Raw genomic sequence first — 60,948 nt, forward strand, 5'->3', positions numbered from 1 at the left:
CACCTGATTTAGAAAGTCCATTAATTAATTTAGGGTGTTGGCTACAGAGCTAGCCAGCAGGAAGTTGAAAGGCCTTCACCTGTTCAGAATGAGGGAGTTAAGGCTCTATAATTTGTTCAGAGAAATTCCTATTGTTTGCTGCCTCCAGAAGCTGTGTCCTGAAGCCATGTGGGCTGGGAGCAGGAGGACAGTCAGCGTGTGCCTCCCGACAGGATGTGTGGGCCTGGGAGAAGACCCCCCGGAGTGATGTGTGCCCGGGACGGTAACCAAGGGTGAATACGTCTCAAAGGTGAGAAGACGAACTGTTGATGTGAAAGAAACAAAGGACTGTGTTGCCCTGTGAAGCTATTATAAAAGGACTATTGAGTGTCCGCTGTAGGATCAGCAGTGTCGGCCCAACGGTAGGTTGGAGACAGACACTTAGGCAGGTTCCAGTTGTGAGAAGGTAGCCGCCCACAGAGGCAAGGATTTATTTTCTGTTTTATTTTATTTTGGATGTTTTGCTGCATACAGCCTGGTGAAGAAAACACCATTTAATAAACCACACTGTTTGTTTGCAAGCACTTGTCGGCTACCTCTCTGGGAAAACGCACCCCCCAAGGGGTCATCCACACCCGCCACCGAGCTAATCCCTTACAATATATATATATATATATATACACACACACACGCTTTTTTATTTTTATGGTGGGGGGATCCTGGGGGAGTTCCCACACTTTTTTTTCCCACGACTTGACCCCTGCTCAGGCCCTGTTCACACCTGAGCGATTTTCTGCTTGAAGCTTGAAGCTCCAAAATGCTCAACAACCAAATCCCATTAATTTCAATGACCCCTTTTCACATCTGAGCATTCTGTCACCTGAACCAAAATGCCTGAAGCTCAAAAAACTACATGAGCTTCTTCTTGGCGGATTACAAGCATTTTTGGCCTCATGGCCTTTAATAAAAACGCCTGACTTGAGCGTTTTACAATAGTTTTTATGCTCAAATAGCAGCTCTCCACCCCTAATTTCCTCTCCTTCTCCTCCCCCTAGTGCCTTTTATTGGCTAAACAAAAACGCCTGAAGCTGTAAAACGCTTGTAATACACTTCTAAAACGCTTTAACCACTTGCCCTTAGGAAGGTTTACCCCCCTTCATGACCAGGCCATTTTTTGCAATACGTCACTGCATAATTTAACTGACAATTGTGCGGTTGTGCGACACCGTGCTCAAATAAACAAATGTCCTTTTCTTCCCCCACAAATAAAGCTTTCTTTTGGTGGTATTTGATCACCTATGTGGATTTTATTTTTCGTGCTTTAAACAAAAAAAGACAGAAATTTTTGAACAACATTCCACAGAAACTGCCCTACTAAAACTCACCAACGACCTACTAACTGCTAAAACCAATGGCCAGTACTCCATACTCATACTTCTGTTGCCTTCGACACAGTTGACCAATAAACTCCACTCCCTTGGCTTCTGCAACTGTGGTCTTGCCTGGTTCTCCTCCTACCTATTTCAGCACACTTTCAGTGTCACATACAACATCTCCTCTGTTCCTCGTCCTGTTGGGGTACCCCAAGGCTCTGTTCTAGGGCCCCTTCTATTCTCTCTCTATACCTCTTCCCTGGGCCAGTTAATAACCTCCTACAGCTTCTGTTACCACCTCTATGCTGGACAACACCCAGATCTATTTCTTGACTCCTCAACTTACTGCCTCAATCGCCTCACGCATCACAAAGTTACTGAGCGACATATCAGTATGGATGTCACACCACTTCCTCAAACTCAATCTTTCTAAGACTGAGCTTGTAATATTTCCTCCTCCTCGATCCCCTCCCCATGACTTTACCATTAAGATCAATGGCACAACCAGTGGTCCCTCCACACATGCCAGGGTGCTGGGTGTAATCCTAGACTCTGACCTCTCCATCCAATCACTGGCTAAATCTTGCCGCATTAGGCTCCTTTTTACACGGGCGGTACGCCCGACGGAGTCTGTTCTGCTCAGTGGGGGATCGATCTACTGATCCCTGCTGAGCAGGCGGAGGACAGCTCCGTCTCCGCTCTGTGTGCAGAGATGGAGCTGTCAGATCCCACTCTTCTCTATGGGGAGATCGGATGAGAATGGACTGCCTGTCCGTTCTAATCCAATCCGATACGATCCTCCAGATTGATGGAAAATAGGGTTTCCATCTGTCCGGAATTCATGGATCGGATATCAGCGGGTGTCAGCTGAGATGTCTCCACTGACATCCGCCGCTCCATAGAGCAAGCATGTAGCATCTGATCCGGTCCGCCTGAAAGATTGACAGGCGGATCGGATTGGAAAGCCTGTGTGAAAGGGGCCTAAACCTCCATAACTTATGCAGAATTCGCCCCTTCCTAACTAAAAACACCACAAAGCAACTTATTCACTCCTTGATTTTTCCCACCTGGACTACTGCAACTCCCTCCTCACTGACCTCCCTTTACACAGGCTATCCCCTCTTCAGTCTATCATAATTGCTGCTGCCAGATTAATACACCTTAATAACCAATCCGTGACTGCTTCCCCTCTCTGCCAATCTCTTCACTGGCTTCCCCTACACCAGGCATGTCCAAAGTCCGGCCCACGGACCAATTACGGCTTGCGGGCTGCTTTAATACGGCCCCACCGGTAATTCGAAAAATCTATTGTTGTGGCTTCTGTAAATCCCAGAGCGCTGCTCAGAACCCCTGGGATCTCTGGATCTTTCAACGCCCCTGTTACCTGTGAATACACTATTGTTAACACCCACCAATAGCTTTATATCCCTTGCTCAGAATGGCCTTGGACTTAGCCTGATTAGGGAGCCCTAAAAAACACAAATAAATCTAGCGCTAGTATGACAGGACCAGCACCCTCTCCATGATAATTGGCATAACACCTGGGGGTCAAGTAGCAGCTGTGTGGGAACAAAACACACCAGGAGGGATGTTCAAAAGTATCAGTCACACAAGGGTTAACCACATATAAGCGCTATATGAACCCACCGATGATGATTACTGATGGCAGCAATAATTGTCATGAACGATGCCAATATAATAAATAGAACTTTGAAAAGTTGTCAGGACAACCATACGAGAAGCAGGCACTCCTCACGCTCCCCTGCATTGGGTCACCGCACACGCCACTCACCACCAGCGGCTCTATAGCAGTTCAAGCCTCATTTTGGTCCACCTTCCCCCAGAGTCTGACGTCACGTCCGGGTCCCCATCCCCGTCGGCACTCATCGTGGGTGATCGGAGCGGCCACAGATGGCGATCCTCCTTGCCTCCTATACCGGGCATTGTTTTGACCCCTTTTCCACCCTTCCCTGTCCAGGACTGAGGCATTCCGTTATCATCTCCTCACAGCCCGAGCAAGGCAGAACTGCCCACACTGCTGCATTGTTCCTGGCTGGTTTTATGCCTTCACACACTCTGGATTGTCACCAAGCTGTGAGTTTTTAACCCCTTATTTGGCTTCACCATTGCAGATCCAGCAGGGGTCATTGTACAGGGTGTACTGCTGTTTTTACATACATGGAACTGATTTTGAATAAAACTTTTCAATGTTCTATTTACTACATTGGCATCATTCATGATTATTATTGCTGCCATCATTAATCATCATCAGTGGATTCATATAGTGCTTATATGTGGTTAACCCTTGTGTGACTGATTAGGGAGCATGCATTGAGCCGAATTGAGATGAATACATTGTAAAATCTCAGTTAATGTCAGTTGGTCTAAACCAGTTATAAATATTATTTGGACACAATATGAATACTTGGTGTTATGTTCCTGTTCATATTTTTTTAACCTGAAAGTTGACAGACAACCTTTATTATATTATATAATATAAATAACGGTGCAGCGCTAATAATCAATAAGGGTAAATAAATCCAAAATATTAAAAGTCCATAATGGTCAAGGCATGTACATGATGCAATAAGAATCTTCTGTCTCAATCCTTAACCACTTAAGCCCCGGAGGATTTGGCTGCTAAACGACCAGGGGGTATTTTGCGATTCGGCACTGCGTGAATTTAACGGACAATTGCGCGGTCGTGCGACGCTGTACCTAAACGAATTTGGCGTCCTTTTTTTCCCACAAACAGAGCTTTCTTTTGGTGGTATTTGATCACCTGTGTGATTTTTTGATCACGCGCTATAAACAAAAAAAGAGCGTCAATTTTGCAAAAATAACAATATTTTTCACATTTTTTTATATGAAATTCCCCCCAAAAAAAATGTAAAAATCAAAATTTTTTAACATTTTCGGCCAATTTGTTTTATGCTACCTATGTTTGGTAAAAAAAAAATCGCAAAAAGCGTATTTTTATTGGTTTGCGCAAAAGTTATCGCGTTTACTAACAAAGGGAAAGATTTCTGTCATTTTTGTTGTTTTTTTTTTAAACGCGTAATGGCGGCGATCTGCGATTTTTTTTGCGGTACTGCGACATTGGGGCGGACAGATCGGACCCTTGACTGACATTTTTGACACTTTTGGGGTTACCAGTGACATTTCTACAGTAATCAGTGCTATACATATGCACTGTTACTGTAAAAATACACTGGTAGTGAAGGGGTTAACTTTATTTGGGAGGGAGGGGCTGTGTGTGTCCCTAGGGGCGTGCTTTCTACTGTGATTGGCTGTGGCTTGAGCTGTAAGGACACTGATCAACGGATCTACATACTAGATCCGTGTGATCAGTGTCTTTACACTGAGGAGAATGACAGGCAGCTTGTTTACACAAGCTGCCTGACTTTCTCCCTCTCCCCCGCCGATCGCAGAGTGGCCGGCGGACATCGGGTCTGCCGGCCACACGCGCGGGGGGGGTCCGTGACTGCGCGGGAGCGCGCCGCCGGCGGCGCGCGCTTGCTCCCCAGACCCTCCCAGGCTAGTGACGTACCGCTACGTCACTCTGCCTGTGAGGGGCTGACCGCCGCAGTATATAGTCGTGCGGCGGTCGGCAAGCGGTTTATGAGTAAAGGGGAAAGTCCATTCAAGCAGTGGAGACCCAGAGAAAGACCTTTATTACCAATAATATGTAATGTACTTTACAATGTTCCTAACATATATTTCAGCTTCCTGGATTTTTTTTTCATCTGGCCTTCAGATATGAAAGGCAGAGTGATTTAACGCCTGTTTAGATTTGTCATCCATGTGACGAAATGAAAAGTATGCAATAAACTTTGCATAAAATAGTTAATTTGCATTTAATTTTAATGGTCCAAAGAATGTCAGGCAAAATGGTCGGCCCTCACGCAAGTTCACTTCATCAAATCTGGCCCTCTTTGAAAAAAAATTTCAAAGTATTTTTTTAAAATACTAACCACAACATAAAAGGCCCTCCACAACATCACCCCCAGCTACATCACCAACCTCATCTGCAGATATCGCCCTTTCCGCTCCTCCCAGGACCTCCTGCTTTCTAGCTCCCTCCCATGCTCGCCTCCAGGACTTCTCCAGAGCCTCTCCCATCCTCTGGAACACCCTGCCCCAGTATGCCTGGTCAGATCCTACCCTGTCTGCCTTAAGTCGATCCTTGAAAGCACACTTATTCAGAGAAGCATACCCCACCTCCTCCTAAGCACTGTATTTGAGTCCCCTCCATTAGATTATCCCCCGCAGCCACTTCCTTTTGTACCATCTCCCCCTCCCTTTAGATTGTAAGTTCCATGAGCAGGGCTATCTCATTCCTTTTGTATTGAACAGTATTATAGTTGTGCTGTTCCCTTTTTGTTTTTGTAAAGCGCTGCATAAACTGTTGGTGCTATAATAAATCTGTTTAATAATAAAAAAAACAATATTTCTTAATTTCTGCTAGCAAACATATCCAATACAAACATAGAAATGTATCAAATTCCTTTATTAATCTAAGCTGATTTGTATTCTGCTACAAGTTTTTGATAATATTGATTATTTTGCACAAATAAAAAAAAGCTAGGGGCACACAGCAGACCGTTGTTCTATCTGAAATGATCAGAGCGCCTGTGATACTCCTATAGGATCTGAGGTCTCTGTGTTCATTTCACAAGTCCCTCCCCCATACAAATAGGAAACACTCCCCTAGGCTCACACGTAACCCTTTGATCACCCCTAGGTTAACCCCTTCCCTGCCAGTGTCATTATTACAGTGACAGTGCATATTTTTAATACTGCTTACTGTAGTAATGTCACTGGTCCCCCCAAAAGTGTCAAAAATGTCAGTTAGGGGTCCGATCTGTCCGCTGCAATGTCGCAGTCCCACTAAAAATCGCAGATCGCCACCATTACTAGTAAAAAAAAAAAAAATTACATAAATATTTCCCCTAGTTTGTAGATGCGATAACTTTTGTGCAAACCAATCAAAATATGCTTGGGATTTTTTTACCAAAAATATGTAGCCAGATACAAATTGGCCTAAAAGGATGAAAAAATTTGATTTTTAATTTTTTTTTTTTTTTGGAATGGTATATAGCAGAATGTGAAAAATATATATAGTTTTTTTTTCAGAATTTATGCTTTTTTTGTTTATAGCGCAAAAAATAAAAACATCGCACAGGTGATCAAATACCAACCAAAGAAAGCTCTATTTGTGGGAAAAAAGGGACATCAATTTTATTTTAGTACAGCATCGCATGACCATGCAATTGTCCATTAAAGTAACGCAGTGCCAAATCGCAAAAAATGGCCTGCTCATTAGGGGGGGAAATCCTTCCGGTCCAGAACTGGTTAAAAATATGTAGCAGAATACAAATTGGTCTAAAATTATGAAACAAAAATGTAATTTTTTAATTTTTATTTGGGGCTGTTTTAAAGCATGACGTGAATTTTTCTTTTTTTCAGAATTGATGCACTTTTTTTTGTTTATAGCCCAAAAATAAAAATCTCACAGGTGATCAATTACCAGCAAAAGAAAGCTCTATTTGTGGTAAAAAAAGGGACATCAATTTTTTTTGGTACAGCGTCGCATGACTGCGCAATTGTCCGTTAAAATAACACGGTGCCAAATCGAAAAAAATGGCCTGGTCATTAGGGGGCAAATCCTTTCCGGTTCAGAAGTGGTTAATCGTAATGTGCCTAAGCACATAGGCACATAAACAAGCGCCGTGCATTCTTCAGCAACAATAAAAGTCTGCTTTTGTGGTCATTTACGGCTCATCTGCGCAAATACGCACAAACTCCATACGCATATACGCAAAAATGTGCATAAATACAGAAAAAATCTGAAAAAGTAGATGCCCAAACAGGAGTATCATGTGCAAGAGGCTCTAGGGTTAAAATTTTTTTTTTTTGTGCAGAGTGGGGCTTTAACATAATTTTACCAGTACTGATGCATGGGGTGTGACTCCAGAGCTTAACCACCTCCCACTGTACATACACGGCCCGGTGGGAGTCTCGTCCTTCTGATCGGACATTCCAGAACGTCCTTCAGAAGGCGCGAGATCGCACTGCCGCGGGCACGCGCAGCGGCGCGTTCTCGATGTGCCTGTGTCCCTCGGACAGAGAGCAACAAGTTGCGGCAGGAGGGCCCGGTGATTGGCCCTCCAGATCACATGACAGCTGTGTCCAATTACAGCCGTCATGTAATGTAAATACAGCTGTTGTAACGGCTTTGATCTCTTCTCCTCCTGACAGATCCTGTCAGTGAGGAGAAGAAGATGATCTGAGCTGCAGCCAGGGGGATCAGTGAGTTTTTCTAATTACTCACTGATCACAGGGGAGGTCTGTGCTGGTAATCAGCGGGGGGGGGGGGGTGCCACTAGAGCCACCAGGGATGCCCACCCATGACCACCAGGGATGCCCACCATGGCCACCAGGGATGGCAATCAGGGCTCAGAAAGCCTGCCAGTGGTGCCCTCACTATTAGTGCTGCCCACCAATGCCATCTATCAGTGCCCATTATTGCCATCTATCAGTGCCGCCCACCAGTGCCCATTATTGCCTACCAGTGCTGCCCATCAGTGCCTACTATCAGTGCCCATCATTGCCGCCGATCAGTGCCCATCAGTGCTGCCTATGAGTGCCCACCAATGCTGCATATCAGTGCTACCTATCAGTGCTGCATATCAGTGCCACCCCATCAGTGTCTCCTCATCAATGCCTGTCAGTGCGTCGTCATCAGTGCAGGAAAAACGTATCTATTTACAAAATTTTGTAACCTAAACAAAAAAACTTTTTTTTTTTCCAAGCTTTTCGGTCTTTTTTTTATTTGTGCACCAAAAAAGAAAAAACCTTGTGGTGATCAAATACCACCAAAAGAAAGCTCTATTTGTGGGGAAAAAATTACACAAATTTGGTTTAGGTACAGTTTTGCATGACCGCGCAATTGTCATTCAAAATGCAACAGCGCTAAAAGCTGAAAATTGGTCTGGGAAGGAAGGGGGTAAGGCCCCGTTCACACTGGGGCGATCCGACTTCCCAGGGCGACCTCCGAGGTCGCGGTGTGAGCAGCGCGCCGCGACCTCGGAGCGGCCGGCACGGACTTCATAACATTGAAGTCTATGACGGTCGCTCCGGGTCGCCCCAAAGAAGCTCCGGACCCTTTTTCTAAGTCGGAGCGACTTGTGTCGCTCCTATTAGAACGGGTCCACAGCTTCCCTATGGAAGGCGACCTACGGCGACCAGGTCGCCTCACAGGTCGCCCCAGTGTGAACGGGGACTGAAAGTGCCCAGTATTGAGGTAGTTAAACAAACAACAACAAAAAAGAATCTAGTAACAGGACACAACACACACACTGCTGGAAAGACGCAGCATGACACCAAGCGTGTATAAAAAAGCAAAGGTGCAGCCGGTCTAGACCAATAATCCCATGAAATCCAAGCAGCCAAAATGAATGAACTAAGACTAACGATGGGAAAAACCTGAGCGAGGAATCCGCAATGTGCGGTGCCAGCATGACTAAGGACCGCCCACCTCTTCCCCCTTCTCCTCCGCTAGCCGTTACATTCCGCCCTTCCTACAATCTGCAACCTAACACCAGCAGCGCCAATGATAGCGTCTGCAGGCGGAGCTTCCACATGCGACATCTTCCACGATTGGCGGAAAAGGCACTGCCTCGTGACATCAAAGGGAAGAAGGACGGACCCACTATAAAAAGCCCCCAGAGCCGCGCACTCGTTGCTTTACACAGTATGGCCGGCGATATTAGCTAGCGCTTGCTTTGCTGCGTTCTCTGTAACAGGGGAATCAACGGGAAATAAGAGACTGTAGCGGAGAAACTCACACTCTTATCCATCACATACAGGAACATCCAACTACAAAGCAACACTCAACGTCACCTTCCCTCACACCAAGAAATAAAAAAAAAGAAAAGCTCTACGCCAACACTACTATTGAAATTGTATAGAACAAGAATAAAACACAAGAAGAAGAGGAGAGGATTAGACGTCAATCTCTATTTTTCCGTTTCTCGTTATTTTTTCTGCGTTGTCGGTGGGTTTCCGGCTGCCGTAAGGCGGTGAGGGAGAGGAGAGATGGAGGAGAACGGCGCGCACTTCTTCGAAGGCACCGAGAAGCTGCTGGAGGTGTGGTTCAGCCAGCAGGACGAGAGCAAGGGAACCGGAGACCTTCGAGACATCCCAAGGTGAGGAGAGGGGAGTGATCCCCCGCCTTCTACAACCGGACTCCACACGAGGTCACGTGTCCTCCCGGTGGAACGGTCGGGAAAGGCGCAGGCTGGGGCAGGGCAGACATCCATCATGATCCGGGGCTGCCCATGTGCTCGCTCTCTCTCTCGGGGTGGGGGGAGGGGAACGTGAGCAAAAGGCGCACAGACCTTCCATTTTGATTTTGCTCAGCCTCTCCTGTCAATGTTGGGAGATGGCCACCTAAGGGTGCAGGGAGGCCCTGTCTGCTTCCATGGTGACACTAGATTGGAGGAGGTCACCAGGAGGGCAGTGTAGTCCTCTTTATTCCTCACATATATGAGGCCCTTTTCTGTCATAGAAGAAATAGGTGTTGGGCGGGAAGGAGTTTGACAGTCGCAGTCCCCTTTCTTTTTCAGGGGGGTTGTACACAGACCCTTTTGGACTTAGGTTTTATGGGTACTGGAACCCAGATATTACCAACCTCATTCCAGGTTTTATGGGTACTGGACCCCAGATATTACCAACCTCATTCCAGGTTTTATGGGTACTGGACCCCAGATATTACCAACCTCATTCCAGGTTTTATGGGTACTGGACCCCAGATATTACCAACCTCATTCCAGGTTTTATGGGTACTGGACCCCAGATATTACCAACCTCATTCCAGGTTTTATGGGTACTGGACCCCAGATATTACCAACCTCATTCCAGGTTTTATGGGTACTGGACCCCAGATATTACCAACGTCATTCCAGGTTTTGTGGGTAATGGAACCCAGATATTACCAACGTCGTTGCAGGTTTTGTGGGTAATGGAACCCAGATATTACCAACGTCGTTACAGCTTTTGTGGGTAATGGAACCCAGATATTACCAACGTCGTTACAGCTTTTGTGGGTAATGGAACCCAGATATTACCAACGTCACAGGTTTTGTGGGTAATAGAACCCAGATATTACCGTCATTCCAGGTTTTATAGATACTGGAACCCAGATATGACCATCGTCATTCCAGCTGGCCGTAGTATTTTTCCATAGGCCGTAATTTCGTTGGAGGGGGGGGGGTACCACCAGCCTGACTCAGGCTTAGTTCACGTGCCTGCTTGTTAGGAATCCCTGACGTGTTAGTTCATTCAGTTTTGATGGCGTTCATTCATTTGGCTTAAGTGGTGCTCCGTAATAGAGAGAGCTACCAGACCACCCTGCTGCCCTTCCGAACACCTGTCTTGTCACGTGCTCTTTGGCCAGTTCAGCATTAGAGAAGCAAGTGGTTTATTTTTGGGGTTATGGCTTTTGGCAACCATTCCTTAGCTATTCTCAACCTGAGGTCCATGCAGCACAAGGGTTCCTCCAGAGGTTGATAAGGGTTCAGTGAGCTCTGGTTGACTGACCTTGCATGCGTAATTGTGGGTCCGATACTACTCAATGGATCCACCAGCAGGGCACCAATGATCTTTATCGCCGTTTGTAGGGTGGTGGTGGGGGGATATTCTTTTAACTGACCACCAAAGGGGCTCCCTGAGATTAAAGGCTTTGTATTTGATGGTGCCTGCAAAATTCTGGGTCCAATACTATTCAGTGGATCCACGTGCAGGACACCAATGACCATTATAGCGGTTTATAAGAGGGGGGTGGTATTCTTTTAACGGACTACCCATATCGGGCATTCTCACTGCCGAAGGGGCATCCTGAGATCAAGGGTTTTTCCTGTGATGGTGCCTGCGTAATTCTGGTACCCCTCGGTGGAATCACCAGCAGAACCCCAATGACCATTTATAGCCGTTTTTAAGGGGGGGTTATTCTTTTAACTGACCTACGTCAGGGGCATTCTCGCTCCCTGAGATCAAGGGCTTTGCATGCAATGGTGCCTGCGTAGTTCTGGGTCTGGTACCACTCAGTGGAGCACACCAGCAGGACATCAATGATCTTTAGAGTGGTTTGCAAGATAGGAGATCTTATTTCACTGACCACCAATTGAGGGGCATTCTTTTCACTGCCAAAGGGGCTCTGAGATCAGATCTGAAAATTTTTATTTTGAGGGTTTTCTTGGGAAGAAAGACTGAGGCCTGTCAAATGCCAGACGTGTGAAGTGGTAAAATTGCTGTTAGGCTAGCAATACATTATACAATCTTCTTTAATTGCCTTCAGATTTAGCTTCAGCTATGTAGTGCAAGGACCTGCCTGATTGTGTTCAAATTGAAAGGATTTAAGTCTAACCTTATATGGTTTTCATAAGTCTAAAGGAAAATTGTATAATGTATGGCCAGCCTGAAAAGCTCTGTGGCGTACATGGTTTTATCAGTTGATCAGGTATAAGGCATGATGTGTCCTAATGTATGAAGAGGGTGGGGCTGTGCAGCTCCTGAGCTCACCACTGTGAGATTTCCCGGGTCCGAGCCGTGCTTGCTTTGCACACGTTGCCAAATGGCTTCTCTTGCTGCTTGCCCTTATAAGGGGAGGCAATCAATGAGATTATGATTGTATCTGCGTGAAAGGTATATACGTATGCCTAGACAGATCAAAATTCTGTTTACTGTAATCTCCTGTAGATTGCAAAGTTACTATATACATATTAATCTATAGAGAGTTTCTTATCCCCCTTGTTTGGAGACAATGTAGCATAATTTATTGTGGTTACCAGCATGATTGAAGGAAACTTTGTTGTGTCGCAGTGCTCCTGGTGGCAGTCGTGAAGATATATTACCTCTGCAGAAAAAGGGACATGGCTTCATTGATTTTTCTACCATCCACCCCTGTAACATAGTAGGGGGGGGGGGACTGATGATAGGACTATTTGGACACAACAGAGTGCAATTTGAGCTTTCTTTTTTTTTTTACATTTAGAACCGAAGTAAGCAAACCGTTGCCCTGAACACGAAACACATGATGGTGATGTCAGGCAGGTGATACTGTAAAGTCGTACGTAGGCATTTTTCCCAATAATGAATAATTCTAGGCTGTTCTATGATCACCTTCCTGATTTGGCAGACAGGTGTTGGTGACCTATGTGTAGCTTGTTCCTTTCTCCTCCATGGGAAAAGAAATGAATGAGATTATGTTGGAAATTCTGTTAATTGGATAACAGTTCTGACATTGAAAAGCACTTGCACGCTGGGTTTAATGGGCCAACCTTGAAATGCCTACAAAAGTCTTGCCATTGAGAAACACCGTTCAGATTTATGCACGTTGCAGTGGATATTTAGGACAATGCAAATTGGAATTTAATATAATTTTGGGCTAAATTTACACTGCTGTGATCTGATTTTCGGTGTGATTATGTAGAACAACTTGGATTTGGTTTACATATTCTATAAGGCCGAATTTGTGCTGGGATTGCACCAAGTCGTACGGGAACCTGTTCAGAAATTACTCCGTGCTGAGTCATTTTGCTGTGAACAGGCACCATTGTTTCCATTGTCGTGTGATTCTGTGTGACTCACGTCGCATCTGAAATCACGCTAGTGTGAACAGAGCCGTAATAGTTATCCATATCGGTTTTGTAATTGGTAAATGAAACCGAAGTACTATAAGGTGGCAATCAACTGTCCCATAAAACCGTTTTAAGAATTTTTGTAGTTCTGTGTATATACAACATCGGTAACTAAACTCTGCTTGTATTGTTTCCAAAACCATTTTATATCTGCTGGGTTAGAGCACTGTAAAAAAAAATCATTCTGGGTAGCATGTGCCTGCTGCAGTTACACGTGAGAATTAGATTAGGCCAGCCCCTTACCACACTGAAGTCTTTAGCATCCAATAGGAGAAAAGTGGTAGGATGAGGAATTTTGTCAGCTGCCACAGCAGATCCTTTTAACTCCTTCCACTCCTAAGGGGGAAAAGGATTGATTGATTGATTTGTTTTGCTGTTGATTTCAGTGTTGCATTATTTGATGCATTACTGCACAGTGGATTTTGGGTGTTTTCTGAAAGCAACCTACTTGTATATGAGGAGGACTTGAGCTTATACTATAGCAAACATATGCAATTGGAGAAGAATGCGCAGCTAATTTTCCACAAATATTACGCTATTGTGATTTTGTGTGCAAGATATTGGATTTCTGTTCAAAATGCAGAAGTGCCCTAAAATTGTTAGTCCTATAGAATGATTGCCATATAATACTACTTTTTACACGGTGATCTCAAAACATACATCCCTGATTTTTGTGAAAAATTGGACAGTTTCCTCTAAGAAATAAAGCAGACAACTACTTCGTAGGTCAGGGGTGGGCGGCCCCCCAGCTATTGTGGAACTACATGTCACATGAAGTATTATTGCAAGACTGTTGGTTACAATCATGATTCCCAGAAGCATGATGAGATTTGTAGTTTTGCAAAAGCTGGAGGGCTGCAGGTTGCCTGCCCCTGACTTGGGTAGATTAATCCTAAGCTAAGCGACCACAGAGATGACATTTTTTAGATATTACCCTTCCCCACTGTGCATTTGAGATTTAAAATGTAATAAAACCCCTGGAGGAAACTAGCACTTGTTAATGTAGGTCTGTCTCCTGGTGCCAGCTCTGGTACATACTGCCAAAGTTCTCATAAGCTGAGTGATGACCTCTGTTGCTGTACATAATAGTGCTGCCTACTGATAGATCACTAGATTTACATACCTACAGCACAGAGTCTGCAACAGTGGTAAAAGCTGGACTTTTTAATCAAACAGTAGCAACTTCGCTAGCCTGTCTTTTTACTAAATAAAAATAGGCCAGGTTTTAGAATTCAACTAAGGCCCCTTTCAGTTATAATTTAAGATAATCAGGGCTTTTTTTCAGCGGGAACGCGGTGGAACGCAGTTCCGGCACCTCTAGTACTGAATGTAATGACAAGGGGTGCTGGGGTGTGCAGGAGGAGCTATCAATGCTGACTGCTGGGGGATCTATTGTTGCTGGAGGGGATCTTTTTTGCATGTTGATCTATTGTTGCTGAGGACGTCTGTTGCTTCTGTTTGCTGGGGGGGTGCTTATGTTGCTGGGGGAGGGGGTCAATTGTTGCTTGTCTGTTGCTGTTGAGGGAGGGGTCTATCGATGCCTGCTGCTGGGAGATCTGTTGCATGGTGCTCAAGATCTATTGCTGGGCTGGGGTGGTATTTTTTGCAGGGGTCCATTGTTGCTGGGGGACATCTATTGTGACTGGGGGGGGGGGGTCTATTGTTGCCATACAAATTACTTAGCACCAGAAAATGGTACTTGGCTCTGTATCCTCTAAAAGGGGCGGTACTGAGAGGTGCGTGGGGGGTGGAATCAAGAAAGTGCTTGGGAGTGGGTAGGGGGCAGAGACAAGAATTGACTCAGAAAGGGGGAGTTCCGGCACCTATTTTCTGAGAGAAAAAAAGCCCTGAAGATAATCCTCTGTGTAGCCTGATCACAAGTGCTTCTGTCTGTGTTTTTATAAAATAAAATGCCACCTTTACTGTATTTTAGAGCAACTCCCACCAATCACATGGCTGGCTCTCTCCTCTCCCCATCTGACAAATGCACGGGGCAGGGCTGAGATTCCCTTGCTGACATCAGGCGCAGCGAGAGATGAGAGCTGGCCGATCACGTGATCTCCAGGAGCCGCTCTGAAATATGGTAAAGGTGGCTTTTTTTTTAAATAAAACAGACAGGAACACTTGTAATCAGGGTTCAGAGGATTATCTAGGACAAAAAGTTTTAAAAGCAGCAGGAGGGGAGGGGGTGGGCTCTGACACAGGGAGGACGACCGAGATCTGCGGATGACGAAGGCACAGAAACTGACCACGGTGTCAGGGCTCAGCAGCCATGATATACCGTGGTCAGTTTACAGAGGGGAGGGTAGAAACTGTCAGGATCAGCCAGGTATATTAGACGATACGGTAGGCCAAATTTACACAGCACAAGCACTGTGCTGCATAACATGCTTTAAAGGAACAGGATCTTTTATTTTTTTGGGGCGTAATAAACGCTTTAAATGGCATGAGGAAAATCAGGGAAGCTTTTGCATTAGTGTGGTCTGAAGGAGTTTTATTGTAGTAGGTAAGATAATTTTAGGTCACTAAATGTTGATTTAATCAGCATTTTCTATTTTTGTAGATTTTAATAATCCAATCCAGGTTTCATTAATACTGAACCCCAAACAGATATAAAAACCACCAGTTAACAGTTTTGTTTGCAGTAAAGATTATATTTTTAAATTAAGCTAGCGTAAATAATCTGATGGAAGCCGCTTGACTCCTTGCTACAGCAGGTCTATTAAAGGGAAAAAACTAGCCACTGCTACAGTGAAAATGTATTGGCGGAACATGCAAAAGGGTTCAGCCTTATACACCGATGAGAAAATCGGACAAATTATCGTCTGTTTTTTTGGGGTCTTTTAATGCTAGTCCCTTCTCAAAAGTGAAGGTTACTACAGTAAGAGAATTCTCATACGACAAAGTACACTTTCGTAAGTGATGTAATCTGTTGTATTATATTGTAATATTTTCTTTATTTTCCGAGCATGCGTTGTCTTGCTCTCCTGTTTTTTTTTTTTTTTTTCAGGTTGAATACTGTACTGATTAAACGAATATTGTACGACAAAAATTTTTGTGTTTGTCCCTTCAGACAATTTAGAACATAGATATGAGATTTTCTAGCTGCCCCCATACAAAACTAGTTGAATAGCTTGTATAAGATCTGGAACATTTATTGAACAAACTCGCACTGAATATATACCCCACCAGGTCAGGTGCCTGATTACATTATCATATGCAGATGAAATTGTGTACAGAAATATAATTAAGATATCTAAGGAACAGCCAACACAAATAGTATTCTACTCTCCCACTAGCAACTAAAGGATGACAGTGATTTAATTAACTTGAGCTAATTAACTAGCAGACTTGCCGTCATCGAGCTCATGAAGTACAATACACGTTAGTGTAAACACATCCCTACATTAGACAATAGGTGAGTTAACCAGCACAATCAACAATGTGCAGAAGACAGGTGGTTGAGCTGATGACGTTAGCATCTGCCATGAGTCTGACTGTGCGGAGTAGTCCCCTATTGGCATTAGATAAAAGAAAGAAGCGGCACTTCCAGCACTCAGGAAAACGAAGATTTATTGCAGATACATAGTTCCAACACCCGACATACAGGGCGACACTGGTTCAGCAGATGCGTTTCACACCATGTGCTTACTCATTGCTGATTGTGGTTTGATCTATTGGCATTAGGCAGCTAGGCCTTTAACATGGATCATAGGAATAGTCCCTGAGTCTGTGTGTCTTGGGGAGATGTGGACTTGAATCCAAAGTAACATTACTCCAAGGGTCCCCCCAGCATGCACCCCACAAAGAGCAGTGTTCCTCACAAGCCAGGGCCCATAGTCAGTAGGCAAGAGGCTTGCCTGCAGTCCTCTCCAAAAGCCCCTGTGAGTTTTTCACATTTCTCCCCCTTCAGAATGAGACTAACACAGGAGGAGAACCTAGACAGGTTGACTTGGAAGTTAGTCTGTAATTCCAGTCCCCCAATGCCCGTACCCACACAGTACCCCAAACAAATTTTCTTGAAAAGGGCATTACTCACCCAGCCAACCTCTGCCTCTCTCATAGAACATACACACCGCTGTGGAGAAACGTGGACTGGCCCTTCTCCCTGGAGTTTTCAGCCGCTGGAGAGAAAACAGGGTGGCTGGGCTCATGATGTCATGCTGTTGGGGATCTGGGCTGACTGCCCAGCATCTCGGTGGTATACAGGTGGAGACTGTAGTCCCATCCACTTTGTTAGTTGAGGGTAGAGGCCAGCAGAACTCTGCTCTGTAGCCAACTCTACTGCAAGGTTGGTGTCGTCATTCTGCGGACTGTCTGCAGCTGAGAAGAGGAGTCGGCTGTTCCATCTTCCTTACCCTAATCTGGCTGTTGGGACAACCTTTCTCTGGTACCGTCTCCCAGGCGCACACAGATCCTGACTGGGAAGGGAAGACCGTTTCCTCTGCTCTGACTGACTGTTGGGGAGGGAGAATGACAACCCCCTCTCCCTTCTCCCCCTGGATCCTGATCTGCTGCTGGAGAGTAACCTCCACCTTCTCGCCCTGGGCCTCCGGAACTGCTGCAGGTGTGGGTACAGGGGAGCAAAGCACACTTACTGTGCCACATTGCCGACTCTTTAGCAAGGATTTCCAGACTGTCAGCTGGTACTTCTGAATATTCCCAGGCAAAGGGAGCCCAGCCCTGGTGCTGAGCAGAGTTTAGCAGCCATCTGTAGGCAATCTCCAGCTCCCATTCTCAACGGCCAGAAACTCCATATCTTCCAGGGCCCAGAACACTTCCGAGATGTTCAGGATCTCTTCTCTGTGATCCAAAATTTCCTCTAACCGCAACTCCAGATCGCTCCCAAAGTTAGGGTCCCCTGACAGCTTCACTCAGTTGTCTGCTCCTTGTGCAGTTTATCTCCCAAAAACAGCACCCACAATCTTTACTGCAACCAGTACCTTTCCTGGATGGAGGGGAGGATATTTCCCTTCCAAAAGCCCCTGTTCTGAGTGAGTTTGTCACAACTACTTTATAGCCTCCATGAAAGGAAAGGAATAATTGTGGAAAGCATCTTCAGACTTTCAAAGGTTTTTTGACTGGTTCCTCCCATTTTGTAGCCTTTTTAGGCTGTGACAAAAGGATCCACCCAGCTGAAATCGAATCCTGTGGGGCAAGGCTCCTCAGCTTCCTTCGAGTGGTCACTGAAATCCACCCCTGAGGCCACCTGTCAGTTGAGGAGAGGTACCAAGAACAGGGTGTATCACAGCTCTCTAAGCTCTGTGATGAAGTCCTGAACGGATTGGGATTGCGTAATAGACACCCGTCATTTGATATGTATTGTGAGTTCTAACATTTTTAAACTGCCTGCTAGATGGTGCTTTTCCTTTCCATATACACACAAGCAGTGGGGAAAATCGCATGCGATTTGGACAGAAATCGCACTGCAGAATAGCGGTACTCTGTATCGGCAAGTACTTGACCGAAAGTATCGGTACTCGTATTCGCTGATCAACTTTATCTGTACAATCCTAGTATGCTTGCCTTTTTGTACAGCACATCCTATTGTACTTTCAACATGGTACATTGACAATATAGTTGCCCTAGCGATTGTCCTTGTGTTGGACTGCACAGATTTGCAAAGACTTAACGGACAAGGTGTGCACAAGCTCTAAACAGAATGATTGCTTATTGTAGCACTGCTTCCTATTGTCCATTTACCAAGTTGAGGGCGTTTTCTTAACCACATGCGGCTAATGCTTTAGTGCAGGCCTAGATAAAAAGAGCGGTTGAAAGTATTTTTTGTAGTTTGTAAAAGTATACTAAAATATAACGTCCCTAGGAACATATACAAAAGTACAAGTAGCGCAGGTATAATTGAGGAGAAATGACGTAGCATATAAACCAGCCAAATCTTGATACAGTCCTTATACGTCCATGAATGCAAAATTTAGTGCAAAAAAGCTTCAATGCAAGAAATTAAATGCAAAAATTCAAAACCAAAGGGTTAATTCCTCAGTAATAGTCCAATCCACCAAGTGAAAAACACCATCAAGTGTTGGGATCACCACTGCTCTACACCTCCACCGATGTGATAATGGGGGGACTGGCAACTCACCAGATGCTGTGGCCCTCCTATTTGCATAGGACAGGCAAACAGGTTGTGGTAACACAAATCCCACTCAGGAACGATTACTGCTGCTATTACTGGATTCCAATCACGGGGGATCCCTTATCTCCCTTCTTCTCCCGGCATTAGCTCAGACGGTAAACATAAGAAGAAAGAAGGAACCGCACTAGTGTAATATTGTTTCACCCATCGGATATTTATTCAAAGAAAACCCAATACACATGTACTCACAAACGCAATAAAACAATAAGCCTTCAGTATCAGTGCTACGGGTACCGTGGTATGCTGTGTCGATCCTGCTCACCCTCTCCACGCTGGTGTCTCGGATCTCCAAAGCTGCCGCTCGTGTCCCCCGTGCACTTCCGGTCGCCGTAAGGTTCATGCCCTGACGCGTTTCGTCATTTCCGACTTTATCAAATTTTTTGTAGTTTGTGACCATAAACAATATCCTTATACAGTCAGGTCCATAAATATTGGGACATCGACACAATTCGAATCTTTCTGGCTCTATACACCACCACAATGGATTTGAAATGAAACAAAGATGTGCTTTAACTGCAGATTTCAGCTTTAATTTGAGGGTATTTACATCCAAATCAGGTGAAAGGTGTAGGAATTACAACAGTTTGTATATGTGCCTCCCACTTTTTAAAGTACCATAAGTAATGGGACAATTGGCTGCTCAGCTGTTCCATGGCCAGGTGTGTGTTATTCCCTCATTATACCATTTACAAGGAGCAGATAAAAGGTCCAGAGTTAATTTCAAGTGTGCTATTTGCATTTGGAATCTGTTGCTGTCAAATCCCAATATGAGATCCAAAGAGCTGTCACGATCAGTGAAGCAAGCCATCATTCGGCTAAAAAAAAAACAAACCCATCAGAGAGATGGCAAAAACATTAGGTGTGGCCAAATCATCTGATATGAACATCCTTAAAAAGAAAACGCACTGGTGAGCTCAGCAACACCAAAAGACCCAGAAGACCATGGGAAAACTGTGGTGAATGACCGAAGGATTCTTTCCCTGGTAAAGAAAACACCCTTCATAACAGTTGGCTAGATCAAGAACACTCTCCAGGAGGTAGGTGTATGTGTCAAAGTCAACAATCAAGAGAAGACTTCACCAGAGTGAATAGAGGGTTCACCACAAGATGTAAACCATTGGTGAGCCTCAAACAGGAAGGCCAGATTAGAGTTTGCCAAACAACATCTAGAAAAGCCTCTCACAGTTCTGGAACGACATCCTATGGACAGATGAGTCCAAGATCAACTTGTAGCAGAGTGATGGGAAGAGAAGAGTATGGAGAAGGAAAGGAACTGCTCATGATCCAAAGCATACCACCTCATCAGTGAAGCATGGTGGTGGTAGTGTCATGGCGTGGGCATGTATGGCTGCCAATGGAACTGGTTCTCTTGTATTTATTGATGATGTGACTGCTGACAAAAGCAGCAGGATGAATTCTGAAGTGTTTTGGGAAATATTATCTGGTCATATTCAGCCAAATGCTTCAGAACTCATTGGACTGCGCTTCACAGTGCAGATGGACAATGACCCGAAGAATTCTGCAAAAGCAACCAAAGAGTTTAATGGAAAGAGGTGCAGTGTTATGCAATGGCCAAGTCAATCACCTGACCTGAATCCGATTGAGCATGCATTTCACTTGCTGAAGACAAAACTGAAGGGAAAATGCCCCAAGAACAAGCAGGAACTGAAGACAGTTGCAGTAGAGGCATGGCAGAGCATCACCAGGGATGAAACCCAGCGTCTGGTGATGTCTATGCGTTCCAGACTTCAGGCTGTAGTTGACTGCAAAGGATTTGCAACCAAGTATTAAAAAGTGAAAGTTTGATTTTAGGATTGTTAATCTGTCCCATTACTTTTGGTCCCTTAAAAAGTGGGAGGCACATATACAAACTGTTGTAATTCTTACACCGTTCACTTGATTTGGATGTAAATACTCTCAAATTAAAGCTGAAAGTCTGCAGTTTTTAAAGCACATCTTGTTTGTGTCATTTCAAATCCATTGTGGTGGTGTATAGAGCCAAAAAGGTTAGAAATGTGTCCCTGTAATCTGTTTTAATGAATCTCTTACAGTTTTTTTGCCTCTGTAATGTCCTCTGTGAGCTCACGAATCTCCTCTTCCCCTCACTTTAGTTTCTTTGGAACAAGCATTGCATGTTCAGTGTGGTCATGAGCACTGCTCTATACTACAAATCCCCTAGTCCATTTCAGGAGTGAGTAATAGAGGGTGGCTATGTTCTACATACAGTGGGACAATGTAGAATATTAGCCAACCCTCTAACAGGAAGTTGGACCACAGCAGCAAAAAAGATTTGTAGTTTGAGAGAAATATAACTCCAATTCTAAAAAAAAGATGGAACAGAATGATTTGCAAATCCCATGAACCCATATTGTATTCACAATAGAAAACCTATCAAATATTTAAACTGAGGAAATGTACCATTTTAAGATGAGAAAGAGGCAGTAAGGATGACCGCAACAAGTGTCAAATTTGGGACAGGGCCATGTTTACCAAGGTGTAGCACCCTTTATTTTAACACTCTGTAAACGTCTGGGAACTGAGGAGCCCAGTTGCTGGAGTTCTGGGAGAGGAATGTTCCATTCTTGCCTGATGGAGGATTCTAACTACTCAACAGCCCTTGGTCGTCTGTCCTATTTTAATTTCAAGGTGCTCCAAATAGTTTCAGTTGGTGAAAGGCCTGGACTGCAGGCAGGCCAGTTAAGCACCTGGACTCTTCTACTATGAAGTCATGCTGCTGTTATAGATGCAGTATGCAGTTTAGCATTCATTGTCCTGAAAGATGTCGTCTGGATGGGACAATATGCTGCTCTAAAACCTGGATATTTCTTTCAGAATTGATGGTGCCTTTCCAGATGTGCAAGCTGCCCATTCAATATGCACTAATGCACCAAAATACCATCAGAGATACAGGCTTTTGAATTGAGCACTGATAACAAGCCAGAAGGTCTTGCTCTCCTCTTAAGACCAGAGGATGTGGTGCCCATGTTTGCTAAAAAATGTAAAATTTAAATTGGTCTGACTCTAGAAATGTTTTCCTATTATGCAACCGACCATTTTATATGAGCTTTGGCCCAGAGAAGAAGATGGCATTTCCGGATCATGTTTCAATATGGCTTCTTTGCATGATCTTTTTACCTTGCATTTTTGGATAGCATAGTGAACTATGTTCAGACAGTGATTTTTGGAGTATCCCTGAGTGTTTCGGTCAGATTTTTGTGTCGGCAGTAGACATTGGCCCTGCAGGAAGGATTCTCGCATCACGGTCTGTTGAGGGAATCAAGCAAACTTCTTTGAACCTGTGGTTGCAGGAAAGAAAGTCGCTCTGTGTATGGCTGGCCTAAGACACCCGTTTTTTATATCCAATCATGTAACTGATCTGTTGCAAACTGACCACTACCCACACAACAACGTACCCGTATGTCCTTGGGTTTCAGTGGTTATACCGGGATGATGCCTGTACCTACAGGTATCATCCCAGTACCATTCTTTTCAGCCAGCGATTCTGCAGAAGTGATCCGAGTGGCTAATAATCCACTCGATCACTTCTGCGGGTGGCAGAAGGGGGTCCCACCACCTCTCCTAGGCCCCCATCGCGGAGGCCAGGAGCGATGCGGCCGGCAGTGATGGCTGCATGGGACTGAGAGGAACTGACGTTGTTCCCCTCTCTCTCTCTGTAACTCTGGAAGCCGGGAGCGACAAGTATTCGTCACTTCCGGTTCCGCCCCTTTGTTTACCTGACCACCAGCGGCCAGGTCGGACCAATCTTGGCTGCATGGGAGGCCCGATGAGAGATTTGGGTCTAATAGACCCTAAACGGCTCATGCTATCACAAGAGGTGTTGTTCATCCCTTATAAAGGCAATAAAGTTGTACAAAAAAATGTAAAAAAAAAGTTTGTATGAAATGAAAAAAAAAATTAAAACCACAGTCTAACCGTGCTTACGCGCAAATGCGAACGCATACGTTACTCCCGCACACATGTAAACGGTGGCTAACCTAATTAGATGTAAAATGTTGTTGCCATCAATTTCAAATCTACCTTTATTCTTTTATTCTTTACTTAAAATGGTCACATGCACTCAAACACGCTAATGCACTACACTGAAGAGGTGTTAATTGCCCCTACTCTTTTCCTTAGCGGGGGACAGCTTTGCCTGTTTTTTTCTTTTGGGGGGGGGGGGGGGTTTCACCTGACACTAAAATAGTTTTTACTGACTGCCAAGAACACAGTTGCTTTTAAAAAAAAATGCCTGTTACTGTTATTCTTTAGTTAGGGTAGGCAGAATAGCATTCTGAAACGCCGGATAAACCTGGCCATAGACTGATTGAAATTCGACTGCTTTAGCAGAAACAGGACACATCTCGATCGGTGTGGCTGTCCCTGTTCAACAGAAGTCGATCTTGTGACTTCTAGTACAGAGAGAGGGTGCTGGCTCTGTATGCAAAACATGTAGAAACAAAAGATGTCTGGACGACCGCACTCCAGTGCAATTCATATTTATTGAAGTGGATAAAATTCATACAGCATGCAGAGGTACAGGAACAAAAACAGCTGATGCATTTCGCACTTGTCAGTACTTAGTCATAGCTATAGTGTGCATGACCAAACTCAAGCTATATAGATGTAAAAGACCAAATGGTATACATATTATCTTGAGCTAGATCAGGTGCACTCCAAACAAACAGAAAATTGGGCTGCCAAATCAATCAGTAGTGATCAAAGTTAACCCTTGAAGTAGGTTCATTGACCTATCTCAAATCATTTTGCTTCTTTGCAAGCCCTATCTCGTATTCATACACAAACGTATTACTTTTATAAAATCATTACAATGTATATGTCCGAAATATTTCATAATGTATAAAAAAATAAACCAACAGATTCAACAAACAATATGTATACATAGATGTGACGTTAACAGGTGAGGGCAACAAAGTAACTTTCAGTTTGTTCAGGGTAACACCCTTTTGAGAGCAGACTCCAGTCCACCTAGCAAATACTATACAAGGTATACTTGTGGGTCAATTCTTGAGGCTTAGGCGTATGTGTAGCAAGGACATTGAGTTGAATAAGGAAGTGACGGATATGACCCTTAGATTTAGGGAAAGAGGCTATCCTGAGTCCACTTTAAATAGAGCTATTAAGATTGCAGTCAACACCCCCATGGGAGAATTTATTAAGGGATAAAAACGGTAAAGCTGAGGGCTGTAATCACAACAGGTCAAAGGATGAACGAGTTCATGTTCCTGTCTTTTCCACTTCTTAGTGACCAGTTTGATAAAATTAAAGGCACTGTTCTTAGATATCTCCCTGTGTTGTATAATTAGGGATGCACTGATCTGACTTTTTTGGACCCGATGCCGATATCTGGCATTGTGAAATCGCTGATGCCGATACCGGAACCGATCCGGAGCTACACACAAAGCAAGCGGCTGCAGTACAGATTTAGGCTACTTTGTAAGAGAGGTGTTTTGGTTATTTAGGTTAAATACCAGAAGGCCATTTTAAGTGGGATGTCTCCCATAGTTATGAATAGGTATACATATCTATCTGTTCACCTCTCTCCAAGGCAGTTTAAATATCAGAAGGTCAGCGGGCCTGAATTTTTAATGGGATATTTCCCATTAATGTGAATGGATAATTTGGTTAATCAGTAAACCTCTTTTAGTTTGTTCCATCTCACTATGGCCTGTGCATTCATTTTCCGCCGGTTCACATGCATATCTTTCTCCCCTCTTTTTATTTTATTAATTTATTAATTTTTCTTCTATGCTATTTTGGTGAAACTGGGGGGCTTTTTGCATCTAGAGTGCTGCTTTATGAACTTCAGTGAGTTAAGGTTTTTTTTTTTTTTTAGCTTAAGTAGGATTCTGTCCATAGGGAGTTACCTATACAGTACGGGTTTTTCCTTTGCTATGACAGTTTTGTGTGTTCTAGGAGTACTTCAGCACTATAGTATATTTGTCTCCAATTTTGGATTTGGAATGGTCCCTCCAACGTATATTTGTAGGTTTATTCTCTTACCTTTATGGTTTAATGACAATACTAGGATAGTAATGTCAGGTGTGAGGGGGGTTTCTTCTTTTTCTTTTTTTTCCCTTTTCTGTAGCATTGGTATATATTAATTTAATGCAGCATTATCAATATGTATTCCATCAATATAGTATTGTGCTGAAGAATGTCTCAAGTAGACACACATTTTATATTTTGAAAACATTTTTTCGTGAACACAAGTGTATAAATATTGTTTCTGTCTGTAAGAATCTTTTTTTTTTTTTTTTTTTTTTTTTTTTGACTATGAAATGTTTTGGACGTATACATTGTAATGATTTTATAATATGTTTGTGTATTAATACGAGATAGGGCTTGCAAATAGCAAAATTATTTGAGATGTGTCAATGAACCTACTTTAATGGTTAACTTTGATCACCATTGATGGCTTTGGCATCCCGAATTTCTGTTCGTTTGGAGTGCACCTGATCTAGCTCAAGATAATTATGTATACCATTTGGTCTTTTACATCTATATATTTTTTTAGTTTGGTCATGCACACTAGAGCTAGGACTAAGCACTGACAAGTGCGAAACACGTCAGCTGTTTTTGTTCCTGTACCTCCTGCATGCTGTATGAATTTTATCTACTTCAATAAACTTGAATTGCATTGGAGTGCGGCCAGCCAGACATCTTTTGTTTCTAAAGGTGGAGGAGCTGTTGACGCCAGCAGCGGTCTGTGTCTATAAACGCAGGCAGCGGGGCTCGAGAGCCAGTCACTGAGTATATGTAAGGGTTTATAAGCACTTTAATAGATACTGTACAATTATTGAGGAAAGACCTGTAAAGCAATAAATGCAGCCACCACATCCGAGTACATTCAAGCTGCTATCCCAATGGATCCCTTGTATAAAATTATATACTTGTAGTCTTCCATTCATGTTAAAACAGAGAAGATCCAAGTGCACCTGATGAGCTCTACCTTTTGTTAAAAAAAACTATTCGATATTGTGCATTTCATTCATGTATCGATTCCAGATCTGCCCAATGGTTCTTTTTTTATTTTGAATAACATACCCTGCAAAATGGTTCATTGCCATTCTTGCCTTTATAGTCAACCATGGTAGTTTCTCGGATTAAATAGGTGAAAGAAATGAGGCTGCTTGTGCTCTTATCCCGAAAACCTTGACATTAGTTTGATTAGAGAGACTGACTAGTATCTCACCATCTATAAAAGCAGTGGGTCTTGTACTGAGTGTGCTGGATGTGATAAAACCGAATTCTCCATTGTATGCAGCCACTGGGTCTTCCATTTACCTTGTCAAAAGGGCTGTCTCAGGCACTGATCTTTTTGGTTTTCAATAAATAGTATTATCTGATATTCACTGGCCCCAAATTACTTAAAACCAATGTTTATGGATTTCTATGCCAGGTAGATGAGCTGATCACAGGAAGATGCTTCAAGACATCCAGATGTAGAAAAAAGCAGTATATTCACATAATCATGCTGTAAATATGAGAATATTTTGTAGTTTGCTGAGATGTAAAGTACTCATTTTTATACAAATAAACTACCCTGGCAGGCTCTACAGCCAAATATTATTATTGGCATGAGACTTGGCTTCTCTCTTGAAAGAAGGGAATTATGTGAATTCCAGAATCCAAGGATCCCTAGGGTGTTGTTCCTATTGGGGCTTGTAGGGTTTGCCCACCGAGGAGCTATCCAATGTGGCGATATGTCTTGTATTCACTGCCTGTTTTAACCCATAAGAGCCTGCACCACCACTCTGCAACCCATGCGCTTCAATGGGCCATGTTCGGCAGGCGCAAGTATAAATGCTTGAAATCCCATATTTGAAAAGCTCGATCTAGTGACCAAAGCAGAGATTTGCAGAGCAAAGGGGGCAGAGAGGGATGCAAAGTTGTATCATTGTCCACAGTGATGTGTGCTGGGAGTTGGGGGATACAGACTTGTGGAATGTTTAATATTTCTTTATATCAGGGAATATTGTAGCCAGCCTCCATGGATATGGCCACGAGAGACCAATTGACCCCAGTCTAAACAAAGATGGTGGGAATGGACAATGGACAACCAGGAGAACTTTAGATACAAGCTGAATGTCAAGGTGCATTAGTGTCTCATTGACACATTGCTTAAGTGACAGTGGGCTTAAAGGAAGAATACCAAGACTCCATTGTTGAAAGAAACCTAAAAAATCAGACTGAAGTTTTCAAAAATACATACTTTTTGGAGAATGTCCTTTTGGATAGTCGACACAAAGCTTGTGTTTAGTCTTGTTCTGTCTTCTTTATGTTCAGACAAAAAAAGTAATCTGTCAAAGAAATGAACACATACCCACTCTGAAACTTGAGGAGGCTGGCTTGTTTTGCCTTGCTTTGCTGTGCATGGCTTGGGTGCCTTGAGTCTGTGTAGGGCACAATTAAATTTTAAAGACTATGAAGTAATTCTGGAGTGAAACTTGCTGCCCAGTGCAGTTGGAGTAGTCCTCCAACAGAATGACACAACACAGATCAAAGTAACCAAGAATGGCTAAGAACAAAGACTCAAACTAATCTGAAGTAGCTTTCAATGCACCCTTATCTGAATTCTATCAAAGCTGAAACAGTCAGTCTGAAAAATGCACCCTTCAGACAGCTGGAATGTTTTAAGAACAATGGGCCAAATGCTAACCAATTGTTTGCACTGACTGTATCTAAAGCCAGCTATAGATGGATCGAAATTTGGCCCTTTCCTATCGACTTCAATACAACCAGCCTGTCAGGTTTTTATCGCCCAAATGCTTTTGACAGCTATAGCCGCCAGCAGTGATCATTGTATTCTGCCCTTGGAGAAGGCTCCCTGTTGGCAGAACGCGATAGCGCTGTGGGATTCCCCTATCAATACAAACTGTTGATGAAGAAAAAGTGTTCTATTCCCCAACTTGTGGTTGAAGGAAAGAAAATTGCATAATGTATGGCCTGCTTAATGCAGCCCATACATTAGTCTTTTTTTTTTTTTTTGGCGGGTTGAATGAATCAATTTCCCCATCCTCATCGAGGATTATTGCATTACTCCTGCTGAGCGATTGTATTCTAACTAGGGAGAATTCCATGCTGTCAAAATACACTGCTCAGCACTGCCGGCTATAGCCGGGAGCGTTGATCGTGCGGAAAGTTTCCAACAAGCTGGTTGTACGGAAGTCAATCAGTAAACTTTTGTACAACCAGCTTACTATACATGGATTGAAGTTAATCTGGTCTCTGCTGAACTGGCCAAATTTCGATCCATGCATGGACCAGCTTAAAGGTTGTGCTACAAAATATTAGGCTAAAGGGTCCTGTAGTTTGCCATGCCTTTTTTTTTTTTTTTTTTTTAGTCATAAATATTTATATAAAGCATTAGCAGTGGGCTTTTGACTTTCTATGAGGATTAAAGGCATGAATTTAAGGTTCAAATGGATATTGCTTATAGCGGCTGCTGAGTGCAAACAACTTTTCTCTTACGTCCTCCGACAGTCGCCGCCATCTTCATATTCGTCACAATGGGGTATTAGACTTTGCTCCGTAGGAGTAGCTAGGCAACAGAATATGTCAATATTAAAGCTTTTAACATATCCCCACCCCAGGAGGTGGTCCACTCAGTCTATACCCTCCTGCTTCAGTTTCAATGTCTAGCTTGTCAGGAGTAGCTGGATCTCTCTATGCTGGGGCATTTTGTCTCAGCCTTTATCTTCTTTTTTGATTTTTGTTTGAGTTTTTTCTCTCTTTACTTAGCTGTTCTTTTTGTCAGCATTAGTTAGTTCTTCTGATGAAGAGGATTCGTGCGGGCTGGGTCTCGGGCTGATCCCCCTGGTCGCAGGTTGTGGGTCAGTGGCTTCCCAGCCTGCCATCGAGCGTTCAGCCAGATAACGCTCCTGGCACAGTGAACGACCCATCCCTGTTCGGTGCAGGGATGATTGGTGAGGTGGCTACCTCACTGGATGCTGTGCGGTTTCTTAACCCCGATTTTTTGCGTCCTGGATGCGACTCTCCCTGCCTCATGCGCAGCGGCTTGTTCGCCTGTGCGGCCTCCCCACGCCATTAGGAGGTAAGTGTATCTATGTGGGGACCTGTCTGTTGGGGGGGTGTCAGTCTGGGACTGTGTTACCCTGCCTGTGTTTCACACTATTGAAATCCCTGTCTCTCTGGCTGCATGCTGTGGGCTGCAAGGAGGGGGGGCTGTGCTGCACTGTCTGTGTCAGTTTGTGTATGTGTGAACGGCTGTGTGCTGTGGGGCCTGATTATTATCATGTTTGGGGCACTTTCAGCGACCGCTGCGGCGGTCCGCCATGTTTTTACATGCTATGCTGTGTTTAGTCCACCTCGCTGAGGTGGAGGAGCGGCGGTTTCGGCGCCAAACGGCGCCATTTTGGCAGTGCTCGCTCCGGCCGCATGGTATCACTGCGGGCGGCCATTTTCTTGTAGCCTTCCATAGGCTTTCATGGAGCGCCCTGTGTTGCATCGCTTCCTCTCCCTGGGTGCACCGATCGAGGCGGCAGCAGCAGCGATGGTCTCTACAGGTTTTTACCTCCATATCCCTTTATCCTTGCCTGTGTTGAGCCTTTTTCTCCCGGTGGGGGTAAAAATTGTGCCAGTGTGTGTGTGCGGTGGGCAGCGCTCGCCGCGCTTAAGGGGCAGTTAACCCTTTACTTTCCGGCTTATTGGGGCAATGGATTCTCAGGGAAGCGGATTTCCTACCACTTGGTGGGTGGACAAGGGCTGTTTTCCCCCCCCAAGGGGGGATTTGGCTGCGGTTGTGTCTAATCTTGCTGCTCGGGTGCTAATGCTTGTGGCTGCTCAATCCACACAACGAACCAGAGTTTTCAATCTCCTCTGATCAGAGGGTGCTGGTGATGGGGCTGCTATAGCTGGGGTCTCCTTATCGGGGTCCCGTTCCTCCCTGGGTCTTGTGGGGTCCGGGGTGGAGTCTGAGGTAGAAGGGGTGGATAATTCTCCCCCTGGCTTGCCTGAAGAGCTTGCACTCATGGATGAATTGGTTGCTTCTATCAAGCAAACACTGCGTTTACGGGTTGAACCATGTCCTCCTGCTGCCCTGGCAGCTTATGGGACGCAGAAAGACGCAAGACATCGCAGGTCTTTCCCTGCACTGATGATTTTCAGCGCACTGTTAAGAAACAATGGTGCAATATACGCAAGCCTTTTGCTGTACCAAGTAGGTTCAAGCTGCGTTGTCCTGTCACGCCCGCTTCTGATGAGCGGTGGTGTGTGCCACCTCAGGTGGATCACGCGGTGGCGGTTTTGTATAGGTCCACTGCGATTCCTGCAGAGGATACCCTGGTGTTCCGGGATGCTACGGGCAGGAGGCTGGAGTCTCTTGCCCGTCATTCTTACTCTATTACGGGTTCTATGCTAAAGGCTCTATTTGCTTCGCTTATGGCAGCCCAGGCTGTTGCGAATTAGACGCAGGTACTCAGGCGCGTCCTGGTGGCTGATTCAGCCTCACCGGCGACATTGGATTTGGTGGATCAAATCCATCAGGGTGTCATGTATTTGTGTGATGCGGACCTGGATATGGTACCGTTGGCTGCACGTGTACACAGTGTGGCGGTATTGTCTCGCCGCCTGGTTTGGTTGAAGTGTTGGTCTGTGGACCAATCTTCGCGCAAGACCTTAGCCAATCTGCCCTATGATGGCTCTCGCCTTTTTGGCAAATCCTTAGATGCACTGATAAAGGGGGTCACGGGTGGTGAGAGCACGCTCCTGCCCCAATCCCACCAGGCTAAGGCTGCTCATGGTATGAAGCATGCTTTTTTTCGGCCCTCTCAGGGGTCCTTTCGGTCGCCCTATAGGGGCAAACCATTCATAGGCCAAGGCTCCCAAAAGAAGCCTTGGTCAGGTAAGCATAAGTCCGGCCAGTCCGGATCCGCTGCCCATAACAATGCGGCCTGAAGGGGCGCCCTCACCCAGTTCTGGTTTTTCTTCAACCCTGGTTGGCCCGTGTTCGGGACAGGTGGGTTCAGGAAATCGTTCATTCTGGTTACAAGATCGAGTTTTCTCTCCCGGCCGGAGAGCAGATTTTTTCCCTCAGGTGGTTCCGGTGCCTCATCGGGACAGATTTCGGGGGTTCTCTTCCAATCTGTTCACTGTGCCCAAGGAGGAGGGCAGGGTACGTCCAATTCTGGACTTACAGGCTCTGAACCGCTTGTGCGGGTTCGCAAGTTCCGCATGGAATCCCTGCGGTCGGTGGTGGCTGCCCTGGTTTCGGGGGAATTCATGGCTTCCATCGACTTGAAGGATGCGTGCCTTCACATCCCGTTTTTCGAGGATCACCAGAGGTGACTTCGATTTGCCATTGCGGAGGATCATTGCCAATTCGTGGCGTTACCTTTTGGTCTCGCTTCGGCTCCACGGGTTTTTTCGCCAAGGTGCTTGCACCGGTTTCTGGCTTTGTTGAGAGCCCAGGGCATCTCTGTCCTGGGGTATCTGGAAGTTATTCTGGTTCGGTCTGCGACCAGCCAGGGTCTGGAGGAGGACCTGTCCTTCACGATGCTGACTCTCAGGAGTTTGATTGGGCGATTGATTTTCCATAGTCGACGCTGTGTCCATCGATTCGTCTTCCCTACCTGGGAATGATTCTGGACTCGGTCCAGGCGAAGGTCTTCCTACCGGACGACAAACTCAGGATTCTTCAGGAGAAGTCAGGTCCCTCAGGGACGTTCCGTGCTCGTCACTCCGGACGCGCATGAGATGTCTGGGATTGATGGTCTCGGCTTTCGAGGCGATTCCCTTCGCCCAGTTTCACACGCGGGGTCTCCAAGTGGAGATCCTGTCCAGGTGGGACGGGCGACCGCAATCTCTGGATCCGGATTTCGTTGGGCCATCGCACCAGAAGGGATCTTCTGTGGTGGCTCCAGTCCCCGACGGTGTCAGGGGGCAAGTCTTTTCGTCCTCTCTCATGGACGGTGGTCGTCACGAATGCCAGCCTGTCGGGCTGGGGTGGTGGTTTGGGCGTTCTGTCCGCCCAGGGAAATTGGTCGGAGGCGGAATCCCCCCTTTCGGTCAGCATTCTGGAATTGCGTGCGATGAATCTCTGCCTTCAACGTTGGCCGGACAGGCTGCAGGGCTGTCCGGTTCGGGTGCAGACGGACATTGCCACGGTGGCTTACGTCATTCGCCAAGGGGGCACCAAGAGGGCCCGGGTGGCTCGGGAAGTGGCCGACATTCTGTCTCGGGCCGAGACGCATGTCCCGGCGATATCGGCGGTTCACATTCCGGGGGTGGAGAACTGGCGGGCGGATTATCTGATGCTGCCAGTCCCTGGACCAGGGGGAATGGCCCCTCCGTCCGGGTGTTCTCCAGATGTTGTGCGCGACGTGGGGTCTTCCGGAGGTGGACCTGTTTGCGTCTCGTCTGAACAGCAAGGTGAACAGGTTCGTGGCAAGGCCACGCGATCCTCGGGCAGACGCGTCAGACGCGTTGGTAGCTCCGTGGCATCAGTACCGACTGATGTATGCGTTTTCACCGTTTCAATTGCTGCCCAGGTTCCTTCACAGGTTGGTCTCGGAACCAAAACACGGTGATTCTTGTGACACCGGATTGGCCTCGCCGGTCCTGGTACGCAGACCTCGTGCATTTGACGGTCGACGCCCTGTGGCGTCTGCCTCTTCGGGAAGATCTCCGGTCTCAAGGGCTGATATTTCAACCTGCCTTGCAGTCGCTGGCTTTGCCGGCCTGGCTGTTGAAACCGAGGTCCTGAGGGATAGGGGTCTCTCCCCTGAGGTCATTCACACTTTGATCGACGCAAGGAATTTTTCCTCGGGGTAGGTCTTTTACCGTATTTCGGAGGCCTATTTTGCCTGGTGTGAGTTCAGGGGGTCTTCACCTCGCCCGTGGTCGGTGTCTGGGGTGTTGTCCTTCCTTCGAAAGGGTGTTGACAGCGTTTGGCGCTGGCTACGATCAAGGGTCAGGTGTCTGCGATGGCCATTCTTTTTTCAACGTCCTATGGCATCTATCTCCTTGATTGGCACTTTTGTTCGGGGGCATCTGGTCCCTCCTAGGAGGGTGCCTCTGCCTCCTTGGGACTGGAATCTTGTTCTGTCCGTGTTACAACATGGTCCTTTTTGAACGGATCGGGTAGTTCTCGTTGTCTATGTTGTCCTAGAAGGTCACCTTTTTTGGTGGCGATCAATTCGGCTCGCAGAGTGTCGGAGCTGGCAGCTTGTCCTGCCATTGTCCGTATCTGGTCACTCACTTGGTTAAGGTGGTCTTGCGACCTAGCCCTTCTTTTTTTCCGAAGAGGGTTTCGGAATTTCACCTCAATGAGGACATTGTCTTGCCTTCGCCTTGCGCGAAGTCTAAACATTCGGAGGAGGTGGTGTTGCACTCCTTGGATGCTGTTCATGGCGATTAGGGTTTACCTAAAATCGTCTGAATCTTTTCACAAGTCGGATTCTTTGTTTGTCCTTCCGGGGGTCCTCGGAAGGGCGTAGCGGCGTCTGCTTCTGCCGTTGCCAATTGGTTCAGACAGGCCGTTGAACAGGCCTATGCTTTGCGGGGAAAAGTTTCCCCTATGCCTGTGAGGGCGCACTCTACCAGATGTCTGAGTACGTCTTGGGCCTGTCGTCATGGGACTTCTGTGGCCCAGGTGTGTAGGGCGGCGACTTGGTCGACCTTGCACACCTTCACTCTGTTCCACAGAGTGGATGTTCAAGCATCGGCAGATGCTTCCTTTGGCCGCAAGGTTCTTAGTGCGGTGGTCCCTTAGGGTCCCTGGTTTTGGTCCTTTGGGCTGTTTGGGATTTCTTTGTATCCCTGGGTTATTTGTTTTTTTTCCTGGGTTATTGCTCCCGTTGAGCAAATTTTTTCTCGTGTTGCCCAGCTGGTTTCCTTCCTTTGGTAAGGTTACTTTCTTTGATGTGGAGACTGCGTTGCCTTTAGGCGCGGCTGCGTTTCCCACCCCTCATGTTTGCACTGCTTTGGGACGTCCCCATTGTGACGAATATGAAGATGGCGGCGACTGTCGGAGGACGTAAGAGAAAACGGAATTTTTGTAAAATCTTACCTGTAAAATTCCTTTCTCTGAGTCCTCCGACAGTCGCCGCCCCCGCCCCTCTTTTGGGGTTTAGGTACTCTACTGCTATTCCACTGAAACTGAAGCAGGAAGCAGGAGGGTATAGACTGAGGGGACCACCCCCTGGGGTGGGGATATGTTAAAAGCTTTAATATTGACATATTCTGTTGCCTAGCTACTCCTACGGAGAAAAGTCTAATACCCCATTGTGACGAATATGAAGATGGCGGCGACTGTCGGAGGACTCAGAGAAAGGAATTTTACAGGTAAGATTTTACAAAAATTCAGTTTTTTTATTTATATATAATTTCATATATATTCATTTATTATTCGATGTGCGCTGGGAGAAAGTGACTTCAATCTTCAGACTTTTTAGTTATTTTGTTGTGTTGTGAAATATTCAACTGTGTGAGAGGGAAGGTCAATGGGAGAAAGTGGATGGAGAAGAGTGGATTTACTCTGTAACTTCAGTATGTGGACACCTAGCGGGCATGGTCTTGATTCAGTTTCCCATGGTGTATGTTGCAGTTACTGAATGTGCATTTAAATATATGTTGTGATTTCAATACTGGTGTCCCCTATGTAATATATTTTGTCTTCTGTTTTCAGGTTTGAGTGGGACAAACTTTTGGAGAATGTTCATTGTCTGATCATAAGTGTGACAAAAACTGACAAGCAGGAAGCTTATGTACTCAGGTAATTATGTTACAAAAGTTTATTTTGATTAGTTTTGGGTAGTTATGTGGTATATACACTTCTAAAATGACCAGTGTGACAAATTACGTTTACATAATGGTGTACGTTTATTAAACTGAAGTTTTCTTTCAGTTCACTTCTCAGCAGTCTTAGAGGACAATTATCTTCTCTGCAGCCTGTTTATAAGCTGAGAATTTCAGTTCTCAGAGGGAGAACAGAGAAGTTTTTCCTCTGAAAACGGCTGAGATCAGTGTAAAAGTAGGTAGGCTGCTTGTAATCTCGTGAGATTACAGTACAGAAGAGTGTAGGAGAAGTATAGGTTTGGGCTTTTATTTTATTTTTTTTTAGTTTAATACTTACCTAGGTGGATGCAGCATTGGTCCAATGCTGCATCTGTTCCCCGGCACCTCTACACTGAGAGCCGAGCGTTTGAATGCTGTCGATTACTTGGTTCTGACAGCTCCCCGAGCAGAGAGCTGCTGACTCAGTCAGCAGTTCTCTGCTCTGCTCCATCCTTGCTCGTTGAAGCACTGAGCTGTGAGAGAGGCTGAGCCATGTGAGAGGCTAAGCCGGGTTGACCGACTTCTGTGACGTCAGCAGAGAGCGGACTTCAGTGCGCTCTCTGCTGAAAACGAGTCACAGGAGTGCAAAACGAATTGCACTACTGTGATCCATAGGAGAAGTACAAATATAAAATAGTGTATTGCGCTCAACAAGAATAAGAAATGCAAATAAAATTCACTGTGGGGGGCGTTTCATATGTGAATGATAGCCTTGCTGCCATTGTGTGGGGCACTTGCCCCTTTTAGCGCTGCGGGACCATCAGGGTACCTTGCCTGCGCATCCGCATCCCGGCGGGTGGCTTCTTTTTAAGGAGGCTATTTCCTATTATGCCCTTTTTGCAGGGCTCGGAGAGCGACCCCCTTGATTTTTGCGGGGTCTAGTAGGTCGTCCATTTGTGGGCCTTTGGTCGGCGTCCTTTTTGCGGGATCGCAGTGGCGACTTCCCCTGATTGTTTTCAGGGTGAGCTTTGTATATAGCGACTCTACTGGGTCTGTGTCCACGCATTGAGTGCTCAGATAGCGAGGATGATTTCTCTGCTCCTCTAGCCGTGCGTGAAAAGGCGCTGGTGGGTGCACTGTTTGTTCAGTGCGTGACACTTTGAAATTGGAGGTTGCGGCTGATGCTGCGTCGGAGGCGCCGGTCCCTTTTTGGCACTCACGGGCCCTCCAAAGTGACGAGGGCGTTCCCTTTTTGGCACTCACTGGCCCTCCGAAACGGCGAGAGTGTTCCCTTTTCCGCTCACTTTGACAACATTGTTGGGGTTGTCCAAAATGCAGTGGTTTCTAAGCGCTTTTTGCTTGCGGTGTCCTTATGAGGATGGATGGTCCCACCTGTAGTGGACTTGTCGGTTTAATGGTTAAATAAAGCGACCTTAATTCCAGTTGAGGAGTCCCCGACCTTTAAAGATCCGGCTGATGGGAGGGCGGGAGCTTTGGCCTGCCATATGTTCACTGTGGCTGGTTTGGCACTTAGGCTGGTATCTACTATTGCCTTGGGTTTCGCACGCTCTGAGTGGGCTAAATTTTTATGCCGGAACCTGGAGGGGAAACAAATTACCTGGTCTTTGCGGAGCTGGCGGATCAGTTGGTCTAGGGCAGGGGTCTTAAAACTATGGCCCTCCAGTTGTTCAGGAACTACAATTCCCATCATGCCTAGTCATGTCTGTGAATGTCAGAGTTTTACAATGCCTCATGGGATGTGTAGTTCCGCAACAGCTGGAGGGCCATAGTTTGAGGATCCCTGGTCTAGGGGCTATAGTTTTTGTGATGCCTTTTTGATTTCTAGGCTGTCTGTATCAGCCGTGGTCCTTCAGCATATTATCTGGCTGAACTGCTGGTCTGCGGACCAGACTAAGAAGGCTTTCTCTAGCGCCCCCCCCCCCATAGGGCATCACCTGTTTGGAGCTTTCTTGGATGATATAGTCCATCATCCAAGACATGATGCCCCTCGTAGACATGGGCCATTGTCCTCGGCTCTTAAGAAGTCTTTTCGTCTCAGGGTCTCAAGACAAGGGAACAAAGGACCGGGCCTCCACCAGAGGTTCCAAGAGGACCTAGTCTGGCAAGTCATGAGCGGGCTCTTCCAGTCTGCCCACAAGGCTGCCTCTGCATGCAGGGGCGCCCACCCCCGTTTCTGGGGTGTGGGGATGTCTTCGCTTGTTACACAAAGTGGGTCCACTAAGTTATTCTGTCAGGCTACAAGATCGAGTTTGGTCTTATCCTCCGGAAAAGTTCTTCCCTTCCAACCTGCACTTCTCTTTGGGGCAGTGCAAGACTTGCTACTTCAAGGGTGATTGTTCTGGTTCTGACTTCGGAACGTTTTCAGGGGTTTTTACTCAAACCTCTTTACAGTCCCCAGGAAGGAAGCCAAGGCATGTCCAATTCTGGACCTCGAGGCGCTAAACTGCTTTGTGTAAGTACAGAAGTTCCGCATGGAGTCCATTCACACGGTAGTGGTGTCCCTACCTCTGGGATTTCTTCTTGCTTCTACTGACATGGACGCCTAGTAATATGTGCCAGTCACCAACGCTTCCCCCCTTTTGCCGTGGGTGGAGAGTATTAGCAGTTTGAGGCGTTGACCTTGGTCTCGCCTCCACTCCTCGGTCTTCATAAGAGTGTTGGCCCCGGTGCTGGCATTGTTTGAGTCAGCGGGGAAACGCAGTACTTGGGTACCTGGACGATTTCTGCAAGCGGAGTCTCTGACTGTTCTGATGATTGGTCTGGAAATTCTGAGGGAGTTTGGGTCTGACTCTGGACTCTGCCTCAGCCGGAGTGTTTCTTCCTCTGGAAAAACTCCAGACTTTGCAGTTTGTTGTCCAGCAGACGGTCATCCCTCCAGGCTTGCATGCGGCTCCTGGGTCTGACGGTGTCCACCCTCGAGGCGGTCTGTTTACATAGTTCCACACAAGATCTCTGCTAAAGAGATTCTGGTAAAATGGGACAGGATTCACGGTCTCTAGAGGTGGCTTCGTTCTCCGGCACTTTTACAGGGAAAATCCTTTCTCCCCCTGTACTAGATGGTTGTCACCACGGATGCCAGCCTGTCCGGGTGGGAAGGCGTCCTCAGCACAGGCGTGCTCAGGGGGTTCGGACTCTGGCAGATTCCAGACTGCCGATTAATGTACTGGAACTCCGAGCGAACAGACTGTCTGGCTCATCGGACAATGCCACGGATGTGGTCTATATCAATCACCCCGAGGGTACAAGAAATGTCCTGGCGGCTCGGTAAGTAGCTGGCATTCTAAGGTGGGCTGGTCGATTTTGTTCCAGCCTCTCAAACTTCTGCCACAACTCCTGTGCAGGATCCAGGCAGAAGGCAATTCTGGTCATTCTAGTGGCTCCAGACTGGCCTCGCCGGTCTTGGTACCCTGATCTGGTATGGCTGGTTGCCGATGCTCCTTGGGGACTTTCCTCTCAGGGAGGATCTGCTGTCCCAAGGACCAATCTTCCATCCTGCTTTACAGTCGCTGTATTTGACGGCTTTGCTGTTGAACGCCAGGTGCTGAAGGATGGAGGTTTGACTGAGTCGGTGATCCCTACGCTGTTAAAAGCTAGGAAATCCACTTAGGAAGATGTACCATCGTACGTGTAATATACAGTGTCTGTCCAGTGTATATGGTCTCTTACCTTTTGCAAGCATTTAGTAAATGTGTATTTTCATATTGCTCTTTCTTGACTGAAAATGTCTTGCTTTGTTTGTTCTTTTATACAGTGAGAGTAGCATGTTTGTCTCCAAGAGACGTTTCATTTTGAAGACATGTGGTACCACCCTCTTACTGCAAGCACTGGTTCCCCTGTTAGAGCTCGCTAGGGAGTATTGCGGGTTTGATTCCATTCAGGTAAGTTGAGTTATTTTGGGTAAGTCTAGTTTAGTTCTGAAGTGAATGATTAAAGGGAGATTTACTAGATTCACAAATGGATGTAAATCATTTTTAACCTGTATGTGCTGCGTATGTGGTTTTTTTTTTCTGGCACTTTTTGTTTAAAGTTTAACTCTGTATTTTTTGCTCAAATTATTATTTTTTTTAAAAAAATTTTTAGGCCTAGGGAGTAAAATGGCGATCATTTTTTGCAAACAAAGTTTTTTGGGACAAATACACTTCAACTGCTTCCCTCCCACATCGTAAAATGGCTTCCTTTCATGCCAATTATTGCATACAATTGTGTTGCTAGCTGTGATTGGTCAGTGATCACATGGTACAAACAGGGCCAATCACAGCTAATCACACTTGTCTTTCAGTAAAAATATTTGCTTATAGTGCCAGATTGTTTCTTGGGCGAACCAGTGGAAACGGTAAGCTTGAGAAACACTGGCAAGCGCCCCTCCCCTCCTTTTTCGGAAACCGTTTCAGCGGTTGGAGCCAATCAGACTGGTTTCTTGAGAGCCAGCCGCCTGCAGAAAAAAACGGTATCAGGGTTATGGCTGTTCTTCAACCATAATCATAGTAAACCACTTGCAAACTATAATATATAGTGTTCAGAGTTTTGCAGCCACTTTGGGTCCTGCTCATCAGGCAGAGGTTTTTTTTTTATAAACAGACCTATCATACATATTTATGCAAACCAACAGGAGGGTACATGTTGGAATTATAAAATCACATAATGTAAATCAACAATAAACCGATCATTAAGCAGGATAGTTTGTTTTCAGATAGACCCTCAGTTGATTGGCAATTATATAATTAGCAAGACACAAAGGACAGCTTGTATATGTAGTTGGTAAACCTGGCTGTCCCATATACTGTATATACAGGTACAATCAAAACCATACACCAAAACATTGTATTTAAAGACCAACACACAGTGACTTTTACATGTGTAGCAAAAACATTAAAAAGACTACAGTTCCCCTTTAAGGGTACTGATTAAAGTATTTAAATTTGTATTAAACCCAAAAGCAAATTGTATTTATTTTAGCCAGGTGATCCTGCCAGTAAGTCTGTTTTTTAATAGAACAAGCTATCCTGCAGATGTAACAGTTGGAGGATTGAGACAAACTAGTGAATACTGACAGGGGTATTTACAATGATCAGCTTTTATTTATGCAAAACATTTATCCCAAAAGGAACAGAACTGTTGCTGTAACTGCTAAAACATTGTTAGATGGAGCTTGACTTTTATTAGTGTATTTAAATCTGCTAGTACATCTCACTCCTCTCCTCCCAGACTGCCAATGCTGCTGTCCAAAGGTGTCGTTACTCCTTGATCCAGAGTGGGAGCTCTCTAATACAGGAGGTGTTACTGGCCAGATCACCAGGTGAACATAAAAGGGGGAAAAAGCCTAAAAACGAATGCAGCCACCACAGCTAATGATTCATAGACTGCAATATGGCATTCTAGGTTTTGGGTTTAATATCACTTTCAAGATATTATTGGTCAATTTTTAGTACCATTTAAAATACAAATTTAATTTTTTTAGGCTGTTATAGAAGTATTGCTAGTTTCTGCCATAGATTTTCTGCTGCCTAGTCTGAATTTTTGTTTTGCAAATTTTAATCCTTTTTGGCTAAATCTTTTTTAAATGTTTCAATGTCTTATTTTTTTAGAACTTTTTTTATTCACGTAAAAATTTTATGAAACCGGACCACCAGGAATACCCGCACAGAAATTTCCAGGAAGAAGTTGAATTCCTAAATGAAATCTTTCCAAGTAAGTTGTATGTCTGTCCATAAGGATGATTGTTGTATGACTTGTGGTGTTAAAGTGGCCAAAAACTGTTTGAATTTTGAACTATGTATGGGCAGGCTGGTTGTACCTAAGTTTATCAATCAATCTAACTTTGGTACAACCAGCCTGCCTGATTTTACATGCGATCGCTAATGGCTGTTAGTCACTAGTGATCTTCATGGTCTTCTCCCAGTGGGGACGGCTTGCCCCGCGGGAGACCACAATTGCTCGGCAGGAGGAATTCCCGTCAGAACTGTCTGTGTTGATTGGGGAAACAGGTTGCAGAAATTCGCTCCACCTATGGCTGGCCTTGGAGAAGAGGGCAACACTTTAAAGTTCAGACATGTTCTCATTTGACATTTTCTATGTGTTTGTAAATGTTTTCGAACATGCTCATCGTTTTTTTGATTTCTATGGGGTAAACATTATTGGGCAGTTCATCGACTAGGACTTTAAAAAAAATGCTTTTGAAGTAATGATTTTTTAATATTTTTCTCCCATTTTAGATGGAGCAGCTTATTGCATGGGACGTATGAATTCTGACTGCTGGTGAGTTTTTTTTTTTTTTTTTTTTGGGAGGTTTTTAGGAAAACGAGAAGGTAGAGGGTATTGACTCTAGATGAGTGGAGAGCACACCTGGTCATATAAGATGTGAAAAACTTGTATAGGAGCCTGTGGGGGTTATATACTAAAACTGAAGTGCAAAATCAGCTTCTATTACAAAAGCATAATTGAACAAGCTGAAGTTAAAAGCCAATTGGCTACCAGTGTGCTGCTGCACCAGATTCCAATTGCACCAGTTTTAGTATATCCCCTGTGTCGGTTGTTTGCTACTAAATTTTGTATTTACAAGTTAGTGTAAATACAAAACCATGTCTATACAGCTTAGGTCATTTGCAGGTCAGAATGTCAAATGCACCTAAGGCCCCTTTCACACTAGTGCGACTTGTCCCGTGATTTTGGACCGCAAAATCGCATGACAAGTCGTTTTCCATTATCTTCAATGAGTCCCATTCATATCAGTGTGTTTTGAAGTCGAACCGACTTCAAAGTAGTTCCTGCACTACTTTGCCACGATTTGATTGCGTTTTGAGCCATAGCCATTGCTTTCAAAATCGCGGCAGTCGCGTCAAAATCGCGTTGCATAAGTGTGAAAAGGGCCTAAAGGCAAAAAATCACCCTAACAGCTGAAATGAATTAAAACAATTGGCTGGAGTTGGGTAGTCCTTTTCTTTATAAAGGAACTCTGTACATGCAAAATACTTCAGATATGACATCCTGCTTACTTGTTTTTCCGATTTGGGGATCCTACTGGATGCATCTAGATTTTGTGGCCAGAAGAGCTGTGTATAAACTGGCTTCTTCAATAAAGCTGTGCAAAGAACAGTAACCCGTAGTAATTTTATGACAAGACTAAAGTAAAATTTGGTTGCCATAGCTTGTTGGACATTGTTTGCACTGCTTTTGGGGAAAAAGGTTAAAATCTGCCCTGTAGCAAAGGCCTTTTTCAGCCTAATGGTCTGCAGTAAGAAATGTAGTTAAGTTGTTAACTTTTGCCACTATTACAGTTTAAAGGGTAAGTTAACATTTTTAAACATGTTACATGCTCCTCCTGTATTTAGGGTGTAACGTGCTCCAGCAACTGCAGCCTCCCCTCCCAGTGACAGCGAGCAGGCATCTTCTCTGGGATCCCACTGTCACTGAAGACATTTATTCAAAGTTCTATGAATGGGAAACTACAATTTTGGACAGCCTTTGTGCCTGTTGGCTTATAGTTCTCAATGAGCTACCATGGCGCTGTTGAGAGCACTGGTAGTTCATTCTCTCTTCTGGTCAGTGTTTATTTGTACGTGCAGACAGATACACTGACAAGTCTGCAGGCACTCGTGATCTGTTGATTGCAGGTGCAATGCTTTTCAACCTCCCAAGAAAAAAAAAAAAAGCCCCCCCCTCTTCTTTTTTTTTTTTTCTTTTTTTTTTTTTTTACCTGCAAAGAGATGTGCATTTATTTTCTTTATTTAAAAAAAAAAAATGTGAACTTATCCTTTTAAGTATGGGCTGGGGTCAAACATTAGAAACAAATGCAAAAGTAACACCATGCTTTTTCTTTTTGATAGGTACTTGTATACTCTGGATGTCCCAGAGGGTTTTGTCATCAATCAGCCAGACCAAACACTGGAAATTTTGATGAGTGAGCTTGACCCAGAAATAATGGACCAGTTCTACATGAAAGATGGTGTTACTGCAAATGATGTCACTCGTGTAAGCTTAAACTGCAAAATCCTCTACTGCACTTCACCCTTTGTGAAATTAATGTGTGGGCTAACTTAAAGTAGCACTAAAGAGAACGCTTTTTTTTTTTCCCAATTATGATCAAGTAAGGGATCCAAGGTATTATGTCAGTTATTTAGCCATCTTTGTCCTATTAGGGAGATTTCCCTTTACTTCCTGTCCCATAGCCAAAACAGCAAGTGAGGATATTTCTCCAGAGTGTAGGAATCCTAGTTATGGACAGAACCAATGTTGCCATTTTGAAAGATTTTCCCCTCTATTCCTGTTTTGGTGACAACCCCAAACTTGGGATTTTTTTTCACTTTCACTGTTGGTAATAACGGTAAAAAGGGCAAACAGTGTGAATCCTAATAATGGGCACAGACAGTTAAAAAAAAAAAAGCATGTGTTCTAATCCATCTCCACACTCTAACTCTTAAATTATGCTTTAAATGCGTTTACAGGTCAAAACCCAACTCTGGACACTTTTTTTAAAATGTTCCCCCAACAAGGGTTTAAAATGAAAAAAGCCGCTATGGCTGCCATACTCGCCACCTTTTTGTCACTAGATGATACAACCTAGTAAATACACCCGCTTACAAATCAAATACATCTAGGAAAAATACAACAGCTTTAATCTGCTATGCTTCTAGGCCTCACATAAGTACTTGGGAGTATTGCAGTTGCTGCAGACAGCAGAAAGGGCAAAGCATACAGTTTAGACAGGTTCCCATATGTCTAGGAGCAGTTTTAGGTGAGCTGATATCCTCCTTTTCCTACCAATAACTCTTGGTAGCAGAATATGCAATACCAATGCAGTAATGGGTGCCCCCACTGGCCAGTAGGATAGTTGTACTAGAAGGTAGGCAAGCACAAAGTGATAGAAGATGTGATCAATATACCTTATGCAAAACGGAATCATAGGTTTTGGGGATCCCTGGGCACTGAAAATAATCCCAAGAATGTTCCCAAACATCTGGAAATGCCCAGTTTTTTTTTTGTAACTGGGTAGTGTATAAGGTAGAGTGAACCCACAGACTTCACTTTAACCAATAATGCCTTCAAATTACAGCAGTTTTAACATTTTTTTTTTTTTTTTTTTTTTTAGATGAGTGGAATTCGTGACCTGATACCAGGTTCTGTCATTGATGCTACAATGTTTAGTCCTTGTGGTTACTCAATGAATGGGATGAAATCAGATGTAAGTATTTTCAGAATGGCTTGGATTACCACTTTCATTATCTGATGTGTGTTCATGCATGCTTAAAATATTTATTTAATTATTTAGGGAACTTACTGGACTATTCACATCACTCCAGAGCCAGAATTTTCCTATGTTAGCTTTGAAACTAATGTGTCGCGGACAAGCTATGATGATTTGATTAGTAAAGTTGTGGATGTGTTCAAGCCAAGGAAATTTGTGACCACCCTCTTTGTTAATCAGGTAAGGCTTTGTTTAACTGTTAATGAGACTGAAAAGCGCATTAAAACAGGCTTTATTTGATAATGTAGCTCTTAAATGCTTGGTTATTAGGGGCATGAGTTTACTGCTCATGAATAATGTGAGCACGTGGCTTGATTGTGACCTTGAAAACATGCAAATGAATGACTTTTCAGACCCATTCTTGCTCACCCCTTTGTACATTGACACGTTAAGAGGCAGATCATTTAATGGACCCTCAACACACGAAATGAAGCACCTGCGCTGTGGCAAAGCATTAAACATCTATATTGCGGTGTGCTTTATTTAATATAGATGTTTTTTCTTACCATATACTTTGCACACATTGGGATGGCATTTTAAATAGTAATGCAAATGTACAGCGAGATACTGTAGCAGCTTTTGCAGGACTTAGCTTTAGGACTTGCAATGCATTCATGTAAATACAACTTAAATGGCTTATTTAAGACCTAAAACAGACATTTGTGTTATCAAACTTGTAGCTGAGGCCTTTGAGCTTTAATACAAGTGCTCTAGTTTAGGAGCTTCATGTGACATTAAAATTGGGTAGCATATGTAATTTTTTTTTTTTAAAACGAAGACTGGATATACAGAATTATTTTGTTTTATTAAGTCAGCAGGTTGAACACAAAAAACATTTCCCCTATCTTCATCAAATGTGCGGGTGGGGAAAATCAGTTCATTTTTTTTTTTTTGTTCAACCCACTGATTACTGTATGGCCAGCCTTCGTTTTAAAACATTGGGTATGCTGCCCAATCTTAATGTTACACGGAGCTCTCAAAAACTGCCCTTTTGTATTCTGCCGGCAGGGTAGGCTACAATACAATAATCAATGTTGTTGGTTATAGCCGGCAGGACTGATCATTTGGGAAAAACCTGACAGGCTGGTTGTACACAAGTCATTTGATCGACTTGTGTACAACCAGCTAGCTAGCTCATACATGGATAGAAATTCGTCTGGTCCCTACTGAACCGGCTGAATTACAATCTATGTTGGCTGGCTTAAAGCAATTTGGTCTCTTGTATTTTAATTCCTTGTGGTAGTTCCATCTGACATTTCATATAAACTCCTCTTATGTTCAGTATATGGAAGATATAATTCTTTACCTGTATTTTTCTCTCTCCCCACCAGAGCTCCAAATGTCGTACTTCATTCACTTGTGCTCAGAAGATTGATGGTTTCAAGCGTCTTGATCGCCAGTTTGCTCAATTTAATGATTACAATTTTGTGTTTACCAGTTTTGCTAAGTCCCAGCCACAGCAGAGTTGATTAGAGAATATGAAGAAGCGTAAAAAGAAAACCAATAAAGCAGGTGGTGGGTGCTTGCTAGCTAATGTTGCCAGGATCCATCTTTTCCACAACCATCACCTAGTAGCTGGAAGCCTTGACTATTATCCTACTAGAAGTTTGAATTGTAACCATTATTATATTAAGGAGTTAGGTAATTTGCATGAATGCTCTCTCCTGTGTGTAGGTATTCTATGCCACTCTTGCTGTGAAATTGAAGTGCATGTAGATAAGGTAAATGCATACTGTACTAGACTGTATCATAATTGTAAAAATGCACATAGTTCAACAGACAGCATAGGTTTTCTACAGGTGTCGCCAAAAATTCCCCACAGACAAGGCTTTCGTCCCCATTAGTCTGTCCCGTGTCCACATAACTTGTTTGACTTGTGATTTAACTGTAGAGTTACATGTGTGCCGTATTTTCACTGGGAACATTTTCTGGCTATATGTAATTCCCTTTTTTTTTTTTATTTCACAAATTAGTTCTGTTTTTTAATACGGACAGAACCTAGATGAAACTGTAGAGGACATCACCATATTTTTGTATTTATAACGAAAATACAAACGCCCACCTCCTTGAGCAACTCTAGTAGTGGTTTAGATGCAGCCTACAACTATATTTTGCATTACTTGGGCAGCTAAACATAGGTAAACATTGTTAGATTAAAATAAGGCCCCTTTCGCACGGCGCAAACTCCAATAGAGTCCGCCTGCTCAGCGGGGAATCTGTCCGCTGATCTCCCACTTAGCAGGCATATGGCTGGGCTGTGTCTGCTCTGCTTATGCAGAGCAGACACACAGCCCACTCTCCTCTATGGGAGGTAAGATGTAAACGGACCACCTGTCTGTTTACACTAGACTGCCACCCAATCCATTCCACCAGATGGATGGGGAATGGATCCCCTTCCATTTGTTTTGATTGGATGTCGGCAGGTGTAAACGGACACATCCGTTTACGCCTGCCGCTCTTTAGAGGAGACTGGAGGGTCCAATCGGGTCCGCCTGAAAAACTCATAGATTTTCAGGTGGACCCCTATGGGTCTGCTAGTGTGAAAGGGGGCTTACATGTTAAAAATAAACCGGAAGATTAAGTATTGAATTATAAGCGAATTTGGCAGAATGTGTGTATGAAAGCTTTTATGGTGGCAGCCATTTCCAGCCTTGGTGTCACACAGTGTTAAAGTGGACTTAAACTCTTAAGTTAGATTACTTTTTTTATACAGTTAGGTAGTCTTGGGGAGGGAATAGGGGGTATCCGTGCCCATGTTCTTGACAGCTGCATAAGCAGTTTCCACAGCAATCTAGATCATGTAATTTTAAACCCAACATGTTGGGTTGCGTGATCTGCATCAGCTCTATGCTATGGTACCAATGTCAGTGTCTATTTTTATTCCCAAGACTCAACTGGGGTTGGTGCACTGCTGCTACAGCTCCAGATTATGTGAACTGGAATGCCATGAGTTCTGTTTTTTTGCATCCAAGGTAACTTTCTAGAGATCTTTATAGACTACTTTATAGAGATCTCCAAATCCCCATTTTCCCTCTCAATGTCTGCCTAATTGAATAAAATAGACTTAACTTCAGAGCCTAGGTATGCTTTTAAGATGGCTGTTCATTTATTACAGCTTTCATTGGCGGTTTTTGATACAGGTGTTTTGTTTTGTGTCATACACCCTTTTAGGTCAAGTAATGTGCAACCATTTAGAAGAGTAAAGAACTAGTTTTACAAGTGCCCAACTACAATACATTTGCCAGCTAAAAGGGTGGAATTGTCTGCAACTATGTAAACCTAAATTTGCACAAAATAAAGTATTTAAGACACTTGTACTATGCTAATGTAGATGCTTTGTTACTGGCGTCATTCACCGTAAATACATGGATAGAAGGAAAATCCCTTTTCTGCAGTTTCTTGACAACCGGTTGGCTGAGGAGTAGCAAGCTGATCATGGTGAGCTGGAGAGGAGTAAGCAAGCTCATGGCAGAATTGTGGCAGGGCAGACCTACGTTCCGGAGTGTTAAATCTGCTAACAAGGTAGGGAATGATTGCTGTAAGTGCAAAATTTAAACAGTAGGCAGGTGCTTTTGGCCAAAGGAGTGGAGGGGTCTGCCCCTAAATCACTATTTAAGAGATGTTTTAATGGTCCTAAAGGCTTTATGTTCTGTGCTGTCAGACCGGTTTGTTTGAACTGCATCTTGTAAGAGGGAAACCACCTTGAAGATAGTGTTTTTGGACATCCCCACATTTCATTCCCTGTAGCACTCTGCATTTTCTGGCTGGTTTCATATGTAGCTTAGCATGATCCTCGTATCCATCTTGGTTATAGGCATCTTTTCTCCACCTTCTGTAGTGTCTTTCACTGCATTGTAAAAGGAGCTTTGCTGTAATTGGCAATAGATATGCACTTAAGTCTACGCAGGCTGTCTGCCCAGAAATGATAGCAATAGAACATGCCCTAATGCTTCTTGTATAACACTAATCACCTGTATACTGAAATACATGCACCACATGTATGATGTGTAAGCAGTGGGTTTCGCTCAGAATGGAGAAAATAAAAAAACTGGTGCACAGAGAGCGCCCCTGTAGGCAAACCTCTACCTAAACAAATGATGAACAAAGCTCTGCATTAGAATAGCATCTGGTGACAGGTCTTAAATAAAGGCAAAGGCTATTACCTAGCAAACTGGTAATACAGCTTTGGGACTTGGCTCTTCTGGTCCTTCTAAAATTTGTTACACAAATATCTGGTTCATGTAATGAAAGGATTAGTTACAGGTTACTTGGGAGTTGCAGTCTATAAATACCTTGACAGTGTTGGCTTGGATTGTTCTCTACAAAACTCAGTAACTATTTCTGATTGTGCAGGTACAATATGCTGTAAACCAGTCCAGATATTGCCTTTCCTTTTGTCACTCAAAAAGGGAAGCGTGTGACATTGTGCATGTGACTACTCTTCTGTATTTGACAGTGCTGTAACCTCATCTGCTCTCCTTTGTGAAATGGTGTAGTAATTACTTTTTTATACACACGTATATACCATCATGTAATTTGAGAAGTAACTGGAAAATCTGGACTGGTAATATTTAAATTAATAATTTAAAACTTATTTGAAATTCAAAAAGGATCAACTTAAGCTTTTCAGAAAGTGGCTGCATTTTTTGAATCAAGTGTATTGCAGGAGTAACATTTGTTGCTTTTGACCCTACATCTTAATATTTATGTATCCATTCTGGATATGATATAGCACTAGCTTTGGTGGTGTTAAACACTGTTAAATGTCTGTGCATTTGGAGGTTTCATTCCAGATGCTTCCAAGCAGTTTATTGCTTGAATAGGGTATTTGAACATGTGTTCATTTTGAGGACCAATATTTGAAATTTCTTAATGTCTAAATTATTGCAAGCCCCTCTGTTACTGTACATTAGGCACAAGTAAAGTACCTAAGCATACCACATCAAATGATACTGCTGACCTATTTGGGGGTGGAATAAGATCACTGTGTTTAGGTTCTCTAGCTGAGTAGAATGAGGGGAAATGTTGGTGTCTATTTCCTCTACATTGTTTAATCATTGGACCTGTATTGAAATTCTGTACCACAACCTAAAGCTTCAATAAAGTGCTTAATTCATGAGTCATTGAGTGTATCCTTTAATTTGAGCTTTTGTACACCATCAGGACAATAGAGCCTTATTGAAGATGTGTCAGTGGAATTTTTTTTTTAGTTATTCATTGGGGTTTGTACACTGGCAAACCAAAAAATGGTGGTCAGTCCCCACATAACCCTTCCTCCAATTGTTTTCCAGTTTTTTGCTAGTGTCCTAGGAGGTTTTATGCTCTTCCTCAGCTCTGCAAAGAAACTTTTGTTCATTTTTTACTTTTTTCTTAAATCAAGATGTCTTGCACATGATTTTTTTTTTTCTTGGCTATCCACAACTGACTTAAACACTGCTTGAGCTAGTGTACACTGCAGCTATTTGGATCAGCGTATCTTTGATAACAACTTTGTAGAACATACAGGGACCTCAGCTGAAGATTGCGAGGCTAGATTGTAACCTCCAAATTCACTGTAACTGCACTGTCTTCCTTTATTGTAAAGCGCTGTGCAAACTGTAGGCCATAATTAAATCCTGTATTAGACTGAAATATGACCTTTGGCACTGGGCTCTGCATTGTGGTGCTTTCCAGACCTCTATTTACTGTTACCTGCAGAGTGCTCTCCAGCTCCAGAGCTATTGCACAGCCTCTGGTGTAATCTCAGAAAATTAATTTTGATTTTGGAGTAAAGTCGTTCAGGCTGAAGCAAATACGCATTTGGCAGCAGTACCCAGATCCCACATGAGTTGAAGATTGTAGGGCTCCAATCTTTTCAGACCCGTGTACTGTATAGCAGCAGAGCCTTGGTCTCCTTTTCATTGGCTGCCTACAGTGATTTGGTCATCGTTTGCTGCCTCTGAACCTCCTCACCAGCTGCTCGGGTTTGAGAGTATGTGAGGTCTTGCCTCCCATTGGGTCTTGTTGCTTACTGTCATGTGGCACAATATGTCCTTCAAAGATAGACAATCCTGCTGCGGGTGACCTCAGACCATACTTCCCCAACACCGTTAGGTGTTTACCGGTTGTCCCCAGATGGAACTGATGCCTATTCATTTGGATCCTTGGAACACCCTTTGTTATAGGGTCTTTAATCTGTGGCATCCATTTCAGATCCAGTGGGTAAGGTAGAGGTCTCCCCAATGTTGATGGTGACTTCTGATCTGTTTTGTACCTAGCTGCTAATCTATTTTGCCCACAGGGGTTCTAAGCTCACTCTGGTGATTCCTTAGTGTCTTTGACCCTCCTAAGACCATGGGTAAAACTGGGTCTGCAACCATGGTTTCAGATTCAGAATCTTAGAGTTGTGCTTGGCACAGTTGTGCTCAAAAGTTTTTATACCCTGGCAGAAATCGTGAAATTTTGGCTTTGATATTGAAAATGACTGATCATGTTTACATACCCTGTAATGTTTGGCCTTGGTACAGACACACAGGTTAAAATGGCGAAAGGTTAATTTCCCACATCTGTGGCTTTATAAATTGCAATTTGTGTCTTTGTATAAGACCCGGTTCACACTTCTGCGTGTGCCGGGTTCGCATGTCATGTCGGAGCGCACTGCTCCGACATGACATGCGATCAGCTGTGCGGTGCGAGTTTAGCCATACAGTTTGTATGGCTAAATTCGCACCGCACCCGCAGCAAAGACGCACAGGAGGCATTTTTGCTGCCGCATCAGGATCGGATCGCACAGCGGTTCACACTTGTGCGATCCGATCCTGTGCGAACTGCACGATCGCACTGCGATATGCGATCAAACTGGGGGTGTCGTTAAGATTACATTGACACCCCCAGCGGATCGCATATGGCAGTGTGAACTGCCGGGGGTGCGTGTGCGATGCGGGAACAGGCTGCGAATTCGCAGCCTTCCCGCATCGCAATAGTGTGAACCGAGCCTAAAAAGTAATTAAGTTTGTTAGCTCTCACATGGATGCACTGACCAGGCTTGAAACTGAGCCATCGTGAGCAGAAATTAACTGTCAAAAGATTTGCGTAACAAGGTAATGGAACTTTATAAAGATGGAAAAGGATTTATAAAGATACACTGCTCAATAACTTAAGAAGTGGAAAATTTGGAGATCTCTTGATGCCAAGGTCAGGTAGACCAAAGTAAAACCCACAGGTAACATAAGGAGAAATAAAGGCTGCTCTGGGAAAAAAATGGTGTGGTTGTTTTCAAAGAGCACAATATAATACTTGAACAAAAATTAACTGCATGGTCGAGTTTCCAGAAGGAAGCCTTTACTGCGCCAATGCCACAAAAAGCCCGGGTACAATATGCCCCAATAAGCCCTGACATGCTTCTCCACTTCTGGTGCACTGTAATCTGGAGTGACCAGACCAAAATAAGGCTTTATATGGGCACAGCCAAAAGCACTATATTGGAGAATGGTCAGCAAGGCCTATAGCAACAAGAATACCTCCCCCACTGTGAAGCGTGGTGGCCCAGTGATGTTTGTGGGGGAGGTGTGAGCTCTAAAAGCATGGGCAATCTTATGAAATGTGATGGCAAGATAAATGCAGAATGTTATCAGAAAATCCTGGAAGACAATTTGCATTATTCTGCACGAAAGCTGTGCTTGGGATGCTTTTGGACTTTCCAACATGACAATGACTCAAGTACAAGGCCAAGCTGACCAGCTCCAGTGCTTGCAGCAAAAAAAGTGACGAAGCCATCAGTCTCTTGACCTTAATATCATCGAGCCACTCTGGTCCACACCTTCCATGAGTGAAGATGAAAACTGTCCCTGATGTGAGGATTCCACTCTGTCACCATAGAAAGGTAAAAATAACACCGCCACCACCAAAGACTGAAATAGTCTCTTACAGCTCACATTGACCCAATTGTCGGTCAATGACACCTATGGCTTAGTATATGCAAAAAAAAGCTTAACTGAGTCTCTCCACTTTTTTGCATTCTGGGTTTTTCTGTGATGGGTACCGCTGGGCTATTGGTGTGTGGAGTCATAAGAGGATCCCTGATCCCTTAAGGGCCCTGGCTGGGTATTAAGCCACAGGTGTCATTGACCTCTGACAATGGGGTCAAAGTGAGCTGGTAAGAGACCATTTCAGCCTTTGGATGTGTTTTTTACTTTTGTATGGTGGAGAGTGGTTTCATCACATCAAGGACAGTTTTCAGCTTCACTTATGGACTGTTTGATATATATATATGGACACTTATCACTCTTAGCGCAACTTGGATATCTTTTTTAGTTTTTGTATTGTGTATATCTCAGGAAATAGTTGCTGCTTACTTTGATTTACACTAGCATGGTATTTTTTTCTCTTTATAACTTTCTATAGATCATTTTGTTTTTTTGTTTTTTGGCAGGCCCTCCTACTGTGGCTTAACCGCATCCTCTAAGAGAAGTTCTAAAATATCATTCCTGTTACTATCCTTAATCAAAGGTTCCTTCCCCTTACTCTGATTATGGACACCTCCCTGAGTCACAGTGAGTTGGGAGGACCTGTAGTTTAAAGTGGATGTAAACCCTTATGTATACTTAGTGAAGGGAACAGCCTCAGATGATACACAGAGATGAAACCAATCTCTCTACATAGGTTTTTACATGTATATCTGCGGTCTTCAGCTTTCTATATTCTTTAGAAAGTGCAGATTGTGTTAGGGCTCTTTCACACTATCCGTCCATCGGACGGACTCCGTTTATCTCAGCGGGGGATCGATCCCCCGCTGAGCAGGAGGATGACAGCTTTCAGTTCTCCATACATCTCTATGGGGGAATCGGATGGGAACAGACCGCCGATCCGTTCTCATCCGATCCCATCTGATCCGCTGGATGGATGGAAAATAGGGTTTCCATCCGTCCAGATTTGACAGATCGGATGTCAGAGGACAGCCCCATAGGGATGCATGGGGGGACCAAAAAAACACAGGCAGATCTGAATGGTCTGCCTGTGTGAAAGGGGCCGAACAGATTTTTCTTCCTGTTTCAGCGGTGGGAAGGGAGTCTAGGCATACACCTTGTGTGAGCTAATTCGAGGAAAGGCACACCCCCCCTCCACATAGGCAGAGGAATGAAGAAACTTGCAGAGCTGTGGTGTGAGTAGACCAGTTCTCTGCTTAGCTGTCTCTAAACTCCCTCCCTGACACAAATTTTCAGCTGCTTTTAGCCTATGTGTCGGAGACCTTTTCAGAAGTTATCCTGATAAGAGGAATGGAGCAGCAGAAAGTGACGGGACTTGGGGCTTTGGAGAGAGAGAGGTAAACACTACAGATATATGTGCCCAGGTCCGATTTCATGAATGGGATTTACATCCACTTTAATGTTCTGGATTAGGAAGGCAGGCCCTGCAGGGATTTTTCTATGCCAGGTGTCCCTGTTAACAGGTCTACTCTACTGGTGTCTTTTCACTCCTGTCTATTTTGATGTGTGTACTTTTATTTTTTTACCCCTTTGCTTTTTGTCTCTGATTTAAGGTATTTCCTTGGTCTTGGGTGACTTGTCCTGTAGGGAACTTCACCTATTCAGGTTCAGATTCAGATTTGGGTATTGTGAATGGCTCCCTTTTTTTTAGATCTGTCAATGGCCAATAACTACCCAATCAGTTGGACTGCTTTTGAATGTCCCGGTTTCAGAATTACCCGGTTAGATGTGGGCTGGTCTGCAATGTTTTTCTGTTTCAGTGACCAAACCTCCTAACAGCAGCAGTATGTAACCCAGTTTTAAAAATTCCTGTCCCTCAATGAACTCAAAATAAGATATTTTATAGCAAGTACAAATTTTTTAATATATACAGAAGTTGTGGAGTCCTAGAATATAACTATCTCTCCATGGTAAAGAGAAATCTTGGGAAAAAATGGGGAAAAAAAAGCAACTTTTAGTATGTGCCTATTGATTTGTTACTTAATTTACCATTACAAATGATATGAACACTTTGAGGACAAATGACTTCTTGTAGCAGCAATGTTTTTGCAAACAATTATGCAAATTGACATTCAGTTCTGGCAGTTTTATAGGGCTATTGTGCTAAACATGTGAAGTGAGTTAAATCTTGCGCGCACACAGTGTTCAAAAGCTTGGAAACAATAGAGATCTGTTCAGCAAAATAGCATTTCATTGATTAGAAACCAATCCATGTAATTTTGTTTTCATATACTTTTTTTTTTTACATTTCTTGATCTTCAATTTGGCCTTCTAGTTGTTACCGCTTCAAGATATCTGGGGGAAATGTTCAACTCTTGACTTCTGCAGCTCTTCTCTGATGGGCAACTGGTTTTTAGAACATTATTCTGATGAGATTTTTTCCTACAAGAAACTAATAGGGTAAAGTGATGGTGCTACTCAGCCCATCACAGTGCTTGGGGTTTCCTCATTCCCTTACTAAATCGTTATTTTTGATGCTACTTGGAGGTTAGATGCAAAGCAGAAGGCTTGGCTCCTAATTGCATAGTGATCTGTTTGAAAAACCCAAGTCCAAAAAAACACCAAATCACAAACCTCCTTATACACTAGTCTATAGCCCTAATTAAGCCCAGGGGCAAGGCAACAAAAAAAGTAGGATCTAATTTGCTCTGAGGGGGAAGATTACTTTCTGATACCCCAAGAGGCAATTGGATATTCCCTGGATCAACTTAACTGGATATTAATATGTATAGGTAATGTGCATTTAGGTTAGGAAAGTGTACAAGCTATTGAGCTGGCCAGAACTAGCACTTGAGGGAGTCTATGCCCTAATTTTCACAGCTCTTACTGTAAAGAAGCCTTTCCATATTTTTGGAGATTAAATCTTTTTTTTTTTTTTTTTAGCTGTGCTCTTAGGTACTGGGGTTAACTGACTCCTTCAAAGGGGTTCACTTTGCCATTTTCACACCAGAACCTAAAAAAACAATTTGCCCAAATAGGACATGGTCCATCTGTCTTTGGAAAGGAGGTGATACTCGTCTCCTCAGACCAAACTAGAATTACTGTGGTGGTTCAAGTCCTCATGATCAATCCTCCTCTACTATTTCCTGGAGGTTCCTCACCATAAATTTAAGTTTTCTTTGTATAGGGAGGAGCCCTTGGCACCCTGTCAGTGTAAAGTTTCCAGATGTAGCAGAAAAACAGTTTGCAGATCAGCATTCTGGAGATCAAGACACCACCTGTCTCCTACACTGGGCAGCTCACCCTAAGGGGTATGCAGTAAGAGACCAATCCAACGATGTCACCCCAGTGGCCTACATAAATTATCAAGGAGCAACGATGACTTGTGCACCAGATATAATGCGTGTTGTCAGTCCAAATTCTGGGATTGGACTTTCTAAGCTGTCAACAGCTGGACCTAGGAGAATGTGACCACTAAAGCAAATCAAGCTGGAAGAGATCACCATCCTGGTGGCTCCAAACAAGCGGTGAGAGCTGACATTCCATGGCCTCTCCCATACCAATCCTATTTGCTCTCACAGGGACCAAGGCCTGCGTCCCATTTACTAACATTATTGAACAGATGCCTTTTTAAAGTCCGGTTCTGAGAAAAAAAAAAATTCACACAGGTTGTCCTTTCTACCATGCTTCCAAGATTCTGTTACAGAAGGTAGCATTTCTGATCACCATCCCCTCAGTGAGGGGAATGTTCGAATGGGCAACCCTTTTCTGCAAATCACCCTTTTATACCTTATCCCATCCAATACGATAACACGCCCACTGCAAAAATGTTCGCTTTTGTCGTTGCCAATAAAATCAGGAAAAATGGTTTAAAATACCAATAATATCTAGCCAGATATCTTGCGTATACTACTTTTTTTAGATTAGTAATTTAAGCGTAGTCTTCAGGGTCTTTGCAGAGCTGCTGAAAATGGAGCATGGTGACCGAAAACCTCCAATTGGATTCATTCTTAAATACTAAAGGTAAAAATGCACTCCTTTTGGTTTTGGGTCCCTATGCCCTGCGACTAAGATGTACTTCTGAGGTGTTTCTATTCATGGAAGTAGTAAAATGCATTTTTAGAGTACTGCTAACTCTACAAAAGGAAGAAAAACCTTAAACAAATTATTTTCAGTATTTATCTAAAAGTAGTTGTTACAAAATGCTGTAAACACTGGCAAAATTATAAGATGTCTTTTCAAATAAAAACTTCTAGGAAACATTTTGCAAAGATAGGGCCTGTGATGTCATAGAAATGTATAAGGGGAAAACATGCATATCATCTATTATAACTTTCTCGGTCATGGAACGCTAGCCTAGCTACAAATAGACAATTTTGATGTCTCCGTACTGAAAATAAATTTCACAAAAACAATCTTTTTTTTTTCTGCTTGGAAAGTCCAAATGTATTTTTTCATATTGTGAAAAACTTGTAAAAAACCTCTATGAGCTTGTTAGACCTCCAATTTCAAAACTGTGGGCATTACTATAGAGTTGCTCTTCCCTCCTTTGCAGCGAAAACAGCCTCCACTCCTCTTGGAAGGTTTTTCTCAAGATAGTGGAGTGTCTTTGGAATTTGTGTCCATTCACTCAAAAAAACCTGTGAGGTCAGGTAATAATGTTGGACCAGAAGACTTGGCTCAAAGTTGGCAATTCATCCTAAAGGTGTTATATTGAGTTAAGGTCATGGTCATAAATTGTGGGCCACTCAATTTATTTTGCAGCAAATTCGTCAAATCTTGTCTTTATTGACTTGGCCTCAGTCCTGCTGGAACAGACATTGGCATAAGGTTGGAAGTGGACAATTGTTTAAAAGCTTTTGTATGCTGTAGCACTGACAGTACCCTTCTCTGGACACACCTGAATTTATAAATTTGGAGGGGTGTCCACATCTCTTTGCTATATACTGTAGGTTTGGTGCAAAAGAAAATATCTGTCCCTAGAAAATGACATCAAGATAGGCTAAAATATCCCAGATATACAAAATGCTAACGAAAATGGTGGGCCTGAGACCTCCATTCATAGAGACATGGGAAAATTATGCGGTCGATGTAAACACCATTGAAATAAACTGTAAATGTTTATCGAGATGGTATAGAACACCAGTAAAAGTACAAAAATGTCAATCAGAGAGGTCCTCTCTATGTTGGAGGGGCTTTATTATGTTTGGCACGATGGCCCCATGTCTGGTGGGACTGCCCAAAGATGCGCGATTGTTGGCAGAAGGTGCAACAATACATCGGGGAAATCACAGGAGTAGATATTACCGACGATCCGTGGGTTTGTCTATTTCATAAAACCGGTAAATCAAAAAACATTATAAAAGAACGATTGTTCCTAACTTTAATAAATGTAGCAATGGGGGCAATCCCAAAAAAATGGCTAGAACTTGAAAGCCCCACAATTAGAGACTGGTGTAAAAGAGTTGAGTATATATACAATATGAAGTATCTGGGAAGCATAGAGGAAGACCAGATGGAGAGTTTCTCAAATAAATGGGTAAAATGGGAAGATTTTAAGAAGATGGGTAAATATTTAGAAACTTGGGCAGACAAGGGTTTCGAGAGAGGAAAAAAAAACCATAAGGGTAAACGAAGAAAGGGAGGTGGTACAATAGATAGACGAATAGACGAGTAATGCAGAGTGGAAGGGGTAGAGAGAGTTAATTGGGAGGGTGGTGATTTGGGTAATTGTTTCAACAAGACTGCTGAAGTGTATTTGTATTCTTGTATTTGAAACTCAATAAAATTTTGGTAAAAAAAAAAAAAAAAAAGATAGGCTAAAATAGAAAAATGGTTCTAACATATAGTTGAAACATTATTGTACCCCTGAACATTAAAATTAAACTCAACTTAAGTCCAGAGCTGTGCCCCAAAGTACCTCTATTTCCCTACAAGATGTTCTTAGTCTTCCAGGTTGAATAACGCCCAGATCTGCTTTATGGCCTCCATCTGCTAGGCATAACTATTTCCTGTGAACATCAGCTCCATCTAAATACCAAAACCTGATATTTTCCTGATTTACGCTATTCTTATGAATGAAGAACCTCCAACATAAATAGAAAATGGCCTACTAACATTTGATTTTGCCAACATCAGCACAGAGTGAATCTCGATTTATGCAGGATGATTATCTCTGTGAATTATTTTATGAAAACACTCCCATGCATTCTCACCACTGAATAACTTTGTACATCAGCATAGCACTCACAACCCACCCTAATACTCACTCAGAAGTAAATTGACCCAAACGTTTCAATTCTGCACATCAAATTTTCTAAAAACATGGCCATACAACCACACCTTGCCTCTAGGTTTGCATTCAGATAGTCTTAGGATGTGGAAATTCCTCAAATTACATTGAGGAATGTAATTAAGCCACTTAAGGACCAGAAGGTTTTACCACCTTGAATAGGGGTATTATAAATACCGTAAACACAAATTAAGATTTACCACCTTAATGACCAGGCCATTTTTTGTGATTCGACACTGCGTTACTTTAACTGATAGTTGCGCGGTCGTGTGACGCTGTACCCCAATAAAATTAATGTCTTTTTTTCCCCACAAATAGAGGTTTCTTGTAGTGGTATTTGATCACCTCTGATTTTTATTTTTTGGGCTATAAACAAAAAAATGCAACAATTTTGGCAAAAAAAAACAATATTTCTCTTTCGTCCACCGATGGATGTATCTGCTGCTTTAAATCATAGACGGATGGGTAATAAGCCTCTCCCACTTGGGAGTGACCAGCTATAGCCAAAGGCTTTGACACGCCCGGGGGGCAGGATCCCTGGGTTATTATCCCTGGCCTCTCCGTTGCATCTTCATTTTTAGTTGCCTGGTATTAGGCTAACCAGGTGGGGGGGGGGGGGGGGGAGTGCTGGGCACCCTGAATGTTTAAGGGACCTGGATGTTGGAAGAGTCCAAGAGATCAACGTTCTGGAACTGAGAGCAATCAAGTTGAACCTGTTCCACTGGAAGGACAATCTCAAAGGGTGTTCTGTCCGAGTCCAGTCTGACAATGTGATGGCCGTAGCATATGTCAATCATCAAGGGGGCACCAGAAGTGCTCTGGAGGTAGCCGAGATCCTGCGCTGGGCAGAGGACTACGTCTCAGCCCTATCTGCCGTGTACATTCCCAGCGTAGACAATTGGCAGGCGGACTACCTGAGTCCCCAAACCCTGGATCAGGGAGAGTGGTCCCTGCATCCACAAGTGTTCCACCAGCTGTGTCTCCGGTGGGGGACCCCGGATGTAGACCTGTTCGCCTCCAGACAAAACAGAAAAGTTTCAAAGTTTGTGGCTCGGTCCAAAGACCCTCTGGCCGATGCAGTAGACGCCCTGGAGCCGGTACGGGCTAATTTATGCATTTCCTCCTCTGAAACTTTTATCTTGCCTGCTACGCAGGGTCGAGTTGGAGGGGATTCCAGTAATTCTGGTGGCTCCAGATTGGCCCCGGAGATCCTGGTACGCCGACGTGATTCGGCTGAAGGTCGAAGGTCCGTGGACCCTTCCTCTGTGGGAATATCCTCTATCTCAGTGTCCGATCTTCCATCATGCTTTAAAGTCGCTGGCTTTAAAGGTTTGGCTGTTGAGAGCAAGGTGTTAAAGGACAGGGGTCTTTCCGATTCTGTGATCCCTACCTTACTCAAGGCTAGGAAGTCCACTTCTCGAAAGATTTATCATCATACGTGGAAAGCATACATTGCTTGGTGCGAATCGCTGAAGCTGCATCCTAGATCGTTTGCTCTCAGCCCGATCCTGACCTTTCTACAGAAAGGGGTTGACCAACGTTTGCGTTAGGCACTCTTAAGTTTCAGATCTCAGCCTTGGCTGTGTACTTCCAACACCCTTTGGCTGCGACTTCTTTGATACGTACATTTCTTCAGGGGGTTCGCTATTTGGCTCCCCCCCCCCCCCCAAGAGGTCTCCGTTATCTCCTTGGGACCTTAATTTGGCTCTATCGGTTCTTCAGAAATCTCCTTTCGAGAACATAAGACACATTTCCTTGCTCGCCTTGTCGCAGAAAGTTGCCTTTTTGGTGGCTATTACCTCTGCGCGCAGGGTTTCTGAACTAGCGGCGCTATCTTGCCGCTCTCCTGATCTGGTAATACACAGGGATAAGGTAGTGTTACGGCCTAATCCGTCGTTTCTTCCTAAGGTGGTTTCAGACTTCCATCTGAACGAATACATAGTGCTTCCGTCACTCTGTCCGAAACCTTCACATCCTAAGGAATTTGCCTTGTATTGTTTGGATGTGGTTCGGGCGATACGGGTGTATCTGGAGACTACTGAGTCCTTTCGACGGTGGTGAAGGCGTATTCTCTTAAGGGCAAGGTTCCTCCTTTCCCTGTCACGGCTCACTCTATGCCGGCGTTGAGTGCCTCTTGGGCTTTCCGCCATCAGGTGTCAGTGATGCAGGTTTGCAAGGGGGCCGCTTGGTCGTCTGTACATACGTTCACCAAGTTTTACAGAGTGGATGTGTTAGCATCCTCGGGTGCGTCCTTTGGCCGCAAGGTTTTGCAGGCCGCCATTTAACCGTTTGCCGACCGCTGCACGACTATTTACTGCGGCGGTCAGCCCCGGCCAGGCAGAGTGACGTAGATCTACGTCACTTGCCTGTCTCTTCCTTGTGAGCCAATAGCGGACGAGCACGCGCCTGCAGAGGCTCGTTCACAGGGAAGTCAGTGTGTGTGACCGGCGGACCCGATGTCTGCCGGTCACTCGCCGATCGTCGGTGCAGAGGGAGAAAGTCAGGCGGCTGATGTAAACAAGCCAC

The 60,948-nt window shown here is 44.1% G+C and overlaps 1 protein-coding gene across 2 annotated transcripts; it reads left to right on the forward strand.

Moving 5' to 3' along the window:
* The first annotated feature begins 9,083 nt into the window (after positions 1-9,083).
* On the forward strand, positions 9,084-46,195 carry AMD1 (adenosylmethionine decarboxylase 1). Of its 2 annotated transcripts, XM_082251460.1 has the most exons (9): positions 9,084-9,562; positions 34,876-34,962; positions 38,737-38,863; positions 40,571-40,673; positions 41,198-41,240; positions 42,809-42,953; positions 44,071-44,163; positions 44,251-44,406; positions 45,558-46,195. In XM_082251460.1, exons 1-9 carry the CDS (start codon positions 9,453-9,455, stop codon positions 45,693-45,695), a joined length of 1,002 nt encoding a protein of 333 aa, XP_082107586.1. In that variant the 5' UTR covers positions 9,084-9,452; the 3' UTR covers positions 45,696-46,195. The 2 variants fall into 2 exon arrangements, with proteins under 2 accessions (XP_082107586.1, XP_082107587.1); XM_082251461.1 differs by lacking the exons at positions 9,084-9,562; positions 34,876-34,962; positions 38,737-38,863 and adding an exon at positions 40,191-40,281.
* Positions 46,196-60,948: the final 14,753 nt, after the last annotated feature.

The sequence above is a fragment of the Pelophylax lessonae genome (assembly GCF_965119305.1).
Source record: "Pelophylax lessonae genome assembly, chromosome: 3".
In the NCBI taxonomy this organism is placed as follows: Eukaryota; Metazoa; Chordata; class Amphibia; order Anura; family Ranidae; genus Pelophylax; species Pelophylax lessonae.

Coding starts and splice junctions, on each gene's coding strand:
- AMD1 (XM_082251460.1), top strand. CDS start 9,453: ATGGAGGAGAACGGCGCGCACTTCTTCGAAGGCACCGAGAAGCTGCTG. Junction 40,674..41,197: donor CCTAAATGAAATCTTTCCAA/GTAAGTTGTATG, acceptor CTCCCATTTTAG/ATGGAGCAGCTTATTGCATG. Junction 41,241..42,808: donor CGTATGAATTCTGACTGCTG/GTGAGTTTTTTT, acceptor TCTTTTTGATAG/GTACTTGTATACTCTGGATG.